The sequence below is a fragment of the Setaria viridis genome, chromosome 5 (assembly GCF_005286985.2).
Source record: "Setaria viridis chromosome 5, Setaria_viridis_v4.0, whole genome shotgun sequence".
Classification (NCBI taxonomy): domain Eukaryota; kingdom Viridiplantae; phylum Streptophyta; class Magnoliopsida; order Poales; family Poaceae; genus Setaria; species Setaria viridis.
The window spans coordinates 30,285,010-30,344,066 of NC_048267.2; the positions used below are offsets into that span (position 1 = coordinate 30,285,010).

General features: G+C 46.1%; 7 protein-coding genes, 1 long non-coding RNA gene and 1 pseudogene across 8 annotated transcripts; 6 read left to right on the forward strand and 3 right to left on the reverse strand.

The window, feature by feature from the left end:
• The first annotated feature begins 2,356 nt into the window (after positions 1-2,356).
• On the forward strand, positions 2,357-16,882 carry LOC117855863 (carbonic anhydrase, chloroplastic-like; annotated as a pseudogene).
• On the forward strand, positions 2,531-3,966 carry LOC140222721 (uncharacterized). The gene is made up of 2 exons (XR_011898173.1): positions 2,531-3,845; positions 3,929-3,966. It is a non-coding gene; the product is annotated as an uncharacterized lncRNA (long non-coding RNA).
• A 5,383-nt stretch (positions 16,883-22,265) lies between the features above and the next one.
• LOC117855862 (carbonic anhydrase 2) lies at positions 22,266-26,178 on the forward strand. The gene is made up of 8 exons (XM_034738262.2): positions 22,266-22,737; positions 22,845-22,906; positions 22,998-23,046; positions 24,468-24,584; positions 24,696-24,749; positions 25,195-25,280; positions 25,508-25,613; positions 25,769-26,178. The coding sequence occupies exons 1-8, from the start codon at positions 22,594-22,596 to the stop codon at positions 25,901-25,903; spliced, it is 753 nt and encodes a 250-aa protein (XP_034594153.1). The 5' UTR covers positions 22,266-22,593; the 3' UTR covers positions 25,904-26,178.
• Positions 26,179-26,554: 376 nt separating this feature from the next.
• LOC117857844 (probable glycosyltransferase At5g03795) lies at positions 26,555-28,986 on the forward strand. Its single transcript, XM_072294005.1, has 4 exons — positions 26,555-27,352; positions 27,445-27,575; positions 27,847-28,195; positions 28,300-28,986. Exons 1-4 carry the CDS (start codon positions 26,993-26,995, stop codon positions 28,984-28,986), a joined length of 1,527 nt encoding a protein of 508 aa, XP_072150106.1. The 5' UTR covers positions 26,555-26,992.
• A 90-nt stretch (positions 28,987-29,076) lies between these two features.
• Positions 29,077-31,997, reverse strand: LOC117857842 (CASP-like protein 4U1). Its single transcript, XM_034740724.2, has 3 exons — positions 30,276-31,997; positions 29,766-29,901; positions 29,077-29,652 (listed from the first exon to the last, which is right to left on the reverse strand). Exons 1-3 carry the CDS (start codon positions 31,421-31,423, stop codon positions 29,464-29,466), a joined length of 1,473 nt encoding a protein of 490 aa, XP_034596615.1. The 5' UTR covers positions 31,424-31,997; the 3' UTR covers positions 29,077-29,463.
• A 1,347-nt stretch (positions 31,998-33,344) lies between these two features.
• Positions 33,345-36,853, reverse strand: LOC117857843 (uncharacterized). The gene is made up of 8 exons (XM_034740725.2): positions 36,618-36,853; positions 36,419-36,521; positions 35,827-35,924; positions 35,620-35,750; positions 35,425-35,533; positions 34,656-34,847; positions 34,439-34,575; positions 33,345-33,908 (listed from the first exon to the last, which is right to left on the reverse strand). Exons 1-8 carry the CDS (start codon positions 36,801-36,803, stop codon positions 33,632-33,634), a joined length of 1,233 nt encoding a protein of 410 aa, XP_034596616.1. The 5' UTR covers positions 36,804-36,853; the 3' UTR covers positions 33,345-33,631.
• Positions 36,854-39,045: 2,192 nt separating this feature from the next.
• On the forward strand, positions 39,046-43,217 carry LOC117857732 (serine/threonine-protein kinase 54). The gene is made up of 6 exons (XM_034740559.2): positions 39,046-39,600; positions 40,951-41,072; positions 41,682-41,878; positions 41,990-42,164; positions 42,439-42,573; positions 42,672-43,217. Exons 1-6 carry the CDS (start codon positions 39,291-39,293, stop codon positions 42,879-42,881), a joined length of 1,149 nt encoding a protein of 382 aa, XP_034596450.1. The 5' UTR covers positions 39,046-39,290; the 3' UTR covers positions 42,882-43,217.
• Positions 43,218-43,419: 202 nt separating this feature from the next.
• On the forward strand, positions 43,420-46,663 carry LOC117857733 (uncharacterized). Its single transcript, XM_034740561.2, has 8 exons — positions 43,420-43,807; positions 44,167-44,291; positions 44,411-44,448; positions 44,633-44,743; positions 44,838-44,917; positions 45,536-45,572; positions 46,075-46,116; positions 46,222-46,663. The coding sequence occupies exons 1-8, from the start codon at positions 43,544-43,546 to the stop codon at positions 46,302-46,304; spliced, it is 780 nt and encodes a 259-aa protein (XP_034596452.1). The 5' UTR covers positions 43,420-43,543; the 3' UTR covers positions 46,305-46,663.
• A 6,520-nt stretch (positions 46,664-53,183) lies between these two features.
• LOC117858458 (uncharacterized) lies at positions 53,184-58,536 on the reverse strand. The gene is made up of 9 exons (XM_034741528.2): positions 58,222-58,536; positions 56,412-56,523; positions 56,245-56,327; positions 55,299-55,424; positions 55,063-55,183; positions 54,881-54,965; positions 54,354-54,467; positions 54,216-54,255; positions 53,184-53,668 (listed from the first exon to the last, which is right to left on the reverse strand). The coding sequence occupies exons 1-9, from the start codon at positions 58,516-58,518 to the stop codon at positions 53,516-53,518; spliced, it is 1,131 nt and encodes a 376-aa protein (XP_034597419.1). The 5' UTR covers positions 58,519-58,536; the 3' UTR covers positions 53,184-53,515.
• Positions 58,537-59,057: the final 521 nt, after the last annotated feature.

The window sequence follows — 59,057 nt, forward strand, 5'->3', positions numbered from 1 at the left end:
GGATAGGGAGATGAGGTGGGCCAACTAAGTTAATTCATATACCACATATTAGAATATATATTTAACATGTTCTCATTCTAAAATTTAAAGGGCCTCATTAAAAACAAATGAACCATAAGTTCTTTAAGAAACTTATTTAAATAAGTTTTTCAACAAACTTGTTTGAAGAATTATGTTGGCAAACTTGTTTGAAGAAGTTTGTTTTACAAACTTGCACGAGGAAGATTTCTATGGAACTTTTGAAGAAATTTTCATGAAAAGTTATGTTATAAACTTTCTTAAGAAGTCGTCCTAAAACAGTCCTTCTGATAAGTTCTCGAAAAAATATCTCCTAAAAGTTATCATGAGAAATTGTTATGGGAAGATGCGGAGAACAAAAAATATCAAGAGAGGAATTTGTCATTGTTGTAGCGTTTGCCTTGTCTCCTGGGCTTGTTGTCCTAGTCATGCTCTGTCTCGACCTGGACACCAAGCTCACCATGTGTCTATGGTGTCGCCAAAATGAGCACATCCTGTTAGCTTGTCAATGCTCAAGTGTCAACCTTCCACGTACATGTACGCCGTTCCCTTCCGTGCGCCAGGCAGCATAAGTAATGGCCCGTACGCAAGTTCTCAAGCTGGAGCTCTTCAGCTCCTTGCTAGGTCACTGGCATGGTATGGCTCGCGTGGGCGTGGCAAGCTGCGTTCATCGGAACAGGATCGACCGCGCGGCGGCATGGAGCAGCCGTGCAACCGCAAAACTTCGGCTTGGAGTCCCTGCGACTAACGGGGGAATAGAGAATACGGTGGGTATGGAGAAAGGTAAATTTACACTTCATTTCTACTATATATGGCGTTCACTTCTTTTTCTCTCCCGTAGCTGTAGTAAGAGAGTGTGTATATGGCATTCAACCGCATCTTGGCGTGCCCAGAATTGGAACCTGCAAGTTGGTGCTACAGCCAGAGTGCCAGTCTTTCACGACAGTCATCCCCGGCCACCGCTACGGATGCCCTGAGTGCGACTACGGATGCAGATGCGAAGGTCTGGCTGCAACTGCAACTGCGATGCAACATTCTCAATCTTTCAGAGCGACAGGGCCAAAAGAAGTAAAGAACACCTCGATGGAGCCTCAAGATAATGTCCACTCGGTCGAAGTTCCCAAAAGTGAACTGTACATGGAACTCCCTCAAATGCTGTTCTGACGAAAGAGAGTTCTCAACCCTAAGGCAGGCAATACGCAATTGTTGTGCTGATCTCTCTAGCAAAGTTACCAGGCGTCTTGCTGCTGTACAGCGGGGCGCATGGGAGCCTGGGCCCAAATCCAGCACGGGCCAGCTCGCCGAAAACAATGGAACAAAAATGGCCCGTGTGAGTTCAAGAGCCACGCTCAACCTGGTGATGGGCCGAATGCTGATATGCCTTCTCCATCCAGCGGGTTTTGTACCTTTTGTACCACGCACGACCCCAACCAAGTTAAGCAACAACACTAAGCCAACCTCCGTTACCCTGGCTCTTAGCTCAAATGCTCAACACAGGATGAAGCCAAGAGCTAGGAACAAACCGTGAGAGCTATCTCTGGATGAGTACTGGTGTAGACCCTGCTCGTTTTTTTTCCCAAAAAAAACAGAGATAAAAACTTACGAATTCTGCACCAGGCAAGCAGCGCTTCGCCGACGTGTCTCAACCTCCAGCACGTTGCTGCCTCTCGAACCAAGATCACGCGTTCAATCACCCCCTCGACACCACCTAACCACCACCCAACCATCCGTCCCGGTGATTAATCAACGGCACAGCCACACCACACCTGCGCCGTCAGAGACCTGAACTCCGATAGATATATTTCACCGGCGCCAAGAAAATAAACCCCCATCACACGCTTGGCGCTCTGCGGCTGTGCCACCTGCAGCCCAAGCCGACCCAACGCCCCCCCTCGCCGCAGTCAGCAGCCTCACCATTCACATGCACATCCAAGTATCCAATAGATACAGACATACAGTGATCCACCACAACAGATACAGACATACAGAGATCACCACAACCGCGAGTCAGCCACCCAGCGTTTCTCCTCGACGCCGCGCCTTTCGTTTTCGTTTCCGTTAAGCCCCGCCTGGCCGCGCGCGCTCCCGACATCCCCCGTGTGGTCCAGGGCGCTGGTGTGCACACGGCGCGCGGCCGCCGGCCACACGGTGCCCCGGCGCGTTATCCCGAGCCCTATCCCATCCCACCGTCCCCGCCGCCGAGCGAAGCGAGTGGCGCACTGGCGGATGAGGCGCCGAGTGGCCCGGATCCACCGGCCCAGGCGAGCCGCACACGTACGCCGGCGCCGCGCACCTGTCGGCACGCGGGCGCGGCGCATCTATTTCTCGAGAGCGCGCGTATAAGGAGGCGGCACGGAGCAAGGGGCACTCTCACAGACGAATGTCTACTTGCTTCGCTGGGTTGAGCATCGTCGCAAGCCTCGGCACCCCCAAGCCGTCCTCCGCCTCCGCACGCCCCAGGCTCATCAGGAACGCGCCCGTCTTCGCCGCCGCCACCGCCGTCGTGGTACGTACGTGCATGCATCGATCAATAATGCATGGGCATGGGCTCACTACTGTACCGCACTGCACCGACCACATTGTACATGCATGCATGTCTATCCACTTTCTCTTTTCAGTGACCATGAGCCTGAGCTGTGTAACTAACAAGTTGGCACGTGTCCATGTCCTTGCTATTATCGGCACGTCACACGGCTCTTCACGAAATGCACTACTGCAAAAAGCAAAAGCCTCCCTTGTCCCTTCCCACAATCTCGGAGGTTGGTAGCGTACAGACCAGGACTTTCTGAAACGAAACAGAATCCAAGTGCCACGCGAGTGTGCAAAACGGACCACACGGTCAACTAATGATGCACCTTGCATTGCCACCTTTGGTTAATTCTTCAAGCTCAAACCACACTTTTCCTGCTACAGAAACATACGTGTGCCATTGCCCTCAATAACAATAGATTTTTTCCTTAAAAAATAAACGTTCGTGTCTTTTCCTAAGAGCATGGAGGCGCCGCACTGTTCCGTTGTACCAAGAGCCAATAACAAGGCCCAGTCTGCAAATGCGGCACGCCATAACCCATAACCTCATGTTCTACCCCTCCGTTTCTATTTATAAGGCATGACATAACTTAGCACAGTCTTCCAAATTACACTTTGACCATTCATTTATCTTATATCATATTATTTATGGTTATAAACTTATGATCATTGTAAAGTTTATTTAATTACGCATCCAACCATATAAATTTTATATTATAAAAATAAAAAATTGGTAGTTAAATTGCTAGTTAAAGGTTGTAAAGTTTGAATCTAGATATGTGCATGCCCCTTACACATAAAATTTCATTTCAACCAATCATTGCATAGTAGTATATACCAGGTCATACTTTTTCTCCTGCTAATCTAATCATTTCCCCGTCCACCAGTAGCAACATCAACATGCATGTCAACCACTGCACCCCGCAATAGAATAGTCGGGAAGGGAGGGGGTTTCCAAAGAGGTGGCCAATGATGGTGCTAGTTTAAAGGCCACAGCTAGATAGATGCTTTGGAAAGAATATATATAATTCCCCAAAAGTCTCAAGTTTCAGGGAAGAAAGATGCAAGTACACTTGCTTAGGCGTGTAATGGGTGGCCTTTTCCCTAAACAAAGCGATAAGGTGGGGAGTAGGGTCGTCAGTGGACTCGTTGCATGATGATAGCAACTCCACACAAAACAGTTAAACAGAAGATGTGGAGAGCTAGCCCCCATCCGTCTTTTGGCTTTTCAGTTCCGTTTTGAACCATCACGCATCAAGAAATCCAATAACCGACCATCTATCAATTTAAGCTTTATAGTGCGCGTCAACGTTAGCTTTTTCTCTTTAGTAACGCCCATGATTTCCCGCGTTGCTTTTGCTCACTGTTGAGTTTTTTGCAGACAGAGCAACGAACTACCCACCAAGAGATTCCTTGCAACTTCACAAAAGAAAAAAAAAATCTTCCTTTTCATCAGTATCTGGGAGGGGGGAAAGAACTTTGCTACGTATTGAACCGGTGGAAAAAAAAAGGTTACAGTTCTCTGTGGTAAACTGGCAGTACTTAGTACTAGTAGTAACCAAGTTTGTTAGCGCTAGGCAGTAGGAGGAGCCCAGATTTTCGTTGCCTTCACCTCATCACGCTGATGCGAGGCGCACGGCTTGACACCGATCGCACCATGACTCGGGTGGTGCATGCAGTCCAAACCTGTCGTAGGCTATAGCGGCTGCCATTAGATATGCACTAGATACACGCGAAAAGGAAATAGTAGAATAGCTAGCCCCAAAGGGAACCTCATCCCTTCGATGGTTGAGCAAGCAACCGTTGCATGTGGAGTATATTTAAAAGTTCACGATTAGTGCTAGTGGTTCCTCATTAGTAGACCGTCATGATGATCGATGAGTAAGCACGGCAGCCTAACATACCGGATTAGGAGGGCGCATCAGGGGGACAAGGTCTCGATGAGCTGAGCTCGACTGCAAGATCAGTCTCCAATAATTTAGGAGCTGGTCCGTGGTCCGGGCGGTTGGCACTGGTGAAGGGAGTAATTTAGGCGAGCCGATAAGGAAGATTCGGTCCCCAAGGCCGTGCCATTGGTGCCCCGTCGTCCGGCGATGCGACGAGCTAAAACGACCTCTTCTCTGAGAGTGATTACCCCATGGGGAAGTAGAGTAGCAGCCCCGTAGGCAGGCAGATGGCAGTCTGGCAGATCTGGGTGAGTGGGCATCGAGATTCCTTGGTTGTGGGAAACAACCCCTGGGGAAACGTTTTCTCGATCGGGGTGTGGGGGAGGCAGCAAAAAGGAAAGGTTCCCGCAGCCAGCAACCTGGCCGTGGCCGGCGCCACTTGTGCTTTCGCTCTCCGTACCCGCAGCTGTGCCTCCCATCGCAGAGCGTCATCTGCCCAGTAGCATATGGTCAACTGGTCCCTCCAGCCTTGGCCTCAGCAGATGACGAGTGCCCGTTTACCTCTTGAGCTCCTGGCCGAACTTTTCAGTCCGAATGACTCTTGGGGTTGCCTGACCTTTTTCGTACACCAATAAACATTTTTTCTTCTAGAGCACCTGATTTCATCGGCTCAACTCAAAAGCAGAGTTGAGCACACGCGTCCGCGTCACATACAGATCACGGGCGCCTAAGAATTAATTCAACGACAAAAAGGGGATAAGGCTGTTGCCGTTCCGTCCACAGAAGCCGCACTCACTCCCCCATTACCATTACTACTGCTGATTTTTCTCCTGCACGCTCTCGCTCACGCTATTATTGCACGTGTCATGTTGCTAGTAAGCCGACGAACGAGAAGCTCATCAAAAAGTCAGACGAGAGAGAGGCGAGGAGTAGTAGCATCCAAGCCGGCCGGCCATAGGAAGAGGAGAAGATGAGCGGGTGCCTTTGCCTCCCTAAAAAGAAGGAGGGGGTCTCCGCAGCGAAGCAGTCCATAAATTCCCCCGCCTCGTCACTCCTCCAGAACCAGAAGCCCACCCAACCTCCACCTCCTCCTTCCAAGAAGGTCCGTTCCCCTCCTCCCTTCTCCGTCCTTCCTCCTGCAGTAATCCCCATCCATCCGTCACTCTTCTTTTTCCTCTCTTGCCCCCATCGCTCAGTAGCACAGCGGCTGCAGCTGCCCTTTTCTTCACCCCCTTTGTGCTGCTGCAAAGCAGATCCCTGCATGGCTGCATCCCTATCCCCATTTTAGATCACCTTTGCGCATGCTCCCTTGTGGTCTGTGCGCAAGGAGGCCAGAAAATTTCTTCTTGTCCCTGTCCCTCTCCCTCTCTCCCTCTCTCTCTCTCTCTCTCGAACTGCATCACCAGCATACAGGGTAGTGCCTTGGTGGGGATGGCTAACTGACGATTTGTGTCTGATCTTTGGTTGCAGGGCATGGACGCCGTCGAGCGCTTGAAGAGCGGGTTTGACAAGTTCAAGACCGATGTCTATGAGTAAGTCACCATCAATTGCCCCGCGTTCGATTTCAGTTTCATGGCGCTTGATTTGCTTCGAGAATTTTGGGACCTCCCACTGACGACCCTGCTTTGCCCCCCGTGGAATTTCCTCCTCGCAGCAAGAAGCCGGAGCTGTTCGAGCCGCTCAAGGAGGGCCAGGCACCCAGGGTATGTGCTTCCTTCTCCGCCCTATCTCATCACCCTTGTAGACTGCTAAGATTTTTGTCTGGAGCGGCTCCGGCCGGCTGGAATCCTCGTCAGAAATCATGGAAAGCTTAATTTAGCCAAACCGCGTTCAGTAACTTGGGTTCCCGTGGGGTCCGGGCAACGCCTGGTTGGCTGGCCCACAGATTTGGTAGTACCTAGTACGTCCTGGTTGCCCAGGCGTCCAGTTAGAAGCAAGCTCTGAACAGTGTCGCTGGTACTAGCTCACCATCAGGATCCCTGCATTACATTCTCGTTTGCATCTCCCAGGCAACCCTGCTGCCATCCGTTACTGTTTCATTTGCCGAGGTCAGAGTCGTGGTAGACAAGCGGAAACGGCTTGTCCTAATTGCATGACTTAACACTGACGGGGACAGCTTGTCTCCATTAGCGGCCAGTGGCCCGTGATCAGGTTGGAGAAACTGAAACTGTTCTTGTTGGACGAGCCTGCTCCACGGGGCACAGCCTTTTCAACTGTGCAGAGAGAGATTGTAGTGGATAGCAACCACCCAGGCACTAAAACATGCGCACGGCGAGTGCATCCCCATGTGCAGGCCATGTTGGTGATTTGGGCGTTGGCCTTGTAAATTATTGAGAGAGATGTCGCCGTCCCTGTATAGGCTCACTTTCTGGACTGGTGGTGGGTGATGATGGATATAGTATAGTCTTATTTCCTTCTCGTTCCTAGTATAAACCTGCTGCCAGAATCTCGCAAGTACAGAGTTTTATTGTTTTCTTTATGGGGGTTCTTGGCTGGCATCGATCCCATGCGCCTAATTACTCCATGCATGCTGTAGTTAGCTGGTTCCAGGCCCAAGTAGTCTAGTAATTTTATTTGCAAAAAAAAGTGGTTGGCGTCTTAATCGGTCTGTGGGAAACTAAGAACTAGCAACTAGCCGTGTTGAATTCAAAGTTCAGACTAGTTGAATTTTGTCAAGGTCTCCTGCATCGTTTTTTTTTTTTTTTTGGGGGGGGGGGGGGGGGGGGGGGGGGGGGGGGGAGTATAGTGCTCTAGTCCATCATTACACTATATGGTGGTGGTGAGTAGGCATTTCAGATGTCTCATCGTTTTGAAAGTTCTTTTTGACGCTGCACAAATCATACACTAAAAAGTGACGTGAGCTCCAAGTTTCCATGGCTATGAATAGAATGGAAATGCAAGGTGAGCCATGCCCACATAGACAGGTGATAGGTCCAGGATCCCATCATTCCATGGCTAAACGTGTGGTCCAGCCATGATTGAGCACAGGCCCTACCTGGCAGCTAGCAACCTGTCCTGTGGCTGTGGCGCACTGGTTCCTCACCTCATAGAATTCGTTCTTCATCAGCATGTAGAAGAGTAGTTGGTTTGAGCGTGTCCTCTATTCCCAGCCATTGCGAAAAGTTAGGGGCATAAACATTGGCCAGTGCATGTTGCTTTAGCCTTCAGAACATTTGTGTATTCGCATCCATATCTCACTGGCCATGCTGATCCTTGAAATATATGCTATACTAGACACGTCTCAAAGTGTATAAAGAGCAGAAGATGATTGCATCACGCCATGCCCCTTGCCCCCTTTCCAAACCCTGGCCTCCCAAGTGTGAGCTAATCCAAATAGGAACGAGGTTCCTTTTCCTAATCATCCATGGACATCGTGTCCGTCCATCCATTGTGGCTGCTCTTGTCACCAAGCTCAATCTGCAGTGTGGATTTGGCAGTTTTGATCCGGCCTTTTGCATGCAAATTGTTCTCGGTTCATGCATGCAGGCTCGCCTTTTGCGTGTCAACTTGCCCGGAAATATTCTTGCTTTACGCTTGCGGCTTCCTCGCCGGGAATGGGATCACGTTTTGTTTCTGGCCCGTTGATCGCCCCGGGAGCCACATGAAAGTCGGCGTAGAATATCCTCGTTTCGAGTAGTAGCAGGGAACCTTCCTGCTTGGCTTTTGTCCATCCTGCCCCCCTGGTAAAAAGTGGCTCGGAACAGAGACAACCAGGAAATTTTTCAAAAACAGAGACAGCCAGGTCAAAAGCGGTAGCCTTTTTCGAGCGCAGTGGTACCAGCATGCAATCCAGCAGAGCCACCAGAATCGTGTACTCCACCGATCAGCGCCGATCTGCCTACCTGCTTATCGATAAGAGCCGTGGGGGGCGTGAGATGTCCATTAGCGATAAGACTGATTAAGCGTGCTCTTTTCGTTAACCTGATGCTTGATTTTTCTTCTCTTTTGTTAATGATGCTGATTTCCCCCTTTTGTCAACGCTATGCTGCAGTACATGGTGTTTGCCTGCTCCGACTCCCGTTGCTGCCCGTCGGTGACCCTGGGCCTGCAGCCCGGCGAGGCCTTCACCGTCCGCAACATCGCCGCCATGGTCCCACCTTACGACAAGGTAAACACTGTCTGACTGACTGACGCATGGACATCTGTGTTTTTTCTTTTGTTTGGCCGGCCATGACCACTGGTGTGTCTTTGCCTGTCGACTGCTGCGTGCGCAGACCAAGTACACCGGCATTGGGTCCGCCATCGAGTACGCCGTCTGCGCCCTCAAGGTGGAGGTCCTCACCGTCATCGGCCACAGCCGCTGCGGTGGCATCAAGGCGCTCCTCTCCATGAAGGACGGCGCACCTGACAACTTGTAAGTAACGGTGGAATTAAGTTACAGCTTTGGATCGAGGAACCTATCCTGCAGCTTGGTGTTTCTGACTCGAGTACTATCTCTTTAATCAGCCACTTCGTCGAGGACTGGGTCAGGATCGGCTTCCTCGCCAAGAAGAAGGTGCTGACCAACCATGCCTCGGTTCCGTTCGATGACCAGTGCACCCTCTTGGAGAAGGTATGTTTGAGCTACTCAATTACCATGGCGATCTTACTTTCCCATACAGTAGCAGTGTTTGCAGTGCCAATTGCATCTACACGTGTGTACTGCCTGGTCTGCATGAATATCGAATTGGTTTGCTCATGAAAGGATCCTGCATTTCTGAATATTTTTGCAGGAGGCCGTCAACGTGTCCCTCTACAACCTCCTGACCTACCCCTGGGTGAAGGAAGGTGTGGCCAACGGGACACTCAAGCTGGTCGGCGGCCACTACGACTTCGTCAACGGGGTGTTCTCCGTGTGGGAGAAATAAGCCACCCGGTTTATTCATCATACATACATACCGAAATAATGCATCCAATCGATGTGAATGCATGAGTACTTACTACCTATTTTCGGCCGCTACATATATATCAGATCGGCCGATGTGAATGTAATAAGATATAGCATTTTCTACCGCTTTACGACTTCTATGTACTATATGATGCGTAATTTGGCCGCCTTGTGGTCAAAAGACATCAGCTATGTATAAGCCGTTTTACTACCATGGCTATGTATAATTTCATAATATTTTCGTCAAGAGTTTACCTTTTACTACCCCTTCATGTTGGCTTCTTTGTCTGTCCCCTTCCTGGTTGCTGATGCAGTATTTTTATGTGATAACAAGAATAATTTTGTATGCATTAGTAGCTTAACTCAAGATATTATATATTCCTCGGTAGAGGGAGTATCATTATGACTACACTTTATGCTGGAAAATGCACGTCTTGAAGAAGAAAGTCAATATTACAATGTAAAGGAACGGTAAACTAGAATAATGCCATAGTTTTCCCCCTCCTCCTTTCCTTTTAAGGCTAAAAGCCTTAACCACTGTACATACATTCTTTTTCACATGTATATACAAAAATATGAATAGGGGCCTCTCCTGCCGTTCCCTAAAAAAAATGATCCTAAATAATAACTAAGCTGCTTCATTACTTCAAAAAAACTTCTTCAGACATTTCTTAATGCAAAATCATTAAGAACAATATCAAGATCAATGCTATACATGAAAGTAAATAATTGTTACTGGATTTCAATGTCTAAAACTAAAGATCTAACATACTAAATGAATGATTAATGAATTAACAAATAAGTCAATAATTCACGCGCGATGATGGACGACAATTCGGCGTCAGATGTACTTGATGTTGCCGGCGTTGAGTCGAGGATGAGATTGATGTGTTGATCGCTGACGCCTGAGCCGCGTAGGGCTTGCAGATTGGGCCTCAAGGGGTCGGGCTGTCGGGGATAGCAGATTCGTTGTGAGCTGTGATTGTGACACAGTCACGCAGAACGGCCGCCACCCGGCCCCCTCGTCTCCTCGATTGCGGCGGCGAATAGACGAAAGAGGATTCATCTTCGTGCGCATGCCTCCTGACTGCCTGCATGCTGAGAGCGCTGCGCGGCCGGACTCTCCAGCCTAGAGGCCTGCTCAACAGGGGTCTTTTTTTTTTTCAGCAAGTTACCGAGGGGTATCCTGAGGTAGTAGATTGGTTGGTAGGGGATCGTCGGATCTGAAACTCGAACGTAAAAGTGAGGACACAACACACCGATTTATACAGGTTTGGCCGCCAAAGTAGTGTAATACCCTACGTTCTATTTGGGGTGTTGTATATTGCGCCCTACGTTTGAGTATTGTTTGGTGTTGAGGATTTTGTCCTCTGTTGTGGTTCTATGAGCTCTTCGCCTACCGATCTAGGAACCCCTACCCTCCTTTATATAATCCAGGGGGGATTACTAGTCGGTTATAAGGAAGAGTCCTAGTAGGATTACAGCGTATGAGTCTTAGTAGGATTATAGGGGAATCCTAATAGGAGTCCGTCTTCTTCCTTCCTTGCGGGTACTGGGGATTTATCCTCGACAAGCTCCCGAGCGCTTCATAGTCAAATGCAGTAGTCTTCGAGTACTTTTCAGATCCTCGCTGAGTAGTTTTAGTGCTCCTCAAGTACTTTATCTGGTTAAATCTTCAAAGTTCCTCAAAACTGTCATGAGTCTATGGGTTGCTCAAGCCCTTGATCGACTTGATTTTATAATCTTCATTGTGACATGTAGGGCGGCGAAAGTTGCACTCCATATGAAGTAGCCCCTGAGCCTTAGGTTAAATCGAAAAAGTAGGCTGAAGGTTAATAAAATCTTAAATCTTCTTCTTTCATCTTGAAAAATCAACTGTTAGGTGTAGCTTATCAGCCCCCGAGCCTTGAAATGATTAAATAATTAATTCAAGGGTCTTTAGTCTTCACGCAAGTCGTCTTTCGAGTAGTCATTTGGTGTCCAGCCCCCAAGCTTATGTGCCAAGTAAGCCATAGGAGCCACGTCGATTAGTTATTTGGCGCTTAGGCTCCGAGCTTGGAAACTAGTTGAGCCATTGAAGATATTTCGAGTAGTAATTGGTGCTTAGCCCCCAAGCCTGGGAACCATTGGAGGTACGGTGAACGTCCTAGAGAGTCGTCGTCGAAGTTTGACCTGCAAAAAGAGATGCATACATTATGTAGCATATTGTAGAATTTGGAACTACTGAAATTTATTCAGTGATGAATATAATGTAAATGTTGTGTGTCATGTTCTTGTTTCGGCCATATTTTTCCCGAGTAGCTATTCTATTACGTTTAGGCTCTCAGTCCCTATTTAACTATTGCCACTGCGTGTGAGATCTTTGTCTCCTGTACGTGTATTGGCACTGCTGCTACGCGTTTGAAATCTTTGTCCGTGTACGTGTCCTAGCGTTTAGGCATGACAAAAGATTCGAGATTTTCACGAATTAAGGCGTGTTCTGCTCGAGAAGATTAACAACCGCTAAGACAAGACATTTAAAATAAGTAGTCGGTATTGCAATAAAAAAATTGCATGATTGCGCGTAAAGTAGTCATTGAGACTTTTCTACCTTTTTGGCGAGGAGAGCGCGTGTTTGCCGCATATAGAATTTGTGCCTCACTAGGGTGTAGCCGTTGTGAGCCTCCAGCACTTAGTGCACCAAACTTCGTGGCAGAACCTCCTAATTCAGTGTACCAAGCCTGTGGTGAAGCTTTCGGAACTCGGTGCACCAAACCCGTGGCGGTAGCCTACATAATTCGGTGTACCAAGCCCATAGCTGTCGGGCAACATGCCCCAGGAATAATTGGCAAGTGTAGCTCTGGAGGGTAATTTCCGTCAAGAGTCGTACGCAAAAAAGTACTCAGCACGTTGCCCTGCATGCGGAAAACAATCCAGAAAAGTTATATGAAATAATTAAAAAAGTGACTTAGCTTGATTTGTGGACGATTGTCAACAAAGCCATGTCGATTGTTGATGAAGCCAACTAGTCGGAGTCGATTCCGACTAGTTGTTGATCGCGTGGAACCCGCCCTCGACTAGTTTTGTAGTTGAGATGAGTAGTTGAAGTAGACCGTCCTCGACTAGTTTTCTAGTCGAGACAAGTAGTCGAAGTAGTCGTCGGCGACTTGATGCGGCCGGATGTCGGGGTAGCGGTGCTCGCGTACGTCTTCTATGTACGTTAGGTTATGATTTTGAGATCTTGTGGTAGCCTTTCATGTGCGTGTAGCACAAATCCCTCAAAGTTGCTTTTCACGGAGAGTACTCGGAGCTGATTATTTGCCTCACTCTGCGCGTGATTGTAACAGATCTTTGTCATTTGGGGAATTATGACGTGGGTCCCTCGATCTGCCTAATCTCTCAACTCGAATCGGATTTGCCTCTACCTTGATCGAAGAGCCGCATGCCTACGGCGGAAACCGACTCGGTTTTCGACTAGAACGCGGAGCGCATCGATTCTGTGTCGGCGTAGATTTGTCTGGTCGGAACTCCAACTCGGCAATTTACTTCCTGTTGTGTAGATTGATCTTGATGATGAGGTCCTTCAAGCTCGCCCGATGATCTCGACGATCACCCCTACCTAGCGCGCCAAATGTCGGTGTTTTATACCCGGCAACATACCAAGGGGTTTCCTGAGGTAGTAGATTGGTTGGCGAGGGATCGTCGGACCTGGAACGCGAAGGTAAAAACGAGGACACAAGACGCAGATTTATACATGTTCAGGCCGCCAGAGTAGCGTAATACCCTACGTCCTGTTTGGGGTGTTGTATATTGCGCTCTGCGCTTGGGTGTTGTTTGGTGTGGAGGATTTGGTCATCTGTTGTGGTTCTATGAGGTATTCGCCTATCGATCTAGGGACCCTGCCCTCCTTTATATACTTCAGGAGGCGGGATTACTAGTCGGTTATGAGGAGTCCTAGTAGGATTACAGGGTATGAGTTATAAGAAGTCCTAATAGGATTATAGGGTGTGAGTCATAGTAGGATTATATGAGAATTCTAGTAGGAATCCGGATCTATCCCGACACCCTCCTAGCATGAGCCCCTCGCCGTGGCTTCTGATGCATAGGGCTAAAGCTGGGCCTTTGTGGGGCACGGCGATGGCGTGGCTTTGATGAATCAAGGAAGCGGCGGAGGATGGGTAGAAATTCCAATATTTAACACCCAATACGCTCTCACTGAATTTGATAACTAATTTGTAGGCCTTTTATTTGAAATTTGACACCGGGCTACGAATCTGGTGTTTCTCCTCCCTTTTGTCTTCACTTTTTTTAAGAAAAATCAAACAAAGGTACTAATAATTTTTTTCAAGCTTACCATTCCGGGAAAAAAAAAGGAAAAATCTAGAGTGTCGTATCCTGGGTACATAGTTTACCTGTGCCTGCTGTTCAGTCCAGCCTACCGCTTTCCCTCTGCTCGTCCCCGCCGGCTCCGCCACCGGCACACGTCGCGACTCGCGATCCCTGCCCACCGCGCCGTTTATTACCCCATCTCTCTCGAGTCTCCATCATGCTCCTTGTACTCGTTTCCCGGCAGCCGGATGGCACCCCAGCCCCGGCGCCACGCGCGCCCGCGCCTGCCCGGAGCTCCCATCAGCCGGAGGTCAAGGCGAAGGCTTGGACCTTTGGGAGCTCGGTGGGTTAGTGGTGTACGTGTGTACCTGTCCATCTGTCCGGTACAAGAACACGTCCCGGTCTGGACTGGTTCGCCGTTTCACGCATCCATCCGTCCAGCTGCACGACCGTCGACCGCCCGAGGAGGGGAGCAGGCCGGAAAAGAAGGTGAGCCGCTGCTTCCCGTGCCTCCCCCTCCTATAAAAGGACCCCCAGGGAGGCATGGACGGGGCAGCAGCTCTACAGCGAACCAAGCCTTTCTTCTACAGTCTTCTCAAATCCTCGAGAACCAGAGGTCCACCCACCTTCTCCTCCACCGCACAAAGGTCAATCCCCCTCCCTCCTCCATCCATCCTCCATGCATCGGACCATCTTCTTTTCCTTTATAGGCTAGTCACTCACGATTCGCATGATTCTCTCTCTCTCCTCCTCAAGAAATCCCGCATCAGGCGATCCTGTTGTGGACGCATGGTACGGTAGTGCTCACGACATGATCTGTGGTTCTTGCAGGCCATGGCGGACGCCGTCGAGCGCTTGAAGACCGGGTTCGAGCAGTTCAAGGCCGATGTCTACGAGTAAGTAATCCGAGCCGCTAGCTATTTTCTGAAGCCTTCTGCTCCATGATTCATGCATGGTGACGGTGCGGAGTGAATTGACCTTCTGACGATCTGTCTCCTGTCGGCAGCAAGAAGCCGGAGCTGTTCGAGCCGCTCAAGGCCCACCAGTCCCCCAAGGTATGCGCTGTCATGTCCTCCGATAATCCTTGTGGAGTAGCGAAATGTTCCGTCCTGCGTGTTCTTGTTATACTCGCCAGAAATTTCCGAAGCTGTAGCCAGTTTCTGAATCCGGTAGATTTTGCAAAGTCTCGCGGGGATCTGGATTGGCAACCATCTCCTAGTATCACATCGGGAATCACGGGTCCCCATTTGCCACCTACCCTGCCGTTGTCCGTTGATCTAGCGGCCCTATCCGCGTACAACGCCGGCGTGCGTGTGTGCACACAGCATTTGGTCTGGGTCAAAGTTGACAAAATGGGAAAGAAAAAATAAGTGATAGAAGTCTGCTCTAATACGTATGCTAGAATAAAGAAGTTCATAAATAGTAGTATATAGCTATACCAGCTGTAAGAAATTAAGAACACTACATATATGGCATCTAAATATACTTATAGATGGACCAACATAAAAAAAAATATCAGATAGATACGTAGTACTCCCTCTCCCCGTTCCAAATTATAAGTCGTTTTGGCTTTCTAGGTGCATAGTTGCTATGCACCTAGATATTGTGCATGTCTAGATGCATAATAATATATATGAATCTAGAAAAGCCGAAAGGACCTATAATTTGGAATTTGGAAACATTTAATCTTATCTAGTTAATTTATACATTTTTAAATAAAGAAAATGTTTCCAAAAAAAAGTTAGAAATGCTTAGCCGAAAATAATCTTAATTAAATAGACATGTTGTGATGGGAGGAGTAGTATAAAAGAACACAGTTTGATGTGGACTCTAAACTGTATGACTGGAAATGTTGAATGCTCCAAGTTGCGCCCCGAACTAAAGATTCCATACGTTTTCTAGCCACGGTCCATCTTGTCTTCACTCGCAAGTAAAGTAGGCACGAACGAAAGGCCAGGCTCCTGTTGCTGTTAATCAGCTCCTATCACCCGCGTTTGCCCCTTTGGTGGGAGCTAGGAAGAGGCTGAGAGCAATGGCCGTCAGGTCAAAAGTAGCAGCCTTTGTTTTCGTATCGCACACGTACACACTCTACCGACGCTGAATGTTCTTCTCTGCCGCTGATGGTTGGCCTGCAGTACATGGTGTTCGCCTGCTCCGACTCCCGCGTGTGCCCGTCGGTGACCCTGGGCCTGCAGCCCGGCGAGGCCTTCGCTGTCCGCAACATCGCCAGCATGGTCCCACCCTACGACAAGGTACGCTTCCGCACGGACACACGCCTGCTAATTCTGCCACATGTCGCCGCCACTTGGCGGGCATCGACGCCGCCTCGACAGCTGACGTGTCACTGCCTGTCGACTGCTGCGTGCGCAGACCAAGTACGCCGGCGTCGGGTCCGCCATCGAGTACGCCGTCTGCGCCCTCAAGGTGGAGGTCATCGTCGTCATCGGCCACAGCTGCTGCGGCGGGATCAAGGCGCTCCTCTCGCTCCAGGACGGCGAGGCCGACAAGTTGTAAGCGACTGAAAAGAAGATTCAGAAAACGATGGCGTTGAAACTGAATTATATGTGTATCTTATTGCATCGTTATTGTTTGACTCGAGCATGTATGTTCTCTCTGTTGTTTGATTACCTGTTCAGCCACTTCGTCGAGGACTGGGTCAGGATCGGCGCCCCCGCGAAGGCGAAGGTGCAGGCCGACCACGCCTCAGCTGCTTTCGAGGACCAATGCTCCATCTTGGAAAAGGTACGCTTTGAATTGAAAGATTTCTCTTGGATCTTCATCTTGAAGACTACGTAGCTCGAACGGAACGATTTGCTCATGGAGTGTTTTATTGGATTTCTGAATACTTCATCTTGCAGGAGGCCGTCAACGTGTCCCTTGAGAACCTCAAGACCTACCCGTTCGTCAAGGAAGGGCTGGAGAAGGGGACCCTCAAGCTGGTCGGCGGCCACTACGACTTCGTCTCCGGCAAGTTCGAGACATGGGAACCCTAAGAGGCCAACCAGGCCAGTACACCATATACCTACAAATATGCTCCCGATCGATATATATGACTGCGTGGAGCACAACTAATTCGCCCCTATACAGCCATACCGTATTGCTCTATGTGGACTGTAATAAGCGATGCAAATTTCTACCGTGGAGGATTTATTTGTTTTTTTTTTGTAATGTATGATGCATAATTTGATCGATCTGTGGTCAAAAGACATCAGCTATAATGATCTTTTCATTAATATTATCATGAAGAGAGAAAATAGTTTACCTTTTTATGCTACCTCTCTTGCTGTTCCCCAACTTTAATTCTGACTCTTTCTTAAATGTTGATGACTTTTCTTTTGCCACGACGTGCTCTTGGGTTTAGCAATTATGTCCCTGATTTCCACAGGATGTAGCTGCCAACGTTGCAATCCTGCTTTATTGAATAAATCTCCTGCCATTTGTCCTAAAAAAAAGTATCTTTTTGGTTGATTTGTTCAGAGAACACTGAAAACAACTTCATACACTGCATACGAATCAAGAAACGTTAAAAACGAAAGCGAAATACCAACATCTTTGCAACAAGATTTATGAAACAAGACACATACTTAATATGTTTTGAAGTTATTTTATACAATTGTCAATTTATGTTGATACCAGTTTATTTACAAACTGTATATCAACTTATAGCGTATTTTGGATGTATCAAATCCACTAGTTTATCTAGAGGAAAATAACGCAAGGACAAATAGCAAGTTATGCTACACAATGCAATAACTTGTACGTCTATTACACCTTTAACTTCCACAACAATTTCGTGTCAATTTATTAATATCAAATTCGTAAAGAATTTGTGACAACTTCTATATCCTTAAAACTTATGCAACGATAATGCGACGACTTATATAGGGACAATGTACCAATTTATGTAGAGATAATGTAGCGATTTATGTAGACACTTCATATACGTAATAACATCTTGTAAAATTATTTTTTAGCAATTTATTTATATAGTTTATTAATAAGTGACACATGTGTAGCTACACACTTAATACATATCTAACTACTGCACATCAACATAAGTTGCAAACACATAAACACTTTTTTGAAATATATGCATCACGCATATAGTTTTATAGAACTTATCGCAATGAATAAGGTAGTGCAAACGGAAATTCTAACAAGCACTCCAAGATAAAATTACCATATTTTAAAAAATATGAATGCTTACTGAAAAACTCTAATTTAGCATCTCCACGCCGTGATCCACTTCGACATCTACCTCAGCCTATGTGCATGCTCAGTCCAAATTGAAACAAATTATTGCGGATCAAATTAATTGACAGTGGTGGTCCGTCAAAACCGGGTGCATACCGTGCGGGGTCTGCTGGTTGGTAGCTTGGGTCAGGCCGCACGGCGTTGTGTGCTCCGTGGATGCCTACCTGTCGCATAGCCATCTGTTGTGCGCATAGGTAGGAGTGGAATTCAACCCGGAAGCAATTTGGCCCATGAAGTGAAGAAGAAGCCGGCCCATATTCATTGTTAACTGCTACTTTCACCTTTTGTGGAGGTAAATGAGGTCCACTGTAATAGACTTTTTCTTGTTTCCTTCCTCCTTCCTTTTTCCTTCTCTTTTTATTTTTATTTTTTCTATCTTTTATTTTCTTCTCATTTTACTTTTATTTTTGGTAATAATAACCTTTATTACTTTTCTCATATTTAATTTTTTAAATCTACTTTTTCATTTTTGCTTTTACTTTTTCGTTCTTATTTTCTTTTCTTTTGGTAACACTAAGTTTTCCTTTTCTTTATAAAAAATTTTCTTTTATTTTTCTATATATTTATCTTTTTTATTTATTTTTTCATTTTATTTCCCTTTTTTTCTTTTCATTTCTGTACCACTAGCTATGTCCTCCCTCCGTATCAAAATATTTGTCGCTACTGAATTTTTCTCACAACTTTTGACTATTCTTATTATTCAAAATTTATTGCAAATACGCGACAAGATAAGTGAAGCTTATAATACATTTGATGGTATTATAAGTCACAAACAAAATGAATGATACTTACATAATTTTTTGAATAAGACAAATGGTCAGCAACGAATGGTATTCGTAATTTTACATAATGAATGAGAAAGTCAGCAACCACAAATATTTCGATACACAGGAAGTTTATAATTTTGTTCGTATGTAAAAAATATTTTTCACGATGTGTATAAAATTATTTGTTCCCATATGGAGCCATTTTATAGATTAATTTATTCATGATGTAGACTTATTTATTCATTTTATAGACTAAACTAATCAATTATGTAGACTCATAGATTGTATTATCATATTTGTTCCAAGTGGACAAAGTTTTGTTCAGTGAGTTAATAATAATTTGATCAAGGTATATAAATACTTATTCTCTGAGTTTTCTACAATTATTTGAGGTATATAGATCTTTTATTTCATCATTTCATATAATTTGTTTGATGTATAAAACTATTTTGTTCCGCGAGTTCGTATAATTTATTCCATGTGTATACATATTTATTTTGTTAGTTTATATAATCTGTTCAATATGTACAATTATTTTGTTCTTTAAGTTCGTCTCAGGCGTGCATATCTGAAAAATTTGTCAACTTGATGACTATTTTGTGCGACACGGTTAAAGTTTTAAATCTTTCAATGTAATATACTATTGTTTGTATGTTTTTATTCACATCACAGAATCATTTATTGTTGATATTTAATATTTTATTTTTTATAATCATTTGTTGATCATTTTGTTTCTACGAAATAATAGCTCAATTATTTGTTCAATTAATATTTCATATTAAAAAATATTTTTAAAAAAAATCATCCAAAAAAATAGTCAATTGGGGTTTTATTTTGAAGATCCTACCCTAATAAATCTATTGGTGTAATCAGAATTTAATTTGGATGTTTGGTTTGAGATATATGATTTTTTTTAGATTTGAAACTGCTTGCATGTGGTATGCTGGTATGATGTCATCGGTTTTGTAATTTATGCATGCATGCAACAGGATGAAAACCATAATCGAAATCTCATTTACGTGGCACGTTTTCTAATCATTTCCGTATAAGTGATATCATTTCTGACCATTACCGTATTTAAATATGAATTTTTAGGATTTCTTTTATTACTAGGTGTGTGCCCATGCGTTGATATGGGCATAACGAATTTTCGCTATGAGCATTAATATCATACAAAATATTTGTAATGATATGGAGATAGATGCTGTTCTATGTACATATTCCAAAATATGCATACGAATTACTAGGTATCTTGCATGTAAACACAATATAACTTGGTGGAAATTCATCAGCTTCCTTTCGCTCCACTTGGACTCCCTGTGCGCCTCTGTTGTCGGCCTGCTTCTATCGCCTAGTCGCTGGTAAGGTAGTCTCACTGTAGCTTCACGTTGACGTGCTACCAGCGGCAACCTCCTCGACACCACATCTTGCCACCATAACATCTGCATCATCGCCCCCTCCTAGCATTTACTTAGATCATTAAGTCTGTTTCATATTAGATCGACAAATTCATTCCAACATGTTAGCAATCTTATTAGTAAGCACTCAATATTTTGCAAGCATCATGATGGAATGAATTTAATGCACGGCATGATCTGTTATAGAATGAATTTAATCTCCCTTTTTCAAAAGATAGTGTCCCTTCTGAATTATAGGGAAGTCGTTGACCCTTTTAGTTACCATTACCCAACTGGCATGAAATGAATTTAGAGTTGTACCTTAAAAACCCAGCCCTAAAATTTCTCTCTCTAACATACCAGCTTTGGAAGTTTCATCAACCTGCAATACATTATAAATACATAATGTGTGGCGTGTTTTTGGCACTCTAAAAATCAGAACATAAGCTCTTTTGTGGTCTAAGCTTGACATGATGCATTAGATAGGAGCATGGCAGGAGCAGGGTGAAGAGCTAATCCCAACGATCAGCACACCACAAATTCTCAAGCTGAAAAATGCAAAATAACTGAAAAATATGAGCTGTATCCCCGGAATTTTACAAAACTAGAACACCTATATAGTTCTAAGCACGATTCTCCCATCAGCTTATCACCTTCTATCTCGGCGTGGCAGGTCTCGTAGGCGCAAGGAAGGGAGCATTGCATCAGTAAAAGGAGTTGCAAGTGGAACTGGGTTACATACGTGCAGACAGATAACAATAAGAAGGCCATCCATCATACCTGCTGTGCATCATGAGCAACTTAATCTCAGCATGTCAAGATTATGCAGTGTTTTTATGAAAATCTGTGAGAGTGCATCATACACCTTTCAATCGTATTTCTTCTTCAGAAAAATCTTATAGGAGAAATGTATGCAGGAGTTTGCACGGTAGATTGGCTGACAGTGTAACTGCAACGCAAAAAGGAGTTATAAGCAAAGCGACAGTTTCAAGGAGACTTTCCCGCAATAACATTATTGTTGCTACTGAATAATTAAATAGTGAAATCGGCAAAATTCCCGATCAATTGCAATAGTTTCCGTAGATGTTTTCATCCCAGGTCATGCACTGGAACAGTGAGACTGTAGCATGCGATGGCTGTATTTTTTTCAAGGAACAGGAGGGGTTACTGATTAGATATATATTAAAAAAATAAACTAAATAAAGTTACAAAATAACTTCTCCTAAGGGTCTGAAGAAATAAAGAAAGAAACAAACTGGGCTGTAATTTTGTTTCCTCTTGTAATTGGTGGGCTGCTCATCACAATCTTTTCGGTGACAGTAGGCGGCATGTATACACGCCCCGCGCTCTCCAGGCAAGAGCGACTCCACGTGCTGTAACGTTTTCCATTTTAGCCTCCCTTTGGCACGGCTCATCGAGCAGCTTCTCAAGCGGCTTTTGATGAAGCCGTGCCAAACGGCATGAGCGAAAACGGCTTCAGGGGAGAAGCTCCCGAAATCGCGCTGAGATGAGCCATCGCACGGTATGAGAGCCAAAAAAAACTGGCTCCGAGAGCCAAAAAAAATTGGCTCATCACGGCTTCTCCTCCATACATGGACATGCTGCCCCAAAGTACCCCTCCTCCTCGTACCTGGAGGGCGGCGGCGGCGACGCGCTCTCCTCCTCGTACCTGGAGGGCCAGGTCGGCGGGTTGGCGGCGGAGGGAGCCAGGGCGGTGGGGTGGCGGCAGAGGGGCGGTGGCGAAGGGAGCTGGGGCCGACGAGGTAGCAGCGGAGGGTCGGAGGAGGAGGGTCGGGGCGAAGGAGCGGGTGCCGTTCGGATAAGGAGAGAGGAGGGGGGAAAGAAAAGAAGGGAAGAAGTCGATCGGATAAGGAGAGAGGAGGGGGAAAAAGAACAGGAGAAGGAAAAGAGAAATAAAAAAGGAAAGAAAAATGATGAGAAAATGAAAATGAAAAGAGAAAAAAATATAAGGGTAGTTTGGATATTTGACATCTCATTTCCAATCTAAAACGTTAGGAGAAGTTGTTTTGCCAAACGTTTTCCTACTAAATAAGTCAGAGAAAAAAAGTTGATTTTCCAAATAAGGTAGAGTAACTATTTTTTCACGTGTCAAAGTCGTGCCAAGCGGACCTAGAACCCACGTGGACGACGTCATCGTCGAGGAAGGTGGGCCTCGGCCGAACCTAAGCCAGATTCATGCTTTCGTTCGTCGCTGCCCCGATTTAAAGCTGCGGCGGGGCCTACGTGATGATCCTGAACTGAACTCGAATCGCAATCACCTTTTCAGTGCTTCGCAGTTCATCCTCTACTCCTCTAGGGTTAATAAATTCCAAATCGAAGCGAACAGGAATACTACAGGATAAGCTTCCCATCCTGCCGAATTCCAGCTCATGAGTTCGGTTTCATCCCGACCGAAACTGCAAGACCCTCTTCTCTTCCCCTGCGGTCCGCGGACAGTCCAACCCGAATCAGGCAGAGGCAACGAGGCATGAGCGCCCACCGCTCCATCGATCTATCTATCTATCTCTCTCTCTCTCTCTCCCTCCTCGAGCGGCTCGCGATCGGCGATGGGGGGATGCTGCTGCTGCTTCCTCGCTCACAAGCCGCCGCGGGAGAACCCGATGCACTCGTCCCGGGAGCCGCTCATCTGGAGCGGATCGGGCGCTGCCGGCCACCACCACCACCCAGCTCAGATGGTCACCTACAGCGAGGCCAGTCCCCGATTGCTGCAATTCTCGTGTCGCCCGGCAGCATTGTGTTGTTTCCCTTTCCCCTTGTTGTCTGACGGCTGCTGCTGATGCTGCTGTGTGCACTGCAGGGGTTGGGTGCTGCAGAGAGATTGAGGGCTGGGTTCAGGACGTTTAAGAGGACTATTTATGAGTGAGTATGATCTGACGCTCGAGGAATTCTGTTTCTGGGTTGAGTTTGTTCCTGATTCAGTTCGTTCTTTTTTGGTGGTGGCTGTTGGCAGTAAGAACCCCATGCTGTTCGGGCCGCTCAAGTCTGCTCAGTCCCCAAAGGTATGCACCATCAAATTGATGCATGAAAAGCCCTACATTTGGTTGTTCAAGTATATTTAGGGTGTGATCATGCATAGTGTATATCTGTTAAGCCTAGCTCGCTGGTAGTTTTTGCAAGTAGAGTTTTTTTTCCTAAAAAAATGGAACTGCCTGTTTGGTAGACGTGAATAGTCTGCTATTACTTCTGCTTGTTGGTTGTTCAACCCACACTGCTTGTCGTCATAGAAAAATCTATTGAAGAGAGTCTGATTATTATTTTTTAAAAAAAAACTCTAGGTGTTGAATTAATTATGTTCTAGAAACCAAACTTATGGTCTCATGCTTCTGTCACTGTTTTATAGTGATGGCCGTTTAGGAAATCTCATCAATTGATGCTGCATGAAAAATCAAAAGCAGAAATTAATCTGAAATTCTTCAGTTAAGAAGAAATTTGTCTTTACAAGAAAGGGCAATATAGCTTACTTCAGTTTTGGGGCAGTTTGTGCTGGACCAGCACCAATTTCTTCAAGCAAAATAGGTTTCAATGTCTCATCATAACATAAATGAGTTGTCCTGGGCATGTCAGTCTAAATAAAATACGTGTACTTTAGATATATTGCACTTTGCATCCATCCCACGGGGCCAAATCACAAAGCATGGTGATCCTCGTGCTGCTCTTGTACAACAACAAGAGTTCCAAGTGAGAGCGACAAAAGCTGATTATCATCTAAAATGCAATTTGTGTCCATATTTCCCCATCACCTGGTATCCAAGCTCTTTATGTGTTAAGAAAACTCACTGTCTTGAGGATCGAGGACATGTTCTTGCGGTTGGAGCAATTTGCAAAAGCTGGGCCTCCAAATACACAACACAAATACGCTTGTGATATATCTGTAAGATGAGGCAAATTGGTCTTTTCTTTTCAAGCTCCCATCATACATATCTTTACATAGAATCCACTAGGCCATGTGTTCCTAGGTTAGTTCGCGGTTCATATGATTTCATTATTGTCAACATAGGAGGCCTGCACTAGCTTATTGTCTGGAGGTAACCTACTGTCTTTGTGAGGTGGAACTTGAAACCAGGAGCTCTAGCAGAATAACCAAGGACCGTAACAATTTGCATACTTTTGATTGGTATCAGTACTATATTCATTCAGGTTGGCACACTTCTGATGATGAGAAGGAAATGCATAAAAGCACAGCTTCATGCTGTTTTGTGTCTTCTTATTGGCATTCCTGCTTGTTTTTCTTGCCCGTCTTTGTCAGACTTCATTCCTTTACCATGCAACAACTTTGATTGATTTTCTGAATATGTTAGGCAGGAGGGAACATGGATAGTTCCACTTTGTTCTCTTGCGCTCTTTTCAGCAAAAACTGTGCTTCTATTATACCAAGGGTCTTTTTTCTCTGGCTTAATGGTTAATCTGTTCTTGCTTGCAGTACATGGTGTTTGCGTGCTCTGACTCTCGTGTATGCCCATCAGTGATCCTCGACCTGAAACCAGGAGATGCCTTTACTGTCCGTAACATTGCCGGCCTTGTTCCGGCCTACCATCAGGTTCATGCTTGTGGAGAATATTTTTCACATTTTAATTTCGTGAACTAATAACTTTGGCCTGCACATTTGAAGGTATAACCAACTAACTTGCAGATTCATGTCTGACCACAGAATATGCACTCCAGCGTTGCTTCAGCCATTGAGTTTGCTGTGACCATCCTCAAGGTGAACTTCCCCCGTTTGACTTATAGCACTCTTCTCTCCAACTCTCCGAACATCCATTTAAGTTTGGGGTCAATTTTGTCAGTGAATTGTAAGAAAAACTAAACAAATAGCACATATGGCCAATCAAATTAACTGTTTGCACAGCAGGATACTGTTGCAATCCTCCCTAATAGTTAGCATGTTTTAAGAAGGTAAATATTGTTTATCATGTGTTGGTGTTCTAGTATGGTAGGTTCATAGCTTTTTTATTTAGAATCGTTATGGTTAGTATACCTACATGTGTTTTCTTAACTCACTGTAATCTGTCCACAGGAACAGAAAAGTTCTAGAATTCAACAATATTGGCAGCTATACTATGTGCTCACATAATCTTGCCTTCTACAAATTATCAGAGGCGTGATTTTCTTCTTACCATGAAAGCACTACTTGATACACGCTTTTGCAGGTTAAGTGCATTGTGGTTATTGGTCACAGCTGCTGTGGTGGAATCAGGGAACTCCTCTCTCTGAAGGAAGATAGACCTCAAACCTAGTAAGTAATTGTCTTAATCTTGCTCCAAATTGATCTGTCTCCTTTATCTTTATTTTACTGGTAAAAACAAAACATGTATAGCTGTATATGACAAAGAGGTCCAAGCAAATGAGTTAGTTAAAACTTGACTCAAGCAGTTTGTACAGTACTAATATCTAAAGCTTCTATGACATCGTGTCTTTCACTCTTGTTCTAATAAGTTGTCCTCTTTTCATTTTATCTCTTAGCCACTTCATTGACAATTGGGTCAAGATCGGTCTGGCTATCAAGAAAAAGGTGGAGCGAGAACATGCCTTATTGTCTTTTGATGACCAATGCACCATGTTGGAAATTGTGAGTATTAAAAAAGTTGGTTTTCAGTACTTCAGTTTGGTGATTTATCTCACTGCTAACCACAGTGACTGAAATTTCCCACATGTACTAGTAGTTGTTTCCCAATCAGATTAGACACTGATGTGGCATTGTTTGCATTTCTGAATGCTGTGCAGGAGGCCGTCAATTTGTCCCTTAGAAACCTGACGACCTACCCATTCGTCAAGGACAAATTGGGCAAGGGAACGCTCAAGCTGATTGGTGCTCGCTACGACTTTGTCCATGGCAGCTTCCAGACGTGGCATGCCTGACAGCTGAGGTTATGAAAATGGCGCCAATGTGTGTTGTATATAAAGAGTTATCGACGTGGCATTGCTCAGTATGCATGCAAAGGTGTTCTTTGTTTCAAGTTGAACAGCAAGTACAAGGGGGTGCGATTCTAATGTGCTGTGTGCACTCCATACTTTGTATTACGGGTGTAGAAAAATATTTCTACTCACGCTGGAGATGAAAACTTGGCCCCGGTGTGCAGTTTTTAATGGATTCGGAACGTGTCTGATTAAAGCTTGATCTATTTTTAGGGAAACTTTCAGGCCAGTCCCTGTTATTCTGGAGAAGTTTTTACATGTACGTGATAACGTGAATCCCAGTTGTCCGTGTCCACATCTGGAGCAAGGTAAAATGCTGTATTTGAAAAGCGTGGATGTGAGCTAATACCTCTGGAAAAGCGTGGATACTTGCTCAGGCAAGTTCTCAAAAAGAAGAAGAAGAAGAAGCTAGTACCTCTTGGCAAACTGGCAACAGAAACTTGTGAACAACCTGCATGACTCGGTGCTGTGTTCAGCCTGACCTGATTGGATGCATATCCCAATCGAATTGGCTGAACCGATTTGGTATTTTCGCAGCCAAAGGTTGCCGCAGCTTATAAATTTTGGACATCACCTGAGCTGCCCTGCTTCTACGGCAGGCTTGCAGCGGGTCGCAAGGCGGACCAGGATGCTCGTGCTCGACGTCTGGACACGTCACGGCTACGCTGAGCGATGACATATTGGCATATTGCCGCGGCCAGCCGTTGCTCTCTGCGACAGGGTGACCGTGCTGCCGTCGTGCGGAACCTCCCTCATCTGCGGCAGGGCGGTGCGCGAGCTGCCAGTGCGGCAGTGCCCAGTGCCTCCGATCCGCCGGAGCGCGGCGCGCCGTCGCGGCTCCCAAAGTTGCCTTTCGCTCGGCCAACGCAAAGGGGGAAACAAATACACCAACCAGAGAACACGGCCGCATATCCCGGCGTTTCCTTTCGCGTCACAGCGTTTAGAACTTAAGCGGAACAAACACCACACGCATGCGCCCGCGCGCTCTTCCCTCCTCGCCGCCCGTCTCCGCTCCTCCTCCGCCTCCCACCGATGCGGCCACCGCCGCACCTCGCGGCCCCCTCCGCCGCCGCACCCTCGTCCGCCGCCTCCCACACCGGGCCGTCCCGGCGCCGGCACCGCCACCGCGGCGCGACGACGACGTCCTCCGTCGCCTGCTGCCGCGTCGCGGCGCTCGCGTGCCTCCTCGCGGCGGGCGCGGCCACGGCGCTGCTCACCCTCTCCCTGCCCTCCACGCCCGGCGCGTCCACCACAACAACAACTGACTTCACCGTACGATTGTCAGTCGCGAACCAGCCGCCGCCACCAACGCATTTGCCAGCGCCTCCGGCACCCGCCACGCCGCCCCCTCCGCCGCCGTCCCCGCCCGCCGTGAGGCGTCGAAAGCGAGAGGTGAGGCAGAGCTGGCGTGTTCCAAGAGTCAGTTTCTTCGCTCGTAGTGATCTCAATCCATTCGCGTTCGCCCGTGTTGTTTTTTGGATCAGCCGTCGTACTGGAGGATGGCGCCGGAGGAGGCGCTTCGGTACGCCAAGAGGGAGATACGCGACGCTGAGCCGGCGCTCGACGACCCTGACCTGTACGCGCCTCTGTTCAAGAACGTCTCCCAGTTCAAGAGGTAAAACCGGCGGTTCTCATCCAAGCAATTGTGGACGCATGCGGTGCTTCTTCCCTTCCTCCGAAAATGGAGGAGCTTCCAACTTTTTCGCGTGTTTTTTTGGCATGTTCCTTGCATAATCGACGCCTGCTATTGATTCCATTTCATGTTGCCATTTTTTGCAAAACATATCGTGAATGAACTTTAAAATTTTCTACGGATTGCGGCATTTTGTATCCCGTGCATTGACAAAACGCCTATCATAATTGTAGCAAATGTGATCATCATCCAGGAGCTATGAACTGATGGAACGGATACTCAAAGTTTACATTTACCAGGACGGCCGGAGGCCCATCTTCCACACGCCCCCGCTCAGCGGCATCTACGCCTCCGAGGGCTGGTTCATGAAGCTCCTCAAGGAGAGCCGCCGGCACGTCGTCGCCGACCCCAGCAAGGCGCACCTCTTCTACCTGCCCTACAGCTCCCAGCAGCTGAGGCTCACGCTCTACGTGCCCGACTCCCACGACCTCAGGCCGCTGTCCGTGTACCTGAGGAACTTCGTCAGAGGCCTCGCCAACAAGTACCCCTTCTGGAATCGCACCAGAGGGGCCGACCATTTCCTCGTCGCCTGCCACGATTGGGTAATACATTATAAGCTAAGCTCTCTCGATCAATACCACTAGAATTCGATCAAGCTCAAGAACTGATCATCTGAACGTGACCATTACGTCTTGGGTTCTTGCAGGGACCTTACACGGCGACCTCGCACCGCGACCTCCGTAAGAACGCCATCAAGGCGCTGTGCAACGCCGACAGCTCGGAGGGGATCTTCACCCCGGGGAAAGATGTCTCCCTGCCGGAGACGACCATCCGGACGCCGAGGCGGCCTCTCCGGTACGTGGGCGGGCTGCCGGTGTCCCGTCGGGGCATCCTGGCCTTCTTCGCCGGCAACGTGCACGGCAGGGTCCGGCCGGAGCTCCTCAGGCACTGGGGCGACGGGCGGGACGACGACATGAGGGTGTACAGCCTGCTGCCGAGCAGGGTGTCCCGGCGGATGAGCTACATCCAGCACATGAAGAACAGCCGCTTCTGCCTGTGCCCCATGGGGTACGAGGTGAACAGCCCCCGGATCGTGGAGGCGCTCTACTACGAGTGCGTGCCGGTGATCATCGCCGACAACTTCGTGCTGCCGCTGAGCGAGGTGCTGGACTGGAGCGCCTTCTCGGTGGTGGTCGCCGAGAAGGACATACCGGACCTCAAGAGGATCCTGCAGGGGATCCCGCTCCGGAGGTACGTGGCCATGCACGGCTGCGTGAAGCGGCTGCAGCGGCACTTCCTGTGGCACGCCAGGCCGATTAAGTACGACCTCTTCCACATGATCCTGCACTCCATCTGGTTGAGCAGAGTGAACCAGGTGGAGCTCGACGGCTGAATTATAGAAGACATCGCTTAGGTTCTTGAGATGCTTGTTGAGAGATATTTTTAGGGATCGTCCCTTGATTGAGCTTGGTTCAGTACAAAGTCTGTAAACAGAGGCAGGCTACATTTCTTGGCAACTTCACTGCACCAAAAAAGGAGTGTCACATGCAGCCGAGCTGCAACAGAACGACAAGGACGTATCATCTGACGTGCGTAGCTCGATCTGACGTATTACAGCGCAATGACCGGTTAAGCACAGAAAATTGACATTGGAGATGGCTGACATGAACTAGTAGTATAGAAACCTCTGCTGCTCTGCATTCTATAGCCCCTGATAAAGCGTACTAATTGATGGCCCAGTACCAAAAGCAGCGTGTCGGATGTATACCTCCGGCTAATCCGCAGCAATATTTACTCCAAAATTGTACAACCGGTACTGGATTCCAACAAATCAACAATGGCATGGCGCGATCACCCTACCCTGTCAGGCTCAGACCATGCTGAAGAGATTGGCCGTGGAGATGAGCGCGTTGAGAGCGAGCATGAGGAACCCGATGAACGACAGCCACAGGGCGCTGCTGATCTTCCTGTTGAAGGCGTCCGTGCCGAACCTCGACACCCACAGGTCGTTGCGAGACGCGGCCGCCGACGACGCCGACATCAGGAGGTACGCCAGAACCTGCGGCAAGCGGCACGTCGCCGAACGAAGCACCAACGGGTTCAGTCAGTCGAGTCCCTTGTACATGAGCGGTTTCAGTTCAGGAATGAGTGGGGGCGGCGCACTGCACTTGCCTGGTCCAGGAACAGGCTGCAGTAGTAGCTTGGCCTGCTCCGGAATATGAACGTGGGTGAGATCAGGCGGCGGATCTCGCCGAAGGATTGCGCGATCGAGTAGGCGCAGACGATCACGTTCACTGCGACGGCGTACCTGCCATGAATTTGCCAAGAACAGGAATGTAACTTTATTACTTTACCTTGAGAGAATGAAAGAAGGGAAACATCTGATGATCTGAATGGACCGGATACGAACTTGAACTCGACCAAGTGGTATGTTAGGTAGATAGATAGTTTTTAGGTTGCTAGTTTTTAAAATATTCAAAATCATTACCCAGTTGCTCGATTTGGTCCGATGTGTTGCGCTCAGTTTAATTTTCTTTTATTTTCTTCTTTGTTTTTAAGAAAGAAAATATTCTTGTACGAGCACAACTCCCGTAACCGTCAGCAACCGGACACGTCCGACGAAACCGGCAAAAAGAAACCGCGGGAGGAGACGGAACGTGTGAGCAAGTGGCGATCACTGACCTGTACTGCTGGTGGCGGGCGTGGGAGTCGCCGGCCCACCCGGACGTCCGGGCGCTGGCGATGACTGAGAAGGCCGCGAGGCTGAGCGCCGCCGTGGCCAGCCGCAGCGTCACCGACAGCGGCCTCCTCTCCCCGACCGCGGCCACGGCCGCCACGTCGGGGGGCACCGATCCCCCGTTCTCCGCCGCCGCCGCCGCCGCGTGCTGCTGTCGCTGCTGCTGGCGGTGGTCGAGCTGCGGCTTGCCGAGGCGCAGCGGCGACGTGACTGCCTCCTCTGCGGGGTCGAAGTGTGGCACCGCGATCGCCGGTGCGGCTGCAGGCGACAGCGGCGGCTTCCAGGTCTCCGCGCGCTGCTTGGGCGTGCTCTGGCCGCTCTTGTTGTTGATGTTGGCCGCGGGCGCCGGAGTCAGCGGCGAGGGCGGCGTGGGCGACGGCGACGGGGACGGGGACTTGGTCGCGAGCGACCCCTGCGACGGCGTCCGGAGGAGCCCCGTCGCTAGGCGGAGCTGCGGGCGGGCCGGCGCCGCAGCCCCCGCAGCGCCCCCTTCTTGCCCGTTCTTGGCGGAGGGGGAGGCGGGCGGCGGCAGGAGGTGCGGCGTGGGGAGGCGCACGGGCGAGAGCGGCGGGCTCTTGGCGGGCGCCCCACCTCTCCCGTCGCGGGGCAAGCTGGCCTGCTCCCGCGGCGACGCGTCGAGCGACGGGCTCCTGGTGGGCATTCCTCCTCCCCTCCCGTCGCTGGGGAAACTTGCCTGCTCCCGCGGCGACGCGTCGAGCGACGGGCTCCTGGTGGGCGTTCCTCCTCCCCTCCCGTCGCTGGGGAAACTTGCTTGCTCCCGCGGAGACGCGTCGAGCGGCGGGCTCCTGGCGGGCGCCCATCCCTTCCCGTCGCTGGGCAAGCAGGCCTCCTCCCGCGGCGACGAGTCGAACGACGGGTTCCTGGTGGGCGTTCCTCCTCCCCTCCCGTCGCTGGGGAAACTTGCCTGCTCCCGCGGCGACGCGTCGAGCGACGGCGGCGGCGTGTGGTACTCCTCCCCGGGCTGCGACGAGGGCGACGGCGACAGGGGCGTCTCCAGAGGCGGAGGAGGAGCGGGAGCGGGCACGGGCGGCGGCGGCCTCTCCGGCGCCGGCGTCCGTGGCGTCGACGGCATGGTGCGACACCGCGCGCGGCGGGTGGACGGGTGGAAGGAAGGGATCAAGCGAGGAAGGGTCAGGGGAGGAGTGGCCGTGTTATGTATGTGAGGTTACGTGTAGCTTTCCCATGTTTATGCGCTTCCTTCCTTCCGTCGCCGGTCGCCCCCCCTATCTCTCCCTCCCTCGCGCTTTGCTCTGCAACCTTTTCACCGCCGCCGATCCATCCGTTGCTGCCTCCGCGCAGAGCACTCCAAGCCGCAGCAGCAGTTAGCCAGTTACAAATTACAATCTTGTCAGTGGCCGCAGAAACGGCGTTGTGCCGTGCCACGCCAATAAAACCGAACACGATCATCTCGATTGCGTCGGGAATCATGGCCGTTCCCTTTCCCCTGATTTCGGGTTCATGCAAGGTGACACGGATCGAGGGGAGGAGACACAGGTCAATTAGAAACGTTGGTCGCGACATCATGCTTGATTTTGCTGGGCTGGCATCGCAGAATCATGGCGCGATGGCCATCCTAAAAAATAATTGCGGTGTCCACGTCGTCGGTTGGCGACTGGGAACCGTCTTTGCTGGGGCACACAAATGGGCAGTCAACCTATCATATTCTTGGCGGCTCTTGTTTCGTTTGCACAAGTTGGAGAGGGAGTAGGGTAGGGCGGAAGACCTATCTGGAAATACAGGCAGACACCATGCATGATCATCCAGCTTAATCGAACCGCGTCATCAGCAAATGAGGTAGTTGTCGATTCCCTTTTGCTGGCTTCACATGAACGCTACGGAGCTTGAAAACAACATCTGTCTTGCAGAACCCCACTGGTCTTCAATTTCTAACACCCAAGTAGCATCAACTACCATATTCTTGGGGGAACAAAACATATCTGCACAGGAACACAGCATATATGCAGGAATTATGTATAGGTGCCTTGAATGAGGTTTCGTGGAGGATCTTGGGCCATGAAAAGGATGGGGCTACGCTAATTTAGGCACAAGAAAAGAATTAGGTTCAAAGTGGGACCTGATGTTAGAACGTCGCAGCCAGCGCATTGCTATCGTCGCGAGGCAGCAGAATATTCTCACTAATTCACATGAATTTCGAACGCGACGAATTCACATGAATTTCGCAGAACAGCAGTTCGTTTTACACGTGAACGTGTCGTGTGCAAATATGTCTCCAACTTGACAAAGATTTCCCACGAAAGAAAAACAAAACAAAAGCATCATTCAGTCAGCCAGTAATGCACTAGTGCTGCGGCGGAACGTGGAATATCCGGGGCTCCCGGTAAAGGCAGAGCGCGAGCGTGTAGCGTGTCTACCAGTTCGGCAGCAGCTTAGTGCTAAAGACGCCCATGATGCGCAGCGTGATGGAGTTGCTTTTGGGAAAAGGAGGCGCTTTGATCCGGTGGGGGCTTGTGCTAGATTTTTCCGCTTTCCTTTTTTTCCCCTTTACCTTCTAGGGTGGCCAGGTGAGTTGGTGCCATGCACACCTTAGTGGTTAAGGTATCTCACTCAGGCAAGCCAAACCTTGTAGGCCTTCAGATTCTTTTCTGCCATTCCTGATCACCGATCCATAGAAGCTTTTCGAATCACCAGTAACAACAGAATTTAGCTTTGGCGACTCAGATCGCAGAATGAGCTACGCGGAAACGCCAAATGTCACGAACCCAAAGCTGCACGACGCAATGCTTTGTAGCTTTAAGCTTTCTTGAGCCGCACGGCGTTGGTAAGGTATCAGAGTGCAAACTGCAACAACTTGCTACTCCCTCCGTTCCTCCGTTCCAAATTGTAGATCGTTTTAGCTTTTAAGGTTTATAAATATTATTAAGCATCTAGATACTGTGTACGTCTAGGTGCATAATAAAATCTATGAACCTAGAAAAGTTAAAACGACCTACAATTTGGAACGGAAAGAGTACAATCTTATATGCTGAACCAGCTGCGAGAAATACCCAGTTTATAATATTCTTATCAAATGCTCGATTAGGATACAGTGATACACCACGAGTCAGCAGAAGCATCACCATGTCAAAATGTGTTCTTACGTATCCAGGCTCAGATGAAGACCAGGTTCAGATGAAGACCCACCACGTTGATTAAATTTCGCGAAATCAGAGCAGTCTCCAGAGATGGCATAACTTCAACTTACTACACCTGCATCATCGAATCTTCATCCCGGACCAGTTACTTGTGTTCATCAAGTTGCTAATGACTGTACTGTTTAGCATCACAAGGCGACCTGAAATTTCTCGGGTACACGGAGCAGAGGTAGCTGATAGTCTCCAGGCTCTCCTAGCTGCCCGCACGCAGCCATTTGATCATCCCCTCTGCTGAGCCGAACAAAAACTATAAGGCCACCTTGAATTAAAACATTGCGGAACTCGAGTATCTTCTCATCGGGTGTGGGCTTGAATTGGGAACCACTGTGGGGATTGAAAGAAATGAGGTTGATCTTGCAAGGGATCCCTTGGACAAGCTCTATAAGCCTCTTCGCATCATCCATACTGCAAGGACAGTTAATCCAGCAGAAAGTGTCCAATTTAGGTCAAGCAGAAACTTAGTTAACTGTGATAACTTCAAAAAGGCTCATACTGAAAAGGATTCAGTTTGCCTATGGATTAATGGTAACACTAGGTTAATACAAAAAAGAAAAAGAAGATCCAATGTTTCAATTCGTCTACCAAGCTAATGATTACAAAAACAACATGAACTACAGACTGTGACTACTGACTAGTAGGCCTAAATGTATGGTTTGACCAAATAGGAAAAGAAAAGCTTTCTGACTAAAAGGAAAAACGTCGGCCTTTTGCAAGTGTTAAAGAAAAATGCATGCAGACCTTGACACTTAACAGAAAGGGGATTTTATATGTAACCTATGCTAGTAGATTCATGATATACCACTAAGCCCCCATAGGCGGAGAATTAAGATACTGCTTAACAGAAAGGGGATTTATATGCAACCTATGATAATAGATTCATAATATATGACTAGACAGATAAAGTAGGCAAAGACACTCTTCAGCATATTTCTCACCTGTCGTTCACTCCAGAAAGCATGACATATTCAAATAGAACTCTGTAATTCTTTCTGAGGCAGACTTCCTCCCTTAAGGTGCCAAGAAGCAAGTTAAGATTGTACTTTCTGTTTATGGGCATTATCCAGTTTCTAACCTGCAAAACAAGTTTATTTACATATCAGCAAAAAAAAATGGCAAACCAAAAAAAAATCACCCTGACAGAATAACCACTACCTCGTCTGTTGTTGCATTAAGACTGACAGCCAGGGAGCAATTGGATTCATGGAGGAAGCGTTTTAACTGAGGGACAAGACCACTTGTGGAGACAGTAACCTTGCGAGGACTAAAATGAAGACCTTGATCATCAACCATTATTGCTGAGGCTTTTAGTACATTGTCAATATTGTGAAATGGTTCACCCATGCCCTGAACAAATTAGATGCAAATGAAAGTGTACCATCAAATCAGCAAAAAATAAAAAGAATTTCAAAATCATGTAGGCTACACAATGAGATGTTATTAGTAGTTAACTGCAGCAGGTAAAGATAAAAAAAGATGTCCAAATGATGAATACATAACTGAACAACATAGAAGCCTAACAACTGAACAAGGAACAGAAGTAAATACTGTTGATAAGGACAAGGGCAACTAATAAGAGGAGATGTAACCATATACAGGTCAACGCCTTTCTAGAATAGCACCAAATAACTGAACATGGCATCAAAGGAGATACAAAGACAATGTCAAATTTACAGTACTGTGAGCAAACAAAGGGTGCTATTTGAACAGCAGCAATATGAATTGACTTGAAAGTGGTAGTTTAAGATACACTGTAGGCAGTAATACATATTTTTGCTACCACTTTAGGAAGAACAACATGAATGGGAAAGAAATCGGGATTCAAAAGTATAAACTACAAATCATATGCTATTAGTTAAACAAGATGCTCAGTTAATCATTGCAATACAGTCAAAGCCATAAGGTGCTTCAAGAGAATGCTTACCATAAATACAACATTAGTAATTGCTCCAAATTCATCAGAGAATAGTCTACGAGCAAACACAGCCTGCTCAACAATTTCAGCTGTTGACAGATGCTTTCTCAAACCCATCCTATATAAGTCAAAGAAAGAGAGCAAACATAGAATCAGTGCTGACAAAGGAAAAAAACAAATGTCTTGCACTAGAAGTAAACAAACCTTCCAGTGAAGCAAAATTGACAGTTCATGGCGCAACCAACTTGACTTGAAACACAGACAGTTGTTCTGCCCCTAGCGCAAGGAATGATAACTGTTTCAATCACTGGACCATCTTCAAGAGAGAACAGTATCTGTAACATCCTGTGTTCCAAAATCAATCATATTCTGTAAATCACTTCGGAAGATATCAGCAACACTGAAAACTACCTTACGGGTTCCATCTGATGCAGTGAGAATGTCCTTCACAGTTAATGCCTTGAGATCAGCACGCTCGGTTATCATATTCCTGAAGTCCTTGTTTAAACCTGAATGATTTCAGAGGTAAATTGGTCACATCCACTCAACTAAAATCCAGACAACACATCAAATGACACATATCTTCAATAAAGAGAAGAATCGTAAGCAGATTTGACCCCATTGGACAATGTAAAATGATGTCAATTTAGTAAGAGAATGATGCCGCACAACTAAAACTTACGAAGGTAGAGGTACCATTAAAGTTAGTTTGTTTATCAGAAAACAGATTCTACTTGATAGTTGCTAGTATAACGACGGTGTTGTGGATGAGACAAACTGGAAATATGGCATCCTGCAATCATTAACTAATACCAAACATGGCCCTGAAATTGATGCACAACTCGATTTCATATATTTCTAAAATATTATCCTTTTTTTGAACGAACTATATTTCTATAATATTATTCTTGTCAACTACTAGCACACTAGTACTGAACAGATGAATCCACTAGATACAGTCAAAATACTCGAAGCTAACTATCAGGAAGAAGAAGCAATTTACCAGTTAGCTCGTCGTGGCAATGAGCCCAAACGTTGTTCCCGTATAGGCATTTCCACAGCATCATGGCCTGGCCGGGCCGAAACCCCTGCGCCTGCACCCAATTCTGAACAAAGACAGCGCTAAATCATCTCACATGCATGCTAATGCCACGAACCAACGAACTACACAGAAACCCATGAGTCGTGAGCCGAGCCCTTACCTCGAGTTCCGAGTAATCCATCCCCTTGAGCATGACCTTGGAGCCGGCCTCGCAGCGGGCGGCGGCGGCGGCAGGGCGTCGGAGGGCGGAGAAGAGGCGGCGCGGCGCGGCTGTGGCGGAGCAGTGCGCGCGGAGGGAGGAGGCGCTCCGGCTCCACCGGAGGAACGGCAGCGCTTGCGCCGCCATGGGGATTTGCCTGGCTTGTACGGTCTCGCGAGTTTGCAACCTCTCACGGCTGTGGTGAATTTTCTGGCGAGTCGCTGCCGATGGATAGAGAAGGGCTGGGCTGCTTTTCTTTCTTTTTGGGCCTTTTCTCCTCCTCCTCCGAAGACGATTGGACCCTCGTGTCTTTTCTGTTCCAGAAAACGGGCCAGATCCAGTAGACTATTTCACTGCCTCACTGGGCTGGAGCACCTGTAGTCTTTATTTTTTCCTCAATAAAATCGTGCAAAGCCTGTCCGAATGTTTTCTGTTGATGTATTATTATTATGTAGTTAGAGAACAACATAAAGTGGCTGGATGCAGTGGACAACGCTTCGTGAAATTTAATTAACAGTTTTTTTCACATCCTATTTTGTGTTGTTCATGTTCCTTTAATATTGTACAAAATACCTTCCGAACATCTTCTGTATGAACACGTTGGCGGTTGTCAACCATCAAGAGTGGGGATTTGACGTGTTGTCAACCATCAAGAGTGGGGATTTGATGGGATCCCTTTTAAAGATCCGGCCTGGGGTTAGTATGCACGTGATGTTTGGAGGGGGAAAATGCTAAGAGAAGTTAAGTTTTAGTTTTTGGACTTGGATGCACGAGGTTTTTAGACAGGTTCCAATACGTCCTGTATGTAATGGCTTAGAGTTGCTTGTTTTTCGTGTACCTTTTTATAGGCAAGGCCCATGACTTTGGCGGGGCGGGGATCCTTATCCTCCAATCCTCCCCACTACCTCTACATGTGAATGCGGCGGTCCAATAGCCGCGCTGCTCATTATAGTATTGCGACTAGCAGGTCCCTGAATCCGACACCTTCCATCTTGGTCAGCACATCTTCAAAGTGTTGGCTAAATCCACCGTGTGTTAATCCTTTCTCTTACTGTTCTACCGCGGAAGGTGTAACTTCCCTGCTTTTACCACCTTCTGGTTCTGATAACTTGAACCTCACCCTCCTGGGGCAGACGGCGTCAGGTATTGTCATCTGGCGCCTCCCCAGTAGGCCCCAGCCTTTCCCGAACCTGTAGTGTGGGGCTCGCTCCCTGGAAAAAGGCGCGGGTCGTGTAAACACATCCGGCGCACGCGGTGCCGCCCTCCTCCTGTTGGACGGGACGGGGGAGGGCGCATGTGCCCAAGGTGCTCGGTCTCGTCAGTCTATTCGTAATAATGATATTTTTACGAGGAGGGTACGACTGTCAGCCTGGTCACCGCTTACTGTGCCCGGTCGGACTGTGTACGAAGCGATCTCCCCGGGGACCCTCCGAGAAGGTATCTTGAGTCATCCTCCGCTATCCACGTCAGGTTCCTCCCTACGGAGTATCCTCCGAGGAAGGCTATGTGGCGAGCCGACAAGTGTTTTGAGCCTGAACCTCTCATGCCTTAAGGCCTGTATTCTTCTTTTGGGCTTCATGGACAGGGAGCCCGTGGGCCTTTCTCAAGCGGCCCCAATTTGTTTTAGCACTTTTTAAGGGAAACCCATTTCCTTTGGTGCTGACACACATCTTCTTAAAGGAAAAAGAAGTATATTGGTCAAGAACATGATCGAGGCCGGATCAAGGCACGCCAAGGAACCTTCGACAGCCATTGTTACACATGACCATAGGTTGTATGCCACGCCACATAGTTTTTTATATGGAGGAGGGAGATCGAGGTGAGAGAGAAAGAGGTCCTTATTTGAAAACAACCATCTCATAAGCTAAATTTTAGGACTATGAGATAACTCCACAACCATTGTACAAGTATGCAACTCATAATATTTTTTTCATAACTCTTCAGTGAATCTCTTTACACAATGCACTGTACTTGAGAAAGTCGGTATCCTGGTGACCCTAGGCTTCCCTACGCCATTAATCACATGTCTTATCCTTGATGATAACGTGTATGTTGTGCTTTCAACTTTAGCCTTGCTTCACTTTCTTCCTAGGAGAGCCAGGAATCTTATCATTTAGGAGTTAGGTTTGTTTATGAAATCGGAACTAGCCATGAAAAGAAAGGCATAGACGCTGTTGAAGCGATTCCAACTTCTACCGGTGCAAAGTCGGACTCGCTTCACTTGCCTTTTGGCTCGCAGTCAGCTCGTCAGCGCGTCGAGTCGTCCAACCTCACCCAAGTGCACAAACGAAACCTCCTGAAGGGGCTGAGTGGCTGACGGCCCCTGGTGGGGCCCGCAACACGAGTCCCTGCCTCCCTGTGTCAGTTGCCTTCCCGTACCCCCCGACCCCCGTGCCTACTTCGGCAACCCGCTGCCCCATGCGCTCACATGGAGACTCCCGCACGAAGTCGAACCACCTCCGCCTCGCCACCTCTTCCCCTTCCCCAGTAGCCGCCGCCGCCACAACCACCCTCTGCGGCAGCCAAACCACGTGAGCACCTCCGCGCCGCTCACCCCCCACAGCGTCCCCCTGCCGCAGCCGCCGCGCGCCTCACTCCCCGGCCCTCCCGAGTCCCGACGCCACCGCTCCAAGCATGAGGCAGCCCACCAGCGCGGGCGGGGACGCGGGGTTCGTGCGCGCGGACCAGATCGACCTCAAGAGCCTGGACGAGCAGCTCGAGCGCCACCTCGGCCGCCCCGCGGAGCGGGGCGTGGGCCCGGCTTCCGGAACGGGGAGCCGCCGCGGCGAGTCCGCGAGGCTGGGCCCGGAGGAGCTCACGCCGCTGCGGCGGTGCCGGGAGGACTGGGAGATCGACCCCGCCAAGCTCGTCATCAAGGGCGTCATCGCGCGCGGCACCTTCGGCACCGTCCACCGCGGCGTGTACGACGGCCAGGACGTCGCCGGTATCGTCCCATCATCCATAACTACTTCCATTCCATTACACTGCTAACACATACAGTGCGCGTGCAATAGCCATGGCGAGCCAAGTTTCGATGCCCATGACATGTTCGATGAAATTCGCCATGCTAATGCTATAGTTGTCATTGCTTCTCCTGCCGTGCGCTGAGACTTTTGGCCCTGATTCCTGAATCCGATCCGATCGATTCCTCCTCCCTAGGAAACTCTGATTCATGCATCATTTTCTGTTCCATGCTTGGAATGGTTAGCAGAATTGATCGTTCGATAGCAATGTCATTTGCCATAGGTGGTTGTTCTGGATGGTTTGGCAGGCTATTTTCTCCCCGTCGTGTCACCGGTGCTTTTCCTTGTCAGCAAATTGCTAAAGTTGATACCTCTGCTTTTGTCGATTCCGTGGTGTATTCCGTGACTTCTGTTAGATAAGTCTCCTTAGCTTTTTGCTGTCTAAGTGTAACCCCCTCATGTGATCTGAACCAACCAACAGTTAAAGTTTTTGCTAGGCGTGATCCATGTGTTCATGTCATGATGAGCCCCTGGAAGTCAGGAGGCTACAGAATAAAGCGGCTGATTTTTTTAGCCAAGGGTCGCAACTTGCAATTGTCGTTGCACTTTTCAGGGGACCAGGGAAACCGGAAAGCATTTGGACCGGGTTAACGTTTCACAAAAAGAAAAATGCACTGAATTTTGCCACCAGGAATATAAATTAACGTTTTGGCATTGTGTGCTAAAGCATAATCACATGACTCACGGAAAAGCAGATGCAATTTGTATGTCCAGAACTTTATCACCATTTGCATGCTGCCCTCTCTATATGGTTGGTTCACAAGCTAATTCAATTCATTTCTATTCTTAAAGTGTGATTAGAATGTCATACCAAAGGCCTTGTAGGCATTCATAATCTCACTGAAGTTGTTGATTGGCTTATTTCGCATTTACTTGCTTTCTCACTCCATAATGTACCTCTCAGCTGTCACACTCTACTTCCCTAGGTGCTTCATGCTCTTGCTAGGCACTTAAGAGGTGTCTTACTGTTGTTCCATTTTTAGACACCAGGCTTACATCCCTTAAAAATTGTTGTTTGACATCAAGAATGTGATACCTTTGGTCCCCGTCAAGTGCTAGCCTACACCTTTGAGATTTGGAATGTTCTTCGTCATCTGTATTCTTTAAGCAGTCACTGTTGTAATTCATACATTGTCACCAATATGGAGTAAAATGCACTGTTTAATAATAACTCTGTGAGTTTGTATTAAATGTTTACCGTGAGAAACTTCATGTTTACTGTTGGAACTTCCATTTTTCAGCACTGATTGTTAAATGTTACCATTTTCCAGTAAAATTGCTTGACTGGGGCGAGGATGGTCATAGGTCAGAACAAGAAATTGCTGCGTTGAGATCAGCATTTGCACAAGAGGTTGCTGTCTGGCACAAGCTTGATCATCCAAATGTTACCAAGGTAACAGTTTCCTGCAGAAGTCCTTTTCCCTACCCTTCAAACTTCAGAAGTCATTCTGCTGATATATGATTCTTCAGTAGTTCAATTCAGTTCCTGTTTATCTTTAGTTCATAGGACAGAGTCTAGAATTGATATCTTACCAGCACAATATGCTGTCGATCATCCCTGTGTTGTTGGTCTTCACATTTTTCCCCGTTTCTGGATATCTGACAGCATAGTGATGTGCATTTTCAGTGCTACCAGCTGTCTTGATGCTCTCACTGTCTTAATTTATTTCAAAACGTTCCATATATGTCAAAGCTAGTCATGTAACCACTGGTAAGGAACACTAAAACTATTCTTGTACCAGCAGAAAGAGACTAATTTTTAAGAACAGTAGGAAGTTGGACTTGGTTTATGAGAGATTAATTTGCCTGCATACGCTATGAGAATTGATGTCAACATGATAGCAAATTTACCTGGCAATACATATGACGCTTTATTTTTTTAATCTGTAAAATTCATTGTGGATTATCAATTACTATTATTACTTATTCCAGTTTTGGTGCTGAATGTAGATTCTCATTGCAACTAGCTTCCCTAACAATAACTTGAACTTCTACCTCACAGTTTATTGGGGCTATAATGGGTGCAAGAGATTTAAATGTACAGACGGAACATGGACATCTTGGCATGCCTAGTAACATTTGCTGTGTTGTTGTTGAGTACCTTGCCGGAGGTGCACTGAAAAATTTTCTGATAAAGAACAGGAGAAGGAAGCTTGCCTTTAAAGTTGTTGTCCAAATAGCTCTTGACCTTGCCAGGGGGTAAGTAGTTGATTGTTTTTGTCTACTGATGTTGGCCTGAAACTTTGTTGTTCTGTGTCTTCACTCTTCAAAGTCTTGGAAGATATAATTGCGATCTCTTTTGTTCAATAGATTATGCTACCTCCACTCAAAGAAGATAGTGCATCGTGACGTCAAGACTGAAAACATGCTTCTGGACAAAACGAGAACTGTGAAGATTGCTGATTTTGGCGTTGCTCGAGTTGAGGCTTCAAATCCTGGTGATATGACCGGCGAAACAGGGACGCTTGGTTACATGGCACCTGAGGTACTTGATCCTTAACAATCCGCTTTGTTTCCTAACTCTAAAACTGAACATCTTCCTTGATCATTTTGCATGAAAACTATCTAGTTGAGTGGGAAAATGTGGCTGCGTGGTACAGCAGTATGTATATCTTGTTCAGAGAGTAGAAATTGCAAGACCCTGTCGCCTCTATTCTCTTCTTTGCTATTTTCTTCTCGAAACCTCACTTAACCACTACTTCAAACCGGTTTATCACATGTACGGCAGCAGGCTTACATTGGCATATACTCTTATGCAGGTTCTCAACGGTCATCCTTACAACAGGAAGTGTGACGTTTACAGCTTTGGGATCTGCCTGTGGGAGATATACTGCTGCGACATGCCGTACCCGGATCTTAGCTTCTCAGAAGTCACTTCTGCTGTTGTTCGCCAGGTAAGAAGGCAATGCCTACTCGCTGCTGGTTTGTAGATCGTTCCTGAAATCCTCAATTCACTGAAACAGAACCTTACCAATCCCTGGTGTGTGTGCAGAACCTGAGGCCCGAGATACCGCGCTGCTGCCCGAGCTCGCTAGCGAACGTGATGAAGCGGTGCTGGGACGCGAACCCGGACAAGCGGCCCGAGATGGCGGAGGTTGTGTCCATGCTGGAGGCGATCGACACGTCCAAGGGCGGCGGCATGATCCCGACGGACCAGACGCAGGGCTGCTTCTCCTGCCTCCGCCGTACCCGAGGCCCCTAACGCCGTGGATCTGGTCGCAGTAACGCGTACCCGGTGAAGTGACGCTATTATTGCTCGGTAGAACTCAGTGTAAAATCTAGTTGCGGAACAGGGTATAATGGAGAAATTTCTCACGGGTGTAAATGAATGGGCTGTTCGACATCGTCCTTGTATGTTTGCTGCGGATTCTAGATGCTTGCTGCACGTTAAGGTCAGGCTTAGAGAGAATTACTGTGGCCGAGGAATTGAAATTCATGGCCGTGTCGTGAAGCAGGCTTATGTACTGTTGGATTCACCATCTCTTTACATAATGTTGATATAATGAATGAATAACATGAAATCGAATATGGATCATCATCCGGATATCAGACTGGAACCGAAAGGGAGAAATTTTTGCTGTTAACCTGTGCGAATTGTGAATGAATGTCCTCCTTTGTGTTTGGTATACGGACTACGGACGGTCGGATGATCACGAGAGGTACGGCGTGTAGGAGGGGACGGGCGTCGGATCCCTCTCTGCGGCCTACGCCTACCCCGCCCGTCTGGCGTCTGCCTGTTTCTACACCTGTTTCCCCGGAAACAGGAGAGCCGCAGAGCAAAACAGGGAGGCAGAGCCGCCGCCGTTGATCCCTGTCCTTTCCGATCCAGAACCCAAGCCTCCCCGTCTACCGGAGCTCTCCCAGATGGCGGTGAGCTCGCGGTTGCCCTCCCAACCCGCGGCGCGGGGCCTCCTGCGCCGCACCCCGCCGCGCATCCTCCCCGTCGAGCGCGCGCCGCGCCGCCTCGCCCTGGGCGTCCGCGCCGTCTCCGGGGGCCCCGGGCCGGGTGGATCGCCCGTTCCCAGGCGGTCCCCGGCTCCGGCGGACGCCGCGGCCGTGGCGCCGACCTCCGCGCCGTCGTCGGCCGCCTCGGCCATCGATTTCCTCACCCTCTGTCATCGCCTCAAGGTACTTCCGTGCGTTCGCATTCGTCATAATTATTAATTAGTCGCCCTTTGATATGTCGCTCGAGGACTGCTTTTTCCTATAACGCATATCCTCTAGGATCAGACTACCGATACTCCATTTTCTGTAAGAAATTCTGAGGCATTTGATTATTTGCCACTCTCGCGGAGTGTCGTTCTGAATTTCGGAAGAGCGGGGAGAAAGTATTGAGTAATTGTGCTGGGCTGTGCCTGTGCAATGATTTGGATTAATTCATGCCCCTCGTTTATTTATTTATGATGATGCCCCTCGTTTCTTTGATGCTTAGATAGATCCATCATATCGCATGATTCTGATGCCTATTGCTTTTGTTTATTCTTCAGACCACTAAAAGGAAAGGATGGATAAATCATAGCATCAAGGGGCCTGAGTCTATTGCTGATCACATGTACCGTATGGCCTTAATGGCTCTGATTGCTGGTGACCTGCCTGCTGTGGATCGAGAAAGGTCTGTGTCTTCAAATGATTGTTTTGTTTTATCAGTTTTGGTATGCTTCAGATTTCCTTTTGTCATTTGTTAGCTTTCTACTTGGTTCTGACGATCTATATACTTTTTGTTTTAAACAGGTGCATCAAAATTGCTATTGTGCATGACATTGCTGAAGGTAGGTCACATGCACCGTTGATTACACAAAACTGATGCTGTGTTGTCTATTCAATGCAATTACATGACCTCATGAATTGCACTTCATCTGCCAATAGCTTATTAACCCAAAATACCTAGTTCATGCACAGTAGTGGATCTTCATCTAAGTACAACTCAAATATTCAAACTACTTTGTTTAACAGCTATTGTTGGTGACATTACCCCATCGGATGGTATACCTAAGGCTGAAAAAAGTCGGCGTGAACAAGCTGCTCTGGATGAAATGTGTGAAGTTCTTGGTGGTGGTCCAATAGGTGTGTCCCAAATTTTTATGTTAAATATCAGTTCATGTAAAAATTTCCAACTCAAAGAAAAAAATATATGATCTATAATGTTGTTGTTTTGCAGCTGATGAGATTAAGGAACTGTGGGAAGAATACGAAAACAATTCTTCTATTGAAGCCAATCTTGTGAAAGATTTTGATAAAGTAAGCAGATAATTTTCTCTGTTTTTTCTGAAATGGTTACTTGTTTCTTTTCTTCAAAACCTCAATGTGATCTACAAATAAAAAAAAGATAGACAAGAAGACTAGTTTGAGTGCATCCGTTATCAAACTTGAATGTATCTATCTAGGACATCATTTCTAGAAATATGAGAGGTTTTTCGTAGGTACCAGGATTGCCATTTTCATCAACCATTGTAGGGTATGAAGTCTTGGGTAAACTTATGTAAAAGCCCCTGCATAAATCACTCGTAATCAGTTTATTGACCTAAACTGTCCATTCAAGACTTCGCTTAAAATGCTTGACATGCACATATTGACGATCTTGAATGCCCTGTTTTCAAGTGGGCATTTACATAAATTTGTCAGACTTCTGGGGTTTGTCATCCAAAGTTCCAATCCTTCTGTTTGTCATCCAAAGTTCCAATCCTTCAAAGCATACAAGTTAACTATTATTTTTTTTGTTACAGAAATGATATTAGTCAGAACAAATTTAATCTGTAGTATTAGAGTTAACTTAATTGAATTTTATCCTTTTCTTGTTTTTTATTTTCTGTCCGGTGCTTGGGATTTGAGATTTACAGTATCATTTGTTTGTTTCAGGTGGAAATGATTCTTCAAGCGTTAGAATATGAGAAAGGTATGCACCTTTTGTCGTAGTTGACTTGTGCTATCAAACAATGAGCTAGTCATCGTTTGGCCTAATTGCATATACTATGCTATACATTCAACCATAGCTTAAATTGCCAGTTGGTATGAAAATAATTTGGTATTATCAAGTATAGATGATAGATTATCATGGTATTTTTAAGACATTATTCCTGATGTATCATCATGGTTTTTTGTGGTGTTAATAATTGTGCAAAATACTTGTGATCATCTGGCTTGATGAAATAATAGAAGAATGATGAGTGCTTTGTCACATCCTCCATACCACCAAACTTTGCACTTAGCATTCTTATTTTTCCTATGTTGGCATTTTACTCAAAATAATAAAAGAATGTTGAAGACTTTATCACCTCCTCCACACCACCAGACTTTGCACTTCACATGCTTACTTTTTCTTATGTTGGCATTTTACTCACCTTGTGCATCGGATGTGTTAATCTATTTATTTCTTCTTGTATGTTGAACATTTGCAGAACATGGCAAAGTGCTAGATGAATTCTTTCTCTCCACTGCTGGTAATTTGATTACTATCTGTCACACAACTCATGATTGCCAAAGTGATCACGGAATGTTTCCAGCTGTCTCCTTTCTGCTAAACATTTGCTTTACCTGTATTTCAGGCAAGTTCCAGACAGAGATTGGTAAGAGCTGGGCTGCTGAAGTAAATGCCAGGAGAAAGGAGGGATGCGGGAAGCAGAAGTAGGAGCTTCTGATCGCCTTCATAGAACTTTCACGGATACATGTCGTCGCGGTGAGGGGTGGTGTGACCAACTGGTGACTGGAGAGTTTAAAACCCCCCCAGTCACTCTCCATAAGCCAACTTCAACAGTGGCACCTAACTGATTACCATGGCAGTCCAGCTTTAGTAAGGAATAACGGGAGGGGTATGGAGGAAAAATCTACCAATGTTAGTTTGGTTAGAGCTGAAAGGTCCAAAATTGCAAGACTTGTGGTAGCAACAGTGTAATGTTTCGTTCTAGCTTGGGATCCAGCGAGGGATAATATACGTTTTTTGGTTAACCCAGGGAATAATGAAAAGGTGATGGTGTTTGCCCCTTCCCATGTTCACTTCCCTGCCCGCATGAAACTGATCTGGATTTCTAGTCGCTATTTTTTATCCGTATCTTGAACTGCGCTATGGCATTCTCAGCTTCTGATGGGAGGTTTTCAGCTATTATGCTGTTGTTTGCCCGTTAACCGCGTTGGGTGGCTTCTTAATTCTTGAAGGGACCGTGATATATATAAAAATCTATTTTAATTTTTATCTAGATATGCAATAGGTTTTTTTTTATATGTTGCTATCCCTACCGCAAAAGAATTTTGCACCATAGGTTTTAACCCTATAAACTATATATGACAATTCTAGGAAAGGTAAACGCGGAATGTAAGTGCAACAAGAAATGCGGAAGGTAAATGAGGTAAAGAAGGCAAATTTCTTACGTGGCGACACGGCGATTTTTACCGAGATATCGGAAAGCAAAGCTTTCCACTGGTCCTCGTTGTTGGAGCCCCTCTCAAAAGGAATGCTCGCGCAAGGGTATAAACTCTCCGATCAAGTAACTCCGTAGGATAGTTGACAAGTTTTCCCCACGCGCAAGTGGATCTCCGCCTAGCCTCTCCCGGATGCTCCTTGGCGCTCTTCATTTGGTAGAGCTTCGGCAAAACGCCGAGGGCCTCTCCTCTCTCACACAAGCATCAGCGACCACTCCACAAACGCGATTGGAGGGTCTCGCGCTACTTATAAGTCTTGGATTTACAACTCTTGGTGCACGCAAGCACCGATACAAAGGAGGTGTGCAAACCTTGCCTAACTCTAGGCTAATCCCTAAAGCAATGCGCTAATAGGTCTAAACTAGCACTAATCAAAATCTAAACCTTATGCTAATTGCCTTAATCTTCTCTTGAGCACTTTGATGGCTAGAGCACTTGTGTGTATTTGAGAATCAAGCCTATAGCTTCTCTAAGCTCTAACACACTTGAAATGGCAGGGCAAAGGGGTATTTACAGCCTCAAGCCAAAAAACTAGCCGTTGCTCCAACGGTCACCAAAAATAGTGATCACTGACTTATACTATGACCCTTCATAGCCATCACTGTATCAATCGGTGGTCACCGATTGACCACCGATTGATACTCTGATATTGTGACTGTGATCACCATATCATTTGGTGCATGCATAAAACTTCCAGAGCCGAATTTGAGCCGATATCGAGCCGAGCCGATCACACCGATTTATACTATGATTGTGACTGTGATCACCATATCATCCTATGATGCGTGTTGACTTCAAACCTTGCTGATCACCAATTCATACTATGCTCCCTTCATGGCTATCACCAATTCATACTATGATCACCGACTTATACTCTCATATTGCGACTATGATCACCGAACTCTGATGGTTACTGCTCCTAGAGTATGAATCGGTAGAATATGTCGGTGCATATTTTCAACACGATTTGCTTTAAATTTTCGTGTGTCTTTGTCCCGAATTTATTACCATCATTTGTAAGCCTTAGAACAAGACTATATTTGAATTTTTACCAGCGGCGGACCTACGACCCGGGCTGCAGCCCGGGTACAAGGGTACAAGGTCAAAATACCATCAGTGGTTTTAGACAAATTAGTCAAAAAATAGAGGAGAAATACATGTAACATTCTACTAACCTAGGATCAGCCCTAATCCTTGCCAGTTCCTAGGTCCGTCCCTGATTTTTCTATCATTTGGATGCCCTAAAATTCTTCTAAATCTTTCTTTTTCTTCTTCTTTTTTTAAATCAGCAGGGCAGGCCTATATATATATATATATAGAGAGAGAGAGAGAGAGAGAAGGAGAGAGGGAGGGAGAGTATACTCCGTGACCGGTCTAAAATAGCTTATTCTATAGCTTGGCCATCTAACCAGCCACCCATCACAACTACTGTATAGTAATTGCGATGGGTGCCTAGTTAAATGGCCTGTCTATAGAATAAGCTATTCTATGACCGGCCACGAAGTATTCTCTCTATATATATATAACAAGATATGTATATATACAAGGCCCTAGGCCCAAAGGGTGAAAAGATGAAACAAAAATTACAGACTACTCAACCAATCTGTGATCCTAACATTAAACTCTGACTTCCCTCTAAGAGTTACCAGAAGCATGTCTCTCTCAAAAAAAAGCTTCTTCAACACGAGAAAGAAAGGGTGCCATCGTCAAAGATGATACTATTTCTGTGACACCAGATAGACCAGCAAGCTATGATCAAAATTTCTCTAAAAATGCATGAATTAAAACCCTCCCTTTCTTTGAGAAGCATCTGTGGTGGTTGCAGGATCCAACGAGCTTGACTGAAAGGGCAGTCAAAGAGGAGATGCCACCAAGTTCCTCACAGTTTTCAACACACAGGACACAAATGTAACTATCCAGAGCCATGTGCTTCGTTCTTAGGATATTTCTGGTATTCAGTCTATCTTTGAGGAGCAGCTAGAAGAAGGATTTGTGTTTGTTTTGCACTTTTGATTTCCACATCCACTTGAACAAAGGAGATATTGGTTGCGTACCTTGCATGCCGTTGTAAGCCTTTTTGCATGAAAAGTTTCCATTGCCCCAGATGTACATCCGAACATCTCTCTCTCCAGAATTGGAGTCCATGTTTGCAATAAGTTCCTAAAGTTCATATAGATGTACAACAGCTTGTGGGGACAGAGGGAGCTAAAATTTCTAAGAGAGCTCATTGGATCTAAATTTATGCAGTGTCTACTTTTGATTTTTAGCAAATGAGAAAAGCTGTGGGAATCTCCGTTAAAATTGCAAGGTCCCAAACGTCCTTCCAGAATACCACCACTTTGTCATCATTTGCCTTGCACGAAGCAAGCATCATGAACTGATTGGATAATCTCAGGATATGTCTCCACCAAAAGGAACCCACCAACCCTCGTGCATGTGGTGGGTTTCCACGCTTGTAAAGACATTTCCAAGTCAGATGAACCCATGAGAGATCTGCCTTGTTATAGAATTTGTGCAAGAATTTCAAAAGCAAGGCAGTGTTGTGTGTCCTGATGTTTATAATTCCCAAACCTCCTCCTCCTTTGATCCTACATGCATTTTTCCAAGCAACTAAACAACCTTCCTTTCTATTGATGTCCCCACCATTCCATAGACAGTTCTTCATATACTTTTCTATCTGATCAACAATGGATGCTGGCAGCTTCAGTGAGCACATACAAAAGGTTGGCATAGCTGAGTAAATTGAGGTGACCAAAATTAATCTTCCTGCATAGGACAAAAGTTTGGAGATACCTTTTCCTTTCTAGTTAGGATTGGCATGGACTCTTCCACTGCTGGTTTGGTTGTGCCACGAGGGAGACCAAGATAAGTAAAGGGCATTTTTCCAACTTGGCATCCAAGGATGGTTGCAAGCAATTGTGTACTTTCCTCATAGACATTAATAGGAACCATGAAGGACTTTTGATAATTAACCTTTAACCCAGCGGAGATTGAGTAAGTGTAAAGGAGGTCCTTTAAATTTGATAGCCGTGAGACAACTGCTGGCATGATAATCAGAGTATCATCTGCATATTGGATTATTGGATAATCACCACCAAATTCATGTCCCAGTGGATGAGAAATCAAGTTGTTAGTTGCAGCATCATTGATTACAGATTGTAAGAGGTCAGCAGCCAGCACAAATAATAAAGGTGAGAGTGGATCACCTTATCTCACTCCTGTTTTACAGTGAAAGGGTTTGCCAGGGACTCCATTCAAGAGCACAGATGATGTTCCAGAGCTGAGTATGCATTTGATCCACTATTACCATTTATCAGAGAAGCCTTTATACTTAAACATTTTCATAATTACTTCATGTTCTATCTTGTCAAATGCTTTTTCAAACTCAAGTTTCAAGATAACAATCTCTCTTTTTGACCGGTGACATATATGCAAAAATTGGAATGCCCAAGCAAGACAATCTTGGATAGTTTTTCCTTTAATGAAGCCATATTGATTTGCATGAACAACTTGGAGGATTACCCTTTGTAGTCTATTTGCAATCAACTTGGTTAGAAACTTGAGAGAATAATTGAGCAAAGAAATTGGCCTGAAGTCATTGACTGTTTCTGAATTAGGTTTCTTTGGAATTAGGGCAATGAAGGAGCCATTTATGCTTGTGAGATCCAGGTTACCAGCAGCAAAGTCATTGCATAACCTAATAAAGTCTTCCTTGATGATATGCCAGTATTTTTTGATAAACACTCCATTAAAACCATCAGGTCCAGGTGCATGGTCAGATGGTAAGTCTTTTAGAATTGAGTCAATTTCTTCCATGGAAAAAGGAGAGTCAAGATCAGGGATAATAGCTTGTTGCAAGAGCAAAGCAAGATCATAATGTATGGCAGTTAAATCAGATGTCCCCAATCTCTCCTTATACGAGGTCAGAAGTGCTCCAGCCTTCTGATCATGGGCAGTTAAAGTAGTACCATATAGTAAGAGTGGAGAGGAAATGTAATTTCTCCTGTAAGAATATGTTGCCATTTCCTGAAAGACTTTTGAGTTCTCATCTCCAAACTTAACCCATCTGGCAGTGTTCCTTTACTTTTATTAGATTCTTTTGGCTTCTAACAATTTTCCTGAAATTTCTTTCCACTAAATTCATAGGTCTTTGCTCCTCTAGACCATCCAAAAGGGCCAGAACAAAGTAGCAGTTATTGATAAGCTTTCCCAGCTCTGAAAGCTCCTTGCTCCATCTTTTGAGACCAGCTCGTACTTGCTTAAATTTACCAGATAGTGTCTGGGCTGCATTAGCATAGTATAGTGTAGTATTCTAGTGCAGATCTACCACAGATAAAAAGTCCTCAAAATTTATCTAATAGTTCTCAAATCTGAAAATTTTGGACTTTGGGATGGTAGTGCCAATTTGGACCACATAGGGGACATGATCAGAAACTGGTTTGCCTAACACTTGCATAGAAGTCAGGATATGAACAGGTCCAAGAAGATGAGGTAAAAACCCAATCAATTTTCTCTAGCAGGGGAGCCTACTGCATATTGCTCCAAGTGAAAGTCCTACTCTGGAAAGGTATGTCCACTAATTCCAAATGCTGGTCATGTCATTCAATAAAAACATGTCATTTGTGTTGCCTCCAGGTCTGTTTCTGTTATCCTATGATCTGATAAGGTTGAAATCCCCAGCTAAGATCCAGTCATCAATATCTGTTATATTAAAGTTATATAGCCAATTGATAAAAGCAGCTTTGCTTTCAGGTGTAGAAGGACCATAAACATTTGTTAGATGAAAAGTAGCCCCTGGTAAACAACAAGTGAACTTGATTGTGACTAATCAATGGAATTGATTAGAACAACAGTTCCAGTGAAGTGGTTTCCATTCCATAAAACAATTAGGCCACCAGAGGCACCTACAAATGGGGAGAAGCAAAAATTCCCTATATGTCTGGGGCAGAAGTTCTTGATATAAGCCAAATCAAAATTCTCACTTTTGGTTTCCTGCAAGCAGATAATGGAGCAGGCACTTTTAGAGATTTTCGCTCGAAGGGCACCCCATTTTCCTTGAGAGTTGATTTCACGAACATTCCAAATAGGATATTAGTATTTCGATTGTTACTCATTTGGGCAAACCAATATGGAAAAAACAAGTTCATACAGCATAGTCATATGAAAAGAAGGACGCATAAACAGGGACACATAGGAAACCAAGAGTAGAGACCAAGGATGTAAACAAAGCTAAGATAGATTATGGTTTCATCACACCAAAGGTTTCTCATACTGCGCAGAGTACTGATTGGGTGCCAAGCATTACCACAAAAACTACTGAAAGAGTTTTCCTTTTCTTTTTATTTTGATGGTTTTGTAATTCATCCATGGGACCTATAAAACACCTACAAAGATACATCTTGCAAACACATTAGTCTCAATGATTATGTTGTCATTGATCACCAAAATCATTATGGGATAGGGTCATTTTCCTTACAGTTCTTACTGCCGGCGCCCGGCGTTTCAGCTTGGACGGGCAGGCGTAGGCAGCTGGAGTGCTGGACCGTGCCGCGCGGCAGCTCTCCGCGCCCATCCACGCTTTACATTGCTGCCCCGTTGGCCGGGCCTATCGAGTATCGACTGACACGGCACGGCATGGGTTGTCGTGCGATGAGCTGCGCTAGACGTGAGCTCGAACGAATCAGATTCAGGAGCCAAGCGCTGCCAATATGCAAGCAGGAATGTGCTGTTTCTGAAATTTCAATGGATGTTTGTGTCGATAAAGATTTCAATAGCTGATTGCAAAAGACACCCCCTCACGCTCATATACTTGCACTTCTACTGAGGCCCGTTTTGGTAGGTTTTATTTCGGCTTCAGCTTCACCATTTTTGCGTAAATCAAGGTAATATAGCATGAGGTTATCTTATAGTCTGGGATTAAAATGAACTAGAAGTCGGATGAAAGCAATTTTTCGGATGAAAGCAATTTTTTAGCTTCACCGGTGAAGCTGTTTTGGGATAAGCCCTCCAAACAGCCCCTAAAACTTGCAACATGTGAACTATTTTGATAACACAGGGATTTCCGCAGAACATGGTGAAAAAGAGTACAAAGTAATGCACAAGAATAGTTTCCCTTCCGCAATAAAGCATGCTGTTAGGAATCACTGAGGTCAAAAGGACAATGACACAATCATAAGCTACCGATCTAATTTCAGTTCATGACAAACAGGTCATAAGCTCAAGATCTCGACTAGTTACAAGAGTCGCGCTGATCATACTAACCAAAAATATCATCAGCTAAAAGCTGCAAAACGAACTAATACACATCGCTCACAAGCTTCAACTTTCTATTTAAACGATCATCCTTGGGTCAAATGAGAAATGTTGCCAAAGACATACTTTTGCCTCTTTACATGATTACCCTTAACGGTGCCGCATTCATCCCTACCTGAACCACCATCTCATGCCAGCATTTATCGGGTCATGAAGGAACGGGGTGTACCGGTGGATGTAGGGGTTAATTGTCCGGCCAATTTTAAGCCAGATAGCTCTATGGTAAGCAGCAGTGAAGGGAGAATGGTACATGAGCTTCAGCAACTGCAGCACCAGGAAAAGAAAATGAGATTGGAACTTAGTAAACCGTCATATTCTGCAAATGTTATAAAGCCAACAGGTAAATTCATCAGACATCCTAAAATTTGGTCCATGTAACAGAGTTCAGCCATGCAGAAGCAATGATTGTTGCCTAGATCCCTTCTAATTGCTAATGGGTATGGTTACATTCGAGAATTTGGCATAGCTATTGAATTATTTCTCTGCTCCTACCATTAGATTCTTAAGAGCTATCCATCAACACATTTGAAAGTTTGCATGCATTACAAAATTCCTCTCTGATAATTAGTATTCTAATATTTTCCCATTGGTCATAGAATCCAACAAGCATTAGCTGTAGGGGAAAGATTTGTAGCAACTTTAATATCATTGTGCCAGAGATCAAACGTATAAGCCAGTTAGGGCCAGCCATGCAGAGGAGCATACACACTTATTGTGTGATGACAAATTAACACACCACAGCAGCATAATAACAATCTTCCGTTAGGTATGCTGTGCTACTTATAAAGCAGGTGGATCCCCATTAACTAACCTGCCAATACATGAATGTTTGCATAGCATTTCGTTGTCGCCTGCACAGGTAGAGAAACAATAAGAATTGGAAATCAAGTGATTAAATAGGAGGAGGGGAGGGGGTGAAAAATAAAGGAAAGGGTTATGGTCAACTCACGAGAACAGAGATATGATCAAAAGAAAGCCTAACAAAATCTCTGCATTTGAACGTAGAAAGTGGACTGCAGTTGTGTTCGCCTCAACCCATGTACAAGGCTGCTCCAAGTATGTCCTGCAAATTAACGCACTCATATATGATAAATTTTACCAATCTGATCAAATGTTATTCTCATTAAAAAAGGGACATCTAAAAAACTGATGTTCTGTGTCTTATTAGCTCGTTACCATCCAAGTTCCAACATATAAAGCATTTACATTTTGTATTTTATAACTATGGATGGGGGGTGTTAAACTATTGTAATTGCCAAAGCATAAAAATCGCCAAGAGAATGAGTACACAACCAGGGTGCAGAAACTGCTATATTATGACTTTATAGGAACTAAAAGCTCAGAAAAGATGAAAGTAATCTGGTAAATTAAGCAAGAAACCAAGTTAGCAACACAAAGCATGACTATTGTTCTTTAATTTTAAAAGCATACAGAATGAATCTATGTAAATCTAGAAATCCGTCAAGTTCATTTTACCTGTATAAAGATGAACTAGTAAAATGGCGCCGTAGAAATCTGGCAACATGTTCAAGTGCCCAACAAATTACAGGTACCAAAACAACTGCCACAAAAGAGTATCTCATTATGCACAAGAAAACTCAGATGGTTAGGTAATAATGTGACTGAACTTCATATTAATGTAAACAGCTTATGCTTACGCTTCAAATGCAGTTTAGATGTAACAAACATAAGGCAGTACATGAATGGTATAAAATCCTTTGACGAAGTTACATGGTGACACCATGCCTGAACAGCCTGCAAGTTCCCTGCTCGGGGTAGCTGATAGGTAGGAAAATGGTCTATCAGCATAGCACATTTGATTTAAATAGTAAAAGACATCTAAGTCGAGGAGGATTAAATATTAATTAATAAAACACAATTTCATGTCACATACCCTGTAAAGAGGAAACAAAGCATAGCCTGTTGTACATGTTGTGCCAAGAAGTGACAACCTGTATCCCTTGTACTGAAGAGATCGTGGTGCCAATGGAAAGATGCCAATCAAGGCAACAATAAGGACCTATTAAAAAAATAAGAAAATTAATGATCTATGATCCAGATAAACTGCCAATACAGTAGCTACATTATTTTAGACAGATCAATACAAAAAATTATTATAGCTCAAGCGGCTAACCAAAAAGCATTCATAAATGAAATAGGCATGTTTGAACACCGGTACTGATACCGGGGATAAAGAATAGAGAATACATATATAATATGATAGATCCCATAGAAGTATGTAGTGTAGCTTGCAAAGAGTAGTCAAAGAAAACATTACTAGGAATAAGTGACATAGATTTTGTCATTAAGTCTATGTTTAAGTGAGAATAACAATTTGTTCCTATGTACATCAAAGTTCACAATATCCTCTAGTACTTCAACTACAGAACATAAACAAAGTAGCTGCTGCACGCAGAATTTTTTATTCATCCAGTATGATTTAAGTTTATTACTTGATAACATTATTAATTAATCCTGACTGTTGATTTAAGTTTATTACTTGATAACATGATTAATGAATCCTGACAGTCTATTCACTTATGAAGAGTTCTAAAACTGGATTTCTATCAGGCAAAAGAGAGCTTTAGATGAAGATATTTTCTCATAGAATGCTGGCTGGCGAACTGGCTAAAATAAAGTATTCTTAAGTAGGTCGAGCTAAGATCTTAATTCCACAAACAAGTTGTTATTAAAACCTTTCAAATAAGCTTAAATTTTTTGGTGTATTATCCTTTGCTTAACTGAGATCACCAATCGAAAGAAAAACAAAACTTCCAGAGATGATTTTCTATGACAATACAGTTGCTGCCAAGACAAGCTTTTCATGTAAGAATGTTTACCCAAGCATTGACAGAAAAATGTAAGGACCGCTGGTCTAACTGTAATGACAGTCTGCTTCGTGCCGGTCCAGCAGAATTAGTGCCTAAAAAACCATTGTCAGATGAAAAAGACTTAAGGAAAAGGAGAGATAATAACTCATAAGTTAAAGCAATATGCTTCTTTTTACCTAAATCAGGAGGCCTTGCATTTTCACCAGCTGAAGTAGATGCACCACCTGAAGATGGTGAGGGCTGGGTAGAGGTGGTTGAGGACATTCCTTCAACAGGGAAATCAGGATTCTGTATCCAAAGTCAGCAGGTAAGCTATCATAGAACCATGTCATGGGTATCAAATGCAGATATATCCCCAAACGGAGGTAGACAAAATATATTAAATTATTCATGACAACTGTGCAGTAATGCCCATACTACAGAATTTTGTTGAAGGGGGAAAGGTTGATACATAGTCCTTAACAAACGAGCAGTCATCAATCAAACTGTTGCTGACTCAGCCTGTTAGTTGACCAATGAGAATTGACGCAATGTAAAGCACGACAGAAAGCAGCATCAGATATTCTGCTCTGTCACTGAAAGATGAACAGATGGTTTCAATAATCCGTGGCAAGATTGTACAGTGACCCAGAGTTCCGAGATACTATATGGAGCTAATCGAATGTCCGGAACCATTACAAGGAACAGGTACCAGCCCGAAATAGAACCAAAAACAACCTTTCATGAATCTGTGGAGCAGTGGGTTGTAAAGCTGTCACCTGCTACAGTTACAGTTCAGGAAAACTTGACCAGAGAGCATGTCCCATAAAAAACATTTGACCAGAGGGCACGGAGAGATGACTCTGGAAGATACCCACAACAAGGCAAAGCAAGAATGAGCCAAATTGGTCAGAAAAGAGGGGAAGGGGAGCAATTTTCTCCGCCCTACACATCAAGTCAAGTACAAGAATGCGCCAAATTGTGCTCAAAGAAAAGAGAGGAAGAGGAGCTATTTCATCCGCCCTTCACATCAAGTACAAGACGAATCGCCTGCTCCTCCATAAGCTGGAAGCTGGGAAGCGGCCAAGGAGGAAGGCATCGGCACAGCAAAACGAGAGTCTGACGCCTCCCCCACCCAATTCTCTCTGAAACTAGAGTCTCGCTCAAGATCCCCCTCACGCATCACCACCCCCAGCTTCGTTGCAGAAAATTACGGGAAAAGAACTATGCGGCGACGGCGGGAGCAGCGGCGGCAGTTGTGCGCAATGCGGGGAGACAAATCAGATTTGGGGATTTGAACCCGCCGAATACAAATAAGGCAACCAGAAGTGCAGAAGGGAGAGATAAGCAGCAAACCTAACCTGCGTAAAATAATTTCGGCCTGCACTGCTGGAAGAGAGCGCCAATCGCGGCTTCCGATGCAGGCCAGGCGAGAAGAGAGAGAGAGCGGGGGGCGCCCCCTCCCCGAATCTAAACTTGGCAAGACTCCGACGCAAAGGCGCAGGCAGCACGGGGACAGAGGAAGACGACTGACCCCTCCCGGTCTCCCTCTCTTCTTCTTTCTCAATTCCGCCTCTGAAATTTCCTTCGCAATGCAGGGCGTTTATTATTCGTTGTGATGGCCACAGCGGCACAGGGCACGAAAGCAACAGCAGCGCCCGGAGGGGCCCGTGATTACGGGCAGCTCAGGGGGTAAAAACGCAAAACGGATAGGGTTCCGAGATTCCTCTTTTTTTATGCCTTTTTGTGTGACCGAGAAAAGAAGCGAAGGGGATTCGACTTCGAGTGGGACGCAGCGACGAAAGCAACCGCGCCAGATCTCGAAAATTCCCTCGCGAGAGCTTTTCAAGAAAAAAAATTCCCTGGCGAGCGCAGGCACTCGGCAGTGCGGCGCCATGGCCGGAGGCCCGGAGCAGAAGCAGATCCCGATCCGCAATGCGGATCACAAGCTGCTGGATGGAGCAGAAGGACTGGAGAATTGTGGTGTGGGGTGGGAGGGGTACGTACGACGAAGCGGCGGTAGAACTTGTGCTGGAGGTGGGCGCGGACGTAGGGGTCGGTGAAGAGGTGCGTCGGCACGGCGGAGCTCGCCCGGTACTCCGCCCACCGCGGGTCGCGCTCGTAGTCGTATGCCGCTGCCGTCGCCGTCGCCGCCGCGCCCCTGGATGGCCAGGACGAGGAAGACGCCTCGCCCATTCGCTCCCGAGTCCCGGACAGCTCAGGGGGAGGGAGCTGTGGCCAGTGGCCTGCGGCAAATTCTCGTGTGCGCCGCTCGAGCTGCCCATATTCTGTGCAGGCAGACATCTCGTGGGTCGATTTTCTCTGTCTCCAACCTTTCCTTCCTTTTATGCCTAGTAGCAGCAATCTTCCTTTCCGTCCCATTTTATAATTCTACAAATTCTTTGAAGTTTGAATTAATATATCCTTTGCAGCATGGTGGCCTAAATTATTTTCTGGTCACTTGCTCAGACCAAAAAATTCGAGCGTTTTTTAACGTAATATATTGATTGATCGGGGAGTTTGGGGAATCATCGGACTGTCCCCATTTTATTTTTGTGATTTTCTCTTCTCATGGCAGTCACACACCTTCAGCTAGCCATCACGAAATTCACGAGTTCCTTTTGCGAAAAACAATTGGTGCATTTTTCACGATGTTAACGTACGTCTCTCTATCTATTTGGCGCATTTTTCAACTTTTAACTTCATTTAACCAGTGTCACCGCATCCACAAAGTTCAGATGGGGGACAAACGAGGAGACCATCGCAATGGGACAATGGCATGTGCCCGACTGCCCATACCACGATAGGGATTTGTCACTCCTGTGTCCTTTCTGTATCGATGA

Bases quoted from the DNA above. Each gene is read 5' to 3' on its own strand.
- LOC117857843 (XM_034740725.2), bottom strand. From the start codon at position 36,803: ATGGCGGCGCAAGCGCTGCCGTTCCTCCGGTGGAGCCGGAGCGCCTCC. The intron at 35,925-36,418 runs GTAAATTGCTTC...GAAATCATTCAG, and splicing joins TTGCCACGACGAGCTAACTG to GTTTAAACAAGGACTTCAGG. The intron at 34,576-34,655 runs GTAGTGGTTATT...CTTGTTTTGCAG, and splicing joins TTAATGCAACAACAGACGAG to GTTAGAAACTGGATAATGCC.
- LOC117855862 (XM_034738262.2), top strand. From the start codon at position 22,594: ATGGGGGGATGCTGCTGCTGCTTCCTCGCTCACAAGCCGCCGCGGGAG. The intron at 24,585-24,695 runs GTTCATGCTTGT...GTCTGACCACAG, and splicing joins TTGTTCCGGCCTACCATCAG to AATATGCACTCCAGCGTTGC. The intron at 24,750-25,194 runs GTGAACTTCCCC...ACGCTTTTGCAG, and splicing joins TTGCTGTGACCATCCTCAAG to GTTAAGTGCATTGTGGTTAT.
- LOC117857733 (XM_034740561.2), top strand. From the start codon at position 43,544: ATGGCGGTGAGCTCGCGGTTGCCCTCCCAACCCGCGGCGCGGGGCCTC. The intron at 44,744-44,837 runs GTGTGTCCCAAA...GTTGTTTTGCAG, and splicing joins TCTTGGTGGTGGTCCAATAG to CTGATGAGATTAAGGAACTG. The intron at 45,573-46,074 runs GTATGCACCTTT...GAACATTTGCAG, and splicing joins AGCGTTAGAATATGAGAAAG to AACATGGCAAAGTGCTAGAT.
- LOC117857842 (XM_034740724.2), bottom strand. From the start codon at position 31,423: ATGCCGTCGACGCCACGGACGCCGGCGCCGGAGAGGCCGCCGCCGCCC. The intron at 29,902-30,275 runs GTCAGTGATCGC...AATTCATGGCAG, and splicing joins GCCCGCCACCAGCAGTACAG to GTACGCCGTCGCAGTGAACG. The intron at 29,653-29,765 runs GCAAGTGCAGTG...CGCTTGCCGCAG, and splicing joins GCAGCCTGTTCCTGGACCAG to GTTCTGGCGTACCTCCTGAT.
- LOC117858458 (XM_034741528.2), bottom strand. From the start codon at position 58,518: ATGTCTGCCTGCACAGAATATGGGCAGCTCGAGCGGCGCACACGAGAA. The intron at 56,328-56,411 runs GTAAAAAGAAGC...ATGGTTTTTTAG, and splicing joins TGCAAGGCCTCCTGATTTAG to GCACTAATTCTGCTGGACCG. The intron at 53,669-54,215 runs GTTAGTTAATGG...CTGGTGCTGCAG, and splicing joins AAACATTCATGTATTGGCAG to TTGCTGAAGCTCATGTACCA.
- LOC117857844 (XM_072294005.1), top strand. From the start codon at position 26,993: ATGCGGCCACCGCCGCACCTCGCGGCCCCCTCCGCCGCCGCACCCTCG. The intron at 27,353-27,444 runs GTGAGGCAGAGC...TTTTTGGATCAG, and splicing joins TGAGGCGTCGAAAGCGAGAG to CCGTCGTACTGGAGGATGGC. The intron at 27,576-27,846 runs GTAAAACCGGCG...ATCATCATCCAG, and splicing joins AACGTCTCCCAGTTCAAGAG to GAGCTATGAACTGATGGAAC.
- LOC117857732 (XM_034740559.2), top strand. From the start codon at position 39,291: ATGAGGCAGCCCACCAGCGCGGGCGGGGACGCGGGGTTCGTGCGCGCG. The intron at 41,073-41,681 runs GTAACAGTTTCC...TCTACCTCACAG, and splicing joins ATCATCCAAATGTTACCAAG to TTTATTGGGGCTATAATGGG. The intron at 42,574-42,671 runs GTAAGAAGGCAA...GTGTGTGTGCAG, and splicing joins CTTCTGCTGTTGTTCGCCAG to AACCTGAGGCCCGAGATACC.